Source organism: Sinohyriopsis cumingii, unplaced genomic scaffold, assembly GCF_028554795.1.
Source record: "Sinohyriopsis cumingii isolate HCF-2022 unplaced genomic scaffold, ASM2855479v2 utg002868l, whole genome shotgun sequence".
NCBI classification, from domain to species: Eukaryota; Metazoa; Mollusca; class Bivalvia; order Unionida; family Unionidae; genus Sinohyriopsis; species Sinohyriopsis cumingii.
In genome coordinates, this window is record NW_028316326.1 from 24,527 (window position 1) to 96,615 (window position 72,089).

General features: G+C 36.4%; 1 protein-coding gene across 1 annotated transcript; it reads left to right on the plus strand.

Annotated features, from left to right (window-relative positions):
* The first annotated feature begins 17,734 nt into the window (after nt 1–17,734).
* On the plus strand, nt 17,735–42,232 carry LOC149770016 (uncharacterized). The gene is made up of 3 exons (XM_089949528.1): nt 17,735–17,904; nt 27,633–30,069; nt 31,622–42,232. The coding sequence occupies exons 2-3, from the start codon at nt 27,726–27,728 to the stop codon at nt 32,980–32,982; spliced, it is 3,705 nt and encodes a 1,234-aa protein (XP_089805654.1). The 5' UTR covers nt 17,735–17,904; nt 27,633–27,725; the 3' UTR covers nt 32,983–42,232.
* The last annotated feature ends 29,857 nt before the right edge of the window (nt 42,233–72,089 follow it).

Consider the following 72,089-nt stretch of genomic DNA (forward strand, 5'->3'; position numbering starts at 1 on the left):
GAGGATTTATTTATTTAAATTTTTCACTGGAATTACAAGTTGCTCATTAATAATTTTGGACTAAATTAGTATTTTGGGATTATTTTGAATTCATTCAAGAACATTTTTTTATTATATCAGTGTGATACATAAAGACTGTTCGCACACGTCACATTCCTGGTCATTGGTAAATCAGTATATTCAAGATGGGATTAAGTCAGAACACCACATGAATTTATTCAGAATACTCTACTCTTTGGACTTGTGATAGAACTTTCAGACTATTTAGGGTTTAATTCACTATACTGTAAGTTCTTTCTAAATTTTGACTTTGTATTCTAAGAAAATAAATTATTTCTTGAATTTTACAAAACTTTTTGACTTTCCCTCTTTTATTTTATTTTTTAAGACCATAAAAAGTCATAGCAAGTTGGTTTGTTAGATTGTTTTAAGTAAGAAATTACACCTCAGACATTAGCAGCTACTTATAGACTTAACTGTACTCCATTAGAGTTTGCTAAATACATGTTCAACTTGATATACAATATGTCCTTCAAGTCATACAATCAGTCTTATACATAATTTTGTATCAAATTGTATATCTAATATTTACTTTTACATTTAATTAAGATTTAGTAATGAACTTTAAATAGGACATAAAGCTAAACTTTACAGTTTAATTCAATCTAATTCAAGCAACAGAAGTCAAAAGTATTTCTTTGATGAGCAAGAAAAGAACAAAGAAATGAGTAGTACAGGTGTTGAACATTTTACACTGATATGGCATCTGAAATTTAAAAAGTGTGCGTGTTAACAAATTGTTTGGTAGTGGTCTCAAGATACCTAACCTTCATCAAAGTATTTACCTGCAAATAAACAGAAAAGAAAATGTAGATGCTCTTGGAATGTACAATTGTTTATTCAAGAAATACAAGTAAACATTCAAGACAACAATCGTGAGCAATTATGTTTTTAAGACCTGTATAAATGTATTTGAAAAAACTTCATAGCATAATCTGTGGAGTCACTAGCTGTGGAAAGATTCTGCACTGGATCCGATAGAGACTGAATTGTGTTTGACAACATCGTTATCATGTCAAGATTTTCTGTTCAACAAGACTTGTAATAGAATGTGGTTAGTCAGAGATGAAAAGGTAATCACTACAGACCCTGGTGATAAATTTGATAAGTGGTTGAAGCTAATAGGTCGGTGGTTATTTCCGGGGTTTTCCCAGGTTCTAAGTGTAACAAGGAAACAATACTTTATGACTGACTGGCAATCTTGGAGACCTAAAAAAGAAGAGAAGCAGCAAACCTATCCAAAGTACCTTTTAGTGGTAGACATTTTGAAATGTCAGTATAGATAATTGTACATTTTTGGATTGTTCTACAGAAAGGACAAAAAGCAATATAAACTTTCTTTGCTGAATATAATATCATCACAAGTGATTTGTAAAGAGAGATTGTAGCTATTTTGAAATGGGACAACATAAACAACAACTTTCAATGAGACTTGATTTTCTTTTTCAATACAGTGTGCTTGTCCATAAGGTCATGTGTTTATGTTTTCAAGGAAAAGAAAAAATGCATGTCTTACGCAGACTATAATCACGATTGTATGAATGTAGCAAATTCATTTTCCTTGTGATTATATAAGCATTTGATATTTCTTTTCTATCACTTGTTTTTATTCTCTACAAACTTCTTTTGAACTTTGTCCATCGTCATTAAATGAAGTTATTACCTGTACCCACAGAATTCTCTAATTAGAACATCCATTGGAACACTATTGGACTCGTCTTGGAAAAGTCCAGACTTATATCTATAAGTGATAATTAAGATCTGCTTTCCTTGGAATATTCACTGATGTCATGGAACTTGATATTATCTATTATGTCATTGTAGACTTTATCAACATGAATGCATTTTAAAAAGGTATCTGGGACTGACAGTTTTATTTTATCACCATGCTTGTTTTCTAGCTTGTAGTATAGTTCATAGATAAGCCATTTGATAACTTAAGACTATAAATCCACCAGTTTTCTTCACTTGATTTTCTTGTTTTTCATACGGGCTATCACTTATCACTAATTACTGTTTTCCAGGCAAATTATGCATTTTTTGCACATTTGAAATATAAATTTTCCTTTCAACAGTACACATTATCTTCCGAGATTTTTCAGCAGTTTGCCAAATATACTGTAATTTATCAATTTGAAGAGAACATTTTTCAAATCATCTAGGTTATTTTTGTCTCAAACTTATCTTCAGTTAATTATAAGATTTAAGCCATGGTTATTATTCAAACAAGAAAACTCTAGGTCTTTCTCAGTTTAAAACTCATGTATATAAAACTTTCAGCATCTGCATTGAAAAACATATTTCTCTTTGTTTTCAGTATAGTTGGGATGGATTGGGGGAGGGGGTAAATAGAGCTAGCATGCACCTTTCCAAAGATGAGTGTGAGATAACCGAACTCTTCCTAACTTTTCTTTACGTTTAGATTGTTCAAATTATGCCCAGGAAGCATTTAAAATGTGGGAGTTTCCAGGTACTTCACTTCCTGGACCTATACCTAAGGTTCTATCCCACAGAATCATCTTCTACTTGCTTATGCCCCCTCCCCTCCTCTGCATTAGTAATATTTCTGGATCTGATACTGGCAATTCTGGTACTGTTTGCTTTGTAACCTTGTAATCAGCTTCTTTAGTAAAGGACATATTAGCTTAAAATGCAATTTATTTCTCTGGAGCTAAAGGATTGTTTTTGAAATATTCTTTGCAAGTGTAACGGAATCTAAAAATCCACTTCTAAAGTGAAATTGATATCATGCATTGCATATCCTGATCATCTGGTATCTCATCTGATGTTTAACATAATTTTTTCTATCCATCAATTTGGTTATTAATTGTCCGTCTAAAGAGGTGTGTGACCCACAGAATAGTTGTTGTTGTTGTAGGGTTTAACGCCATTTTTCAGCACACGATAGGCTATGTATGGCGGCCAGTATTAATGGTGGAGGAAGAACCCGGGAAACCCCCGGGAAGAACCACCGACCCACGAAAAGCTACTGGCAAGCTTTCTCACATACCCACATTGGCTGAATCCTGGACTCGAACCCACGCAGACAGAGGTGAGATGACAGTGATCCGTAACGGAGAGCGCTTTAGACCACTCGGCCACTCGGGGCCCCCCCTATAGAATAGAAGCTGCATCATCTAGGTAAATAATGAATAACCTTGACCTTTCTTACTGAGCATCAGTTTTTATCTGCTCATTTTGTCCAATAATTTCTGATGTCAGTGATTTGATCTAATAAATTTTTACAGCTTAGCACTGTACTATTTGCAATTTACTTCATTCTATGGTATCATGCTAATGCCACCTCTTACTCCACTCTCAATCGTCAAGAATATGTTATAATTTGTTCAAAGTTCTAATTCAATGCCTGATTCCTTGAACAAGGAATCATAATAATCCTAGAGCACTATGGATGTGAGCAGGGTGTAGTTTAGATTTTTAATACAGACATTCCTAAATTCCTTTAAAAAAAAAACATTCACATGGCATCAATGTATCTTTCTTTACATAATCATGTAAATTGCCTATTATATGTTTCATGGCATCTTTGTCATGTTTTCGTCAACAAGAGATGAGTCAGACTGGTCTTTAAATCTTCTAAAACTGCATGTATCTATGTGGATAATTTTTGGGGCAAATAGTTAAACTTTATGTTTATAAAATGTTTCAATATTTTTATGACATTTTCATTGTTGATGTTATTTATAGTTTTATAGAGTTTCCATTGAATTTAATGCTATCTACAAACTTGATTGTCCTTTTAAGTGTTAGTTCTTTTCATTCTTTCATGATACCTACCCTTTATGAAATGCTTGATAAAGGATATGTGTTTGTCACATATCATTTTTGCTTCAGCATCTTGATTATTTTTAGCCTGTGCATGATAAGAAGTGACTGTAATAATGGGACAAGAAACGAACGAAGAATTGTATTTTTATATATATTTAAAATTCAAATTACTTTCATTATGTGCTGGAATGATGTCCTCCTCGCCTGTTAAATGATTGTGATCACATACCTGTACCTTTATATGCATTCTTTACTTTTTTTGAACTTTTTCTTTAAATATTCATTTCTAACAATTGTGGCATATATTTTTGGAATTAAAATGTCTTCCATCATCCTGTGTGAACATCATAGATTTTGCATTGGCGTTTGTGTCTTAATTCTGTGTACACTAAATGTGTAATTTCGCTAAAAGCATCGTAAAACACCTCAGTACAATCGAGTCCTCTGTAAACTATTGATTTCTCATACGGATTGATTGAGCAGGAAAAAAATTGGTGTGTATCCGTCTTGATTGCTCGGGATATTCAGATTGTGCCTTTGGCATATATTCCATATGATGGCAGCTCAGGCCCCAGTTTAACTAAATTTTTCCAACTGTGTCCTAAAACTGAGATTAGACATTTTCATACTCACGAAACTCTTTACATTTTAAAGTTAAATTTAAAAGATAATAGCTATTTTTAAATTCAAACACACAGGGGTCGTTTTATTGTTAAAAAATCTAGTTGAATTCCTCTGAATTTAAGAAATCCTCATATTTTCCTCACATATAAAAGAAGACTCCTTAACACATTAACCCCTGGTGACGAGTTTAAGTGGCAGGAGGTAGTAGACTACTGCCGAGCTCTGTAGCGTCAAGGGCATATATGATACACTAAAGTGGGTGGTATTATAGAAAGGTAGACAGATGTAGCTCTACAATGATACCAAAAGATCTGGAATTTCTAGTTGCACTACAAAATACAGATGGAAAAACCTCATGTTTTGGACCCGATTTTTTTGGACCCAAAATTCACCCGTGGTCGGAGTCCGATTATGTGTACGGATTTTAGACTTTTTGGTCACAGATCTAAGGCAGACCGGCATGAACTGCAAACAGACAGATGAACCTTTGCTAAAAGTAGGATAATATGGGGATTTGGAATAAAGAGTCGTCTCGATACTAAAATAATGGGTTTGTTAAGGAAAAAACAAAACAAAAAAAGAACTCCAACTTTTACCCTTCTGCTCATGCGCGAGCCAAATAGCCAATGAAAAACGATGTTTCTAACACAAATAGGCAGTATGTTATTGGAAGATCACCTGGAAGTTGGTGTTTTAGGATGTATTTAGAAATAGCTTTCAAAATATGTTTCCTACTCGAATTTCAGACGAAAACGACAAAAACCTTCAGAGGTTAATGTGTTTCGGTTAATTTATAATATTGGACTGGTTTTTACTCTTTGTTGAGGGGGGCCGAGTGGTCTAAAGTGCTCACCGTTACGGATCACTGCCATCTCACCTCTGCGGGTTCGAGTCTCGGGTTCGGCCTATGTGAATATGTGAGAAAGCTTGCCAGTAGCTTTTCGTAGGTCGGTGGTACTTTCCGGGGTTTTCCCAGGTTCTTCCTCCACCATTAGTACTGGCCGCCATGTGTAGCCTATCCTGTGCTGAAAATGGCGTTAAACCCTACAACAACAACTTTTTGGTGCCTCCTTTCAGTAAAAGCAACAAGTAAACAGAAAGATATTCAAACATCACAGCTAGAAGGAGAACATTTATAAAGAGATTTGTGAAAATGGGTGGTATTGCACACCGTCTCTGCTTGTCAATCAACGACAAAGGCATTTAAATATTACAAGCTCTCTTAAATAAAAATAAATAATAGCGATCATTTTAAAAAAACTGGATTGAAGGATATGCACGATTTTTTTAATAGAAAAAGTTAAAATAAGTCATGAAAAGTAGGTCACCACAACCCGATTTTCTTATGCAACACACGTTCATCTTAAGATGCATATTTTTTGCAAGTTTGATGTCAGTTGATGAAAAGGTATTGTAGTGTGATCAAGGACATGATTGATAACCAAGTTTTAATATATCCGTACACCTCAACCCAGATTGGCAAGTGACACGCGCTCATTCAAAGATGCCCTTACTAGTGAAAAACTGATGACAGCTGGAGTAGCATAGTATTTGCTGCCCCAGCACGGAGAACACTCGGATGGACGGGCAGACGGACGGAGAGACAGTCAATCAGCCCGCGTCTATCAAAATTTCGATGCATTTTAAAATGTATCATTGCATTTTTAATACTATACGGTCACTCTCCTTCTATGTGTAGAAGGGTGTATGAAATATTACCCACGCAATTATCGGCAGATGAACTTGTTTAGTTTCGAATAAACTTGCGATATAGAGGTAAGCATCTATTCTAACATAGGCGCCCGCACATAGGGAATGGGGGCAGTGCCCCCCCCCCCATTTCACCTTTAAACATGTTTTGGCCTACATCCATATATCCCAAAAGCTGACTATTACATGTTAGTAGTAAATGGGGCCACATTAGGGACAATGGGACTTAGCATTAAAAACACCCCTGGGCCACTTTAGGGACAATGGAAATTTAACATGGAGAAAAACGCTGGGCCACTTTAGGGACAATGGGAATTTAACATAGAGTTTGGGTCTGTCTAGGGACAAGGGAAATTAACATGGGAATAGAGTTTGGGTTTGTCTAGGGACAAGGGGAATTGAATATGGGATTTTTTTTTTTTAAAAAAAAGTTTTTTTAAATTTAAATTTAAATTTAAATTTAAAAAAGGGTAGGCAATGTGAAGGCTATCTCTTTTCGAGAAATATGGCTGGCCCTGAAAAGGGCCTTTGGGTTTTCTTCTTCTTCTGCTTCTAATTTCTTCTTTTTCTCCACCAAGTTCTTATTTTATCTCCTACACTCTTTCTCTTCTTCTCTTTCTTTTTTTTCTCCTGCTCTTCTTTCTTCTTCTCTTCCTCCTCTTCTTTCTTCCTCTTCTCATTTTTTCTTCTTTTTCAATTTTTTCGTTCCATTTGCTTATTCTTATTCTTTCCTCTTCATCCTCCTTCTCCTCCTTTATCTCTTTCATGACACCACTAATCTTGTCCTTTACCTTTTATAAGTTATTAATTTCCATCTTTACACGATGGGGACTATAGGAATAATGGTCTTCAACGAGTCTTATTAACATCTGTTCCATCATTCCTAAGTTGTCTAAAACGTCTTGCAATGTTTGTATTTTGTCCATTTGGTTAGAAGCCATCTTCTTTGTAGAATGGTTTGAACGACGAATACTGTGGGTTCTTATAGTGAAAGCACGGACGTGAAGGAAAACATCCCCCTAAAACATAAAATTGATCTTACCACTGGTACTGGTGGTACTGGTACTGGTACTGGTACTGGTGATGGTGCTGGACTTTTCATTAAGGTCTTAAAATCTTTCAGAGTGGGTAGAGCTGTTTCGTCTAAAGCTTTCTGGTGAAAGAGTTGCAGTCGTTGCAAGAGTTGACCGTACTTTTGCGATTTTTCTGTTTCGGACAAATCTTGGCGATCCATCAAGGACTGCAATTCGTGTTGTAACTGGGACATCTCGCTCAAATTGGGATTGGGAGGTAAATGCGGGGTGCGTTGTTCTTGCCACCGATGGTATTCCATCCATCGTTTGTAAGGCACTAAAGCTAGTTTTCGTCCTTCCATGGGGTTGTCAGGGGTCGATTCTGAGATCTTGGGACTTCCGAGGGCCTTTTTATCTTGCTCCCACCAGTCCTCCCAACATGGTTCCCAAGACTCCTTTCAGTATGGGACCTAACAAGAGAGGCAAAATGCCTCCACGTTGGACCAACATCTTCTTTTTTTGACGAATGGGAATTTTCTTTCGAACCATTTGGCGAAGAACGTGACGATGCTTGCTTAAGCATTGTTTCTGGTGTTTGGACAAAGGGATCGTGCCTTTCAAAACGTTCAAACAACATTCGCACACGGTATCGATGACCTCTTTGGAGGCTGTTTGAATGAGTTTTTTTCGTAGGGGTGGAGAAGCTTTGGACAGGACAGATAACATGTCCCCATGTTTGGCTAAACGTGGTGGCAGTCCTTTCCTTTTCTTTCCTTGGGGTTTTCTGGAGGGTGACATCTTTGAGTCTTCAGGAGCACCAAAAAAAACTGATACCCCAACTTGGTCACAGGCCTTTTTTATACTGGAACGCGTCGCCACTGATTGTCTTGACGTCGTATTAGTTTGAGGACAGGCATGACACGTCGTGCAGGGGTACGTAACGGACTAAATCGAGCCAGTTCTTGCTTGGACAAATCCAGTAAACTTTGTAACATGCCCGATCTTTCTTGAACTTTGATTTTGGGAGAAGGTACTTTGTGAGCAGCAGCCACTGCCACTAAATTGGAAGGTCCTGCCACTGGGGAAGTTCTTTTGGGGGTCATCAACGGAGAAGTTCTTGGTGTGATTAACGTCTCCAAGTACTCTTCAGTTCTGGGTGTCATTAACGGAGAAGTGGACAAACGTGAGGCTGCCGGAGACGCAGTCACCGCCGTGGCAGGTCGTGGTTTGCGAGTGTAAGGTTGCGTCCTGGCCGAAGTGCCTCTCTTGCGACTAGTTTTCTGTGGACGTTTCTTTTTCTGGGGACTTTTTCTCTGTTTCTTTTTCTGGGGAATTCTTTTCTTTTTCCGGGGTGGTGGTGTCTGGTCAGAGGAGGGTCCTGCCACTGGAGAAGTTCTCCTTGGGGACCTGGTCTTTTTCTTCTTGGGGCTTCGTTGGACTTTTGTCTTGGGTATAACTTTGGGGGCATTAGGATCCCATCTTAAGAGTGAGCGAATGATGACCCCTCCTAGAGTACCGCTCCCTCCAGGTTTCAAAATGATTTGTTTTTTGGTTTGAGTGTCGATGCGGGGATCGGCCAGTTGGACCAAAGCGACTTTGTTTCGATCAAAAAAGCGTTTGGTTTGATGAGGAATCTGAATGATTCCTTGGAGTAATTGACGTGCCGTCACCGTGAACCATCGTAAGACTTCTCTGAGACTAGCTTCTAAGACACGAGCTCGTGTTTGTGGAGTTTTTTCTCGACTGATGCCATACAAGGCACGAATCAATTTGACGGGAAGATGCGACTGAAGGGACGTCATGTTCGCACTGAGAGTGAGACAGACGAAAAAGGGTCTGAGGTTTTTATAGATTTTTTTATGGGGAGTGAAATGAAGTCGAGGACGGAGACGTGTACAGGACAGGCCCTCCGTCTTGGCACCAGTGGTGAAACAAGTGGGTACGAAATCGCAAATCCTCGGGAGTCGTAGGTTTCAAATCGACGAGCAAAATAGGCGTGTGGAGTTTGAGTGGCATCGTCGTACGCCTGAGTCAGCCAAGGCGTTCCTAACTGTTTGGCTAAGACTTGCACTTGCGATTTATCTCGAGGGCTTTTAAACAAGACCACGTAATGCGCATTGAGACTGATGGTGCGATGGGCTTTACTTTGTTGAAACAAATTTTGGGTGATGTAAACGACACTGGCATTACGGTGATGCCCTTTGCGCGTAAACCACAGTTTAATTTCTTCTTCGTCTTTTCCTAACATGTCGTCAAAAATGACCAAATGGGTTTGACGGGAGTCAGAGACGATGCCGTAGTCTTTTTTAGGAATGCCTTCCACAAACACGATGGAATCGCCTTGACTTTCTCGCAAGAGGCTGTACGCCGATTGCCACTCTTTGTAACACCACACGATTCGTTGAGGGGGTCGATCGATCAAATGATGTTTATGTTCGATCAAACGTTTGACGAATTCGGTTTTGCCTGAACCGCTAGGTCCAGCAATGAGCATGTTAAAGGGATGGCGAAGATACAAAGCCTCCCAACTGGCACGATCTAAGTGTTCGTCGATGACTTTGACAGTAGAGGAAGAGGGAGCAGAGACAGCAGAGGTAGCCATAGTGTGAGAAATGTCACTTGTGACACGAAAACAAACAAGACAAGAGTTTATATACTTTTTTTCAGAACACGTTTATTGAATGTTTTTTTTCAAACATGAATACGAAAGACAAAAATACATAAAAGCCAAAGGCTTAAGTACAAGAATAAAAGGCACATGATAACCATGAACGTGGAATAAACACAAGTGTCTGTACAACATGTTTTGGGTAAAGTTCTAACCAGTTCTATAGTAGGGGGTAAGGTCACACAAGTGTCCTCCCGAAAGGGTCTTTCAGGCCTGTCCACGACAGTCCCGTCCTGGGTGACGGGTTCTTCTGGCACCGTCACTAACACGGGTTGAAAAGTAACTTTTTTCCTTGAATAACTCTCGTGCATACTGGGCCACCTCTTGGGTCCAAGCCAAACCAATCTGGTTTCTTCTTCGTCAACGACATGGTAAGTTACTTCAATGAACAATGAACTATCGATCTTGCCTAGGGTTCCTTTTTATATACAGACCAATACCGACGTGACCGTACGGCAACGTAAAGTGATTGGGAAGTCGCACTCGCTTCTGGTATACAATTTGATAGACTTTTTCCAAGGGTCGACTGACGATGTGGTGAGTGGGTAAACGTACAATCTTGTTCGGTTGATAGGTGGTCACTTTAAAGTTTCCATCCTCTCCCGATTGCAAGGCTTCTTTCAATACCCCAAAGTTGACCACTCGACTGGTACGATGATTCAGAGTCAGTCCTTTCACTTTGCACGTCGTGTGCACTTCTCCTTGTTTGTCCCGGTATTCGTAGCCGTAATTTTTGGGGCCGCCACTGACGAAACTTAGAATTTTGTCGTCGGGATGCTCGTCTGTCCAGGCTCCTAAACGGTCTCCTTCGATGTCAGGGTGATGTTGAATCGGGTGATGGATGTAAATGCAACTGTCCGTGTCAAAGTACAGGACGCGTTCTTCTAACAGTTCTAAAGCTTCGTACAATTTTAAGCGAGCATGAGCTGTCACGTAAGCCGCAATGATGACATTTCCAAAAGGGTCGTCTTGTACAAAGTCCAGATCTTCTTCGTAATTGACCAAGATCAAATCCTCTCGAACGACGTCCACGTGTTTCATGTATTTGGTTTTGTCGTGAATCATCTGGAAGTAGCGGGAAGGTTCTGTCAAATATTCCGTCTTGGGTAAACACGGTCGTTGTGCCATTTTACCCCACAAGCAATTTAACATCACTTTGGCAAACGATCGCCTGCCTTCGTTTTTTTCGATGTGGTCTAAAGAGATGCCTTCTTGTTCGTAGTATTTCTCTTTGAGTTGTATTTGGTCTTCGTGAGTGTGACACCAGGAAGGATAGCCGCTGGCTTCTTGTTTCAGTTTCAAAAAGGCATCCACGTAGTCGGCGAAAATGCCTTTCTGAGTAGGGTCACCCTTGTGGTACTGTTGTGTCTTGGGAAAGTGGCAAATTTCGTACACTTCTAACAGTTGGTATCCCATGTCCAGAGCTTTGAACAATTCTACGCTGACCCAGGTTCCCGTCAAGGCACGTTCTTCCTGGCTGTGATGGCAAGGTTGGTCCTGGTTGCACGTTTCGGCACAAGTACGGCACAAGGGAAACATCAGTTTGCCTTGACAATGGTGAGGTAAGACGGGATGGTATAGGTTCGTGGGAGGCAAAACTTTGCACTTGATCAAGCCTTCGTATTGTCGAATGTTTTTCAGGTCGATGTGTTCCGTCAGCAATTGCGGGTGCCCTACAGGAAAGCGACAATATTTGCACACGTAGGGATACAACGAACACACGTCCAAGTATTTGATTTCTTCTCCTTTCTCTTCGTCGGCTTGGTACAGCAAACAGGTGGCATTGGTCCTTCCTCCGTACAAACTATCCCTCGGGTTCAACGGGTCCATGAACTGGTAACTTTCCACGAGGCGTTTAAAGTCGGGATCGGTTTTGAAACGGTGATCGTACTCGTGTTCCCACATTTCCACCACTTGGTATCCTTGCTGTTCTAACTTTAGGCGTCGCTGACAAGTGTCCTGGTACAAGTCTTCCATGGTTCGTTGCAAAAACTGATTTTTAGTGTCACGGTCAGGGTAACAGACGGGACATCCGTGAAATAAGCAACCGTTAAACTCGTACACGATCTTGGGGTTTTCTAAGTCCCAGCCATCGACCGAATACGTTCCGATGGTCTTTTCGCCTCCTCCGTTGCGGGCATGCTGAATCCATTTGTCTTCCTTGTCGCACAAGTAATGTAACCAGCGTAGGGCTTTGACCGAGTATTGACGTTTGACAAAGTGGGTCGTTTGAGGACTGATGACAGCCACGGTGTTTTCAGGCATGAATCGTTGGCGGTACACTAAGGAACACGCTTTGGCAATGGTGCAAGCTTCTTTCAAAGGATCGACCCCTCCGTGTTCCATGAACAGTTCTCGAAATTTTCCACAGCAACGTCGTAAAATGTCCACGTCGGAACGACAATACTTTAGCATTTCTTCGTGAAAGTCGAAGGGGTCAGAGGCATGAGCCTGGTACCAAGCGTAGAAAGCTTCTCGTTGTTCGGTACGCATGTTGTCGGGGTCGTAATAGTGAGCCTCAGGCAAATGGGGTAGAACGGCATGTTGATTGGCTTCCGTATTGAAAAAGTGTGGAAAGTACCCTTTAGCCATTTCTGTCATTCCAAACGTTTTAGGCATTCGGCTCAAAGGCATGGCCAAGTAACTCATCGAATCTTTAAACTGCACTTGTCCCACTTGCATGAAAATGATTTTGGCTCCGTTCAAAGTGACTTTAGGACGTTCGGTGCCTTGTTCCGTATAGTATCTGAGAAGAAACTGTCCATCGTATCCGGAGAAATTGTGAGCCATCACCGTGGCATGACGATGACAATCTCCGTAACGTTCGATGTCCTCTTGGCTCCACGTCTTGTCGATGGGGTCTAAGACCCATCGATCGAAATCGGCTAACGTGTTCGGTCCCCGAAAGATTTTTTCACGTCCTCCAGGAATCTTGCTGCATTGAGGGCAATGACTGAAGATAGGTTCTTGAATGCACTTCTCGCACGCTCGATGAGCCACGCAGAAATTAGGAATGTGAATGCCGGTCTCTTGCATGCATTCGAAATCGAAAAAGATGAAATTGCTTTTCTTCTTGTGACCGTCCTCTTTCTCTGGTGGGGGTTGGTATTTTTGCACGTAGCATTGGTGTTCCAAGTCCACGATGTGGTGACAAATGTGACATTTTTTCTTTCCTCGACATACGTGTGCCTTGGTACTGTCGGTACGTATGCCTTGTCTACACGTAGGGCACAATCTCAGGAGTTGACAAGCACATTTCTTCTGTGAACCTTGTGTTTTCAAATGTTGTTGGTAACAGGTAGGGCTGACAAACGTGCGCAGACAAGTCGAACAAGGCACTGGTTCTTCGCTCAGACAGGGTGGAGAGGCCAAACATCCTGGGCATTTCCATCCACAATGCTTGTGTTGCTCTCGATTGTTATAACCATAATCACATTTCTCACAGTAATATCTGTATCCCAGGAATCCGGTGATAGTGGTAATGGTATCGAAATGGTCATCGTGATAATAAACATGAATGTATTTTCCGTCCTTAAAGTCTTGGCCTCGAAACAACAGAGGTCCGCGCATTTCTTGAGGGTGCACTTTCAAGGTGTAGCGTGGAGCTAGGGCATCTTGCAATTTTTGCATCTCAGGAATGCCACAGGGTGTGTCTTTGGACAGGCCAGCTTGTTGCAACAGGAGTTCTGCTTCGTTTCGTTGTTTGGTTCGGTTCGATTTTCGAATGTTCTCCCAGGTTCTTTTCCATTCTACCGTGTCGTTCTTGTTGGCATAGGTTCGTCCCACCACGATGGCACGGGCTAAGCACATCTGGTCTTGAGGGTTGTTAATTCGGACGAGACTCTTTTTGGTGTTGCGAAGGTCGTCCACCAATAACATCTTTTTGCGTCCTGTCCCTTGAGGAAGAGAGACGTGAGCCATTTTCAGTGTGGCTTTACCATCGGTGATGTCAAACTGGTCATTAGATTGTTGTACGTGTTGAATCTTGTCCATGACTTTGGAAGGGGTTAGTTCTGCGGGTCTGCTAAACTCGATCCAAACAGGGGATTTCAAACCGTCGTGATCTATGGATAGTGTCAAGCGATCGTCTTCTTTGGGTTGACATTGTCGCTTGAGTGAGGTGAGCAAAGAATCCCACATCTCGGTGATAAACCCTTCTGCTTTCTCCAAGGGTACGTCGGCCTTGAAATCTTTAAACTTCACCGTGTAGGTGTAAGCCGTGGTTCTAAATTTTCTAGAGGAGCGCTTTTGGATCTCTCGAATGGAATAGTACTTTTCAGGGTTGACTAAGGGTGGTGAACTTGGTTTAGAGGGTTCGGATTCTGGTTCACTCATGTCCTCTTCAAAATCACTGGCATGAATTTGTGCCAAGATTTCAGCCCTGGTACGAGGCGATAGCTCACGTTTCTGCCTCTTACTTTCTTCTTCTTCTTCTTTCTTCTCGAATGAATAGGATCGTTTCATCTTGAGTGCAAAACGTCAAATGACTCAAGTTTAAACACCATAGACTAATTTATAGTCATGACAAACCAGCGTATATAAAAGGGTGTGTGTCTTGTCCTTTCACTATTCATTTCACTCTCAAGCCGAGCACAACGATGGAAGAGACTAACCAGATGGAACGTTTCGTCAGAGCTTTGCGAGGGGTCATTAGAAAATTCTCTTCAGACCAGCCGACGGACTACTCTCCTTCCTTTCGAGATAAAAGTCAAGATACTTGCTATATCTGTAAGAAGAAAGGGCATTGGTCTTCAGAGTGTCCAGACCGTCAAAAAAGAAAAAAAACAGGGGCTAAAAAAGACAAAAGTCAAGATACCTGTTATTATTGTCAAGAAAAAGGACATTGGTCTCCAGATTGCCCAAAAAAGAAACAAGAGGAGTCAGAAGAAAAGAAGGATTCTTCAGAAGAAGAGAGGGAGTCTTCGAAAGAAGAGAGGGATTCTTCAGAGGAAGAAAGAAGACAATTCTATTTAAAAGAAGCAAAGAAACAGGAGAAGAAAAGAAGAAGGGAAGAAAATGAGGTAAAAACGGTGAAGAAATTCAAAAAACAGAGAGACTAAACAAGGAGAAAGAAGAAGTCAATGAACTTTTAATTAAAGTGTTCTGTGGTGAATTGTGAATTGGATTGTAAAAAATGGAGAAAAGAATACATGAATGATATAAGGTAAGTGTCTTTGAGTTTTGATTTTAAAATAAGAAGCTACACTCACGCACTCATACACAGACACGTACTATAAGGGTAAAAATGGGTTGTTGATTTGTTTTTTTTTTTGAGTTATTGGCAATCGAAATTGTATTTCTTTTCGAGAAATGTGGGTGGCCCTGAAAAGGGCCTTTTTATTTTGGTGTAGGGGTGAGTTTAACCAATCAACTTTAACTGCCTTAAGCCTTTGCCACGGCCGAGGCCTACTTCTGATGATTGGGTTGAAATCACTAAGGGTGGTACGATAGGCTTAGTCACAGGGTTGGCGTGTTTAGCTCGGGAAGGTCGTATTCTCTTCGGTCGTGATAAAGAAGTCTGATACATTTGTTTCAGACTTCTTAACTCCGCTAAAATGTCCAACAGTACCGTAGCCGTTTGATTTTCACCCTCTTGTTTCTTTGCTGCTACTTCTTCTTGCTGTTGTTGCTGTTGTTTTTTTCTTACCTCTTCTTGTTGCTGTTGCTGTTGCTGTAGGAGAAAAGCTTGTTCCGCTTCCTTTTGTCGTTGCATAAATTTCTCCAATTCTTCTTTCTGTCTCTGTCTAAAATTCTCCACTTGCGGTAATGAAGAAGGTAACGAAGGTTCCGGAACAAATTCTTGCGAGGTAAGAAAATCCACAAAATCCCAATGTACCTCTTCTGAAAGTAAGTCCGGGTTCCCTTGGGCAGTCTCCCCTGCTGGTGCACCCCAATGGATCGTTTTCTGAGTTTTCGTCATGTTGAATCACTGTCGCATAGATTGACTGCACACAAGCGCTAACTAATCTATATAGACCACGTGACGTCACAGACTGCTCTCTTCGGATTGGATGCGAGCTGACTGAATTTTGTAACGCGTGTTCGCATTGGTGAATGAATTCAATCCGTTTCAATCCTTCCTGTACCTATAAATAAGCGCAGTTCACTGCATTGATTCACCTATTCTCGTCGCTTCAAGATGTGGACCACAGTTGAGTCATCCACCCTTGTGTCTTCCATGATGTTTAGGACGGACATGCTCATGTATGTCAGGTCCAAGTGGACTGTTGTTGATAGGACAGATACTAGTCAATGGATGAGGAGAGTTTACATAGAAAGACAAGGATGTCTCAAGAGGGTACTTGTGTATGGACCGGCAGTTAGAAGGAGTTTAAGAAGAAGAAGAAGAAGATGTGACAGATGCCATCTATGTTAATATTAATATTAACATAAACCCAAAGACCCTTTTCAGGGCCAGCCATATTTCTCGAAAAGAGATAGCCTTTCCATTGCCTACCCTTTTTTAAATTTAAATTTAAATTTAAATTAAAAAAAACTTTTTTTAAAAAAAAAAAATCCCATATTCAATTCCCCTTGTCCCTAGACAAACCCAAACTCTATTCCCATGTTAATTTCCCTTGTCCCTAGACAGACCCAAACTCTATGTTAAATTCTCATTGTCCCTAAAGTGGCCCAGCGTTTTTCTCCATGTTAAATTTCCATTGTCCCTAAAGTGGCCCAGGGGTGTTTTTAATGCTAAGTCCCATTGTCCCTAATGTGGCCCCATTTACTACTCATGTTTGCCCCACCAACACCCCAACCTCCTAAAAATAATTCTGTTTCCCGTATTCTAGGAAAATAAGGTGTCATCTCAAATGTTCCCAGACTTTATGACCTTGAAGGGAGGCAATATATCCTTCCCCTGAAGATTGCACGAGATTCAGTGCTGCCATCCCCATCCCCCACCCTCAGTCATCCCATCTAGTTATATCATGTGAAAAATCTCATACACGTCTTTAATAGTAACATTGTTACATATGCTAAAAGATAGCTTGCTCAACCCGAGCTATCTTCATGCTGTTGTTCGTGATTGTTTTCTACCACATTTTTCTCCATTAGAAACGTTAAATGTCGAAATTTTAACACAAAGTACGTTTATTTTTAACGACGGAATGCAATACAACAATGAATTTAATTACAAGAGATGGCAAATCAGATTTTGCTCAAGCTTGCCTCAGTTTTCGACGGGGTACGGTGATGAGGTACAACATATTCCAGCTGCAAATCTACAAAAACAAAATCATTTTTTTCCCCTGCAATTTGTGGCAGAGTAAACAAATGCAAATATCAAAACAAACTTGTCGATCAAATTCGATTATTTTAGCTTTAGTGCAAAAGTAAGACTTATTCGAGGTTATAATAATAATAATAATAATAATGATAATAATAATAATAATAATAATAATAAAAATAATATAAATAATAATAATAACAATAATAATAATAATAATAATAATAATAATAATAATAACAGTAACAATAATAATACTAATAAATAATAATAATAATACTAGTACAAATTAATGACACGGATCTCCCCTCATATGGTTGTGTCGTATGGTATTTTAGTGGATGGCAGCTTTAAACCCAGAGAAAATGGTCGTCCATGATTGCCGCTATTTCTTGCGCATGCCAGCTCCGGGGATTGAACATGGGATCGCAGGGGCGCAAAGCGAGTGTATTCTCGCTATGCTGTTAGGCCCGCAATGAGTGGAGTGGCACGGTGAATGGGTTTTCTTTAGTCTTAATTATTTTGCAAATATATATGTCTATTTGTCTGTTCGTCTGTCTGTCGCACCCGCTGAAAGAAAACAAGGGAGGTAATCTAATTTTAAACTTTTCAACTCTTTACAGAAAAGGTAGAGCTGCAGGAACAAAGCTGGAATGTCGAAGAGTGCTATATGCATCGACAAAACACAGATAAATTGCATATTTACAAGCACAGAGCCAATTTGCATTTTTCGTTATACTTGTGACTGATATTATTGATGTCGGAAGTCATCTGGATATCACTGAATTTGCATTCATCAAATGAATCAGGTTCATGTATTTCATTGTATTTGACCCAGTTAGCACACCCTTAAGTTTCATTCAGTCATTGTGTATGATGCTTGATGTGTTGTGATATGGTGATCGTAGACATACAATGCATTACTGACAAAAGATAATTGAAAATATATTGACAATTATGTTGCCGTGTTTGAGAGCTTTTGTACAAAATCAAAACGGTAAACCTCCAAACCATTAGCATTATTTCTGAATTCACATTGACAGTTGGGGAAACAACTTTAATGACTTTGAAATTCTGATGTGCAGAAATATAGCGATGTAAATTAAAACAACAGCTGCACAGTTTGACTGTTAAACTTCACTTTTTAATAAGGAAGCTAGATATATTCTATCAAAGGTTCAGATGTTGGTCTTTTAAGAAGAAATTGAAGCAGACCGTGATAGACTGATCACTCACCTGGCCAAAACGGGTGATGACACCAGTCTGTGATGTAGTGCTGTTATAAAGTACTTCCTCACTCAATGGTGCTACATTATAAGACTGTCCCCTTTGTAAGGCAGATATAGTCATGGATCCCATTACACAGTTTAATACTGTGTGTTTTTTACCTCATTTGTGGTATTCTTGTATGTATTACATGCATCCTAGTTCTACAGTGTGAGACCTCTACCCTCATATTTGGTTTGGATACCAAGGTCTTGCTGCATAAATAGGAGCATTGTGTAGCATGTTTAATATCGACTAATATCATAATGAAATTCAGATTTTCACTAATATCTCACATACTTGACAGCCCATAACAAAGCTTTTCTACAAATTAAAGTCATAATGTTTTCAAGTTTCGTTGGCCTACATTGCATTTGGCTGGAAAACGATTGAATCCAGGAATGCTAAAATAGGTTTAAGTTGAATTATACTTCTTTAATGAAATAAATAAAAATATATATTAATATTGAAGAAGATGTTTAGATAGCTTAGTTTTGTTCAAGATTCTCTTCATCCTTTTAATCGATTTTGGTATTCCACACTTCCAACGCATTCCAACCATCTGAAATGTAGGCCAGTGGAACTTGAAAACATGTCCATTTGCTTGTGTGTGAATTTTAATTTATTAGGAAAAATACGTAAGAGTAAGTAAAGTCTGAATAAAATATAATAACTTTAATTTGTAGAAAAGCACAAAAAAATTTGACTTTCCATTCCAATGTTAATTGACCTTGGAACACATACACAGCGCCATTATTTGGGCAGTAAGACATCGATGCCCAAAACATAAATATTAGGATCAAGGTCTTACACTGTAGGACTAAATGCATCCTAGATTTAGGATTGTCCACTTTATACCATGGTCATGGATACAGGTGTTCAGAGATAACATTGATCTGAATGTCCACCACATCTGATGATTGCCTGTTCTGTATTATAATTGATTCTAATGTAGCCATAGTTGTATTTATGACTCTCATTGCTTATTTTATTGCACATAGTGCAAACAGGTATGAGACATGCAACACTGTTAACATTTCCAAAATCTGTGTCAATTTCATATCTGTACAAACAATCGTTGAATTGTTTGTGGTATGCATCAATAACCTGGCTAGACACAGACACACATAACATGAAAACCAAAAATACCATTTTTTTTATAGTTCTTGTATGGCTTCCACACCCTGCCACACGAAAGTGCACATTGATTTAGACTATACAAACAATGAAAAATGCATGTTTTATGCTTGTATGAATAATTTATTCCAATTTTAAAATAAAATGTCTTGTAATATACTGTAAGTGATTTATTTTATCTAGGGATTGAACTGAATTTATGTGCATAAAACAGAAATGATTAAAAGATGTACCCATTTGAAATACAGTTCAAACTCAGGACCTTTGTTGCTTGCCTGCAAATGCTTAAAACTCTTTGATATCCATGCATCGTTGGTTTCTTAGAATTGGGAGAAAGCACATGTTTTGGCATTTTGCCTTTAACTCAACAAAAATACAAGAGGTGCCCTTAAATACTCTTCTTAAAACATCTTGATTAAACATTATCAAAACAATCAAAATGTTTACTCTGTCTGGCAAAATAATTTATTATGTTTGGTCTCCATCTTCTGGCAGTGGTAGGCCGCTTTGTATCAAAAGGCTCAGAAAACATCATGACCATCTTTTATTCATTTACTGCTTGTAACAGCTCAAAATAGCCTTCAACTCCTCATATTCCAGCAATAAGGACATCAGTTAACAGTTTTTGGTGTACATGTGTCAATTATTTTTGAACAATAGATCTGAGATGATGCATCATCACACTGGTCATTGAACTGGTGGAACATTTGCGGTCCACAGTAGACTGGTTTCTCTAATATGTTGATAGAGCATGTAAAAATACTGTGTTTGAGTTTTTTAAAAATAGTTTTGTTTAAAAAGTTATTGTAAATTTTCAAAGTGGTTGATTTCAGTTATAAAATGGTATTTTTGTTCTACTGTTGGTAGAATCACATGTATGTCTTAAATGAACATGGTACTGGCATGACATCCAATATGGCCACAACACATTGCCACTTCTGAACGGATGATTATATCAACATGAAGTTTTCACTAAAAGACTTCTTATGATGTCTACATGGTGCTAAATAAAATGGTGCCAATCAGATGTCCAATATGTCCACCACAGAACCCATCTAGAATATCTTTTTCCTCTAATTCTTCAGAACTGAAAGTCATATTGACATGGAGGATTCACCAAAAGACTTCTTGTGATGTCTGCTTGGTCCTAAATGAAAATAGTACTGTTCTGGGGCCATATGTAGCTAGTAGGCAGCTTGAAAATCTTGTTATCACGAATCCTGATTGAATGGTCAAATCATCATGGGGTTTTCACTAAAAGACTTGTATTGCTGATGTTTTGTTCATATTGAATTAAAATGGTACTGATCTGAGGTCCACTATGTAGCCATCTTGAAAATCTTGTTTTAGCTACTCAGCTTAAAGCAAAAGTCATTATGGCATGGGGATTTCATTAGAGGATTTCTTATGGTGTCTGCTTGGTTCTAAATGAAAATGACTAACACTCAATATGGCCGTGATGCCGGTTATTGTGAAAATAGTCCTTTCAAAGGATGGCTATATCAACATCAGGTTTTTCACCAGTATACATCTATGATGCCTAGCTGGTCCTGGATGACAGTGGTACCAGTCACACACCAATATGACTGTCTTGATGGCCATGATGAAAATTTTGTTGTCACCACTTGGGATGATGAGTAAAACATGGTGTTTCACAATAAAAATCTTCTTATAATGTCTACTTTAGCCTAAAATGGTGCCAATCAGATGTCCAATATGTCCACCACAGAAGCTAATTAGAAAAGAATATCAGATATCAATGCTCAGCAGTTAAATGGTCTTATATTGAATTCCTTGAAATTCATTTTGCCCAGTAGAACACCAGTCCTATCAAGGGATTCTTGTTCTGGTGTCTATTCTTTTTTTCAGTAACACATGCAACAATAATAATTTTTCAAAATAAAGATAAACATTCAAGCTGATAATTATGACTAATAGAGATTTTAACAAATTTCCAATTATTTATTATTTAAAATTATTTATAGTAATAGTATACAGGGATGATCAAGTATGTGGAATATAAAGACATCTGGACATGTACGTCATGTTGTTATTATGGGTTTAACACCATTCTTTTCAGCCTGTGATAGGCTCTGCATGACAGCCATGTGACTGGTGGAAGTAGAACCTGCAAAAGCCCCAGTACGAACCACCAATCCATGGGAAGCTACTGGCAAGCTTTCTCACATACCCATATTGGACAAGCTCAAGATGCAAACCCACACAGAGGTGAGATGGCAGTGATCGGTAAAGGCAAACGCCTTAGACCACTCGGCCACCTGGAGATCCACATGTACATCATAATTATTTCCAAAGCTTATTGAATAAGAATAGCATGGCATCATTTATTTATTTGATTTAAACAGTTTTTATTTGCTGAAGTCATCATGGAAAGTTCATAAACTCGAAGAAGAGCTATAAAGGACTGAGCAACAAGCATACGCTTATTTCGAGCTCTCTTCTAATTAACAATGAGATTTTCTTTTCTGACATTGCTGATGTGAGTTATGACTGCATAGATTGCATTCCTTGAATTATGTTAATTTGATATTCAAAGAAAATTGTACATTCATTATTATGATAATGTCTTGTAGTAACTTATACAGAATTACCAAAATAAAATGTTTACAAATCTTGTCTAATTTTCACTGATCCTTCTAAAATTAAATAGAAGCCACTCCAGTTTCTAATTCTGTAAGTAATTTTTACTCATTAACATCAGCTCAAAAACAATAAAAAAATTTCATTGACAAGGCTCACGAAAAGTTGAAAGTTCATGTTCCTTTGCTTATTACTAGCCTGAGACCCTATGCCTTTTTGTTATCTTTAATAATGAAATCGATGTTTGTGGGCATTACACCAGTCTAGTTCAACATGCACAAAGATTGTTTTTATAATAATCACACTATTCTACTTGATGAATGGTTTAAAACCTGTCCATATGCACTGCAAGCATTTATTGTACCCCATCAATTGCAGTGTGTTGGTTAGTACTCTTTGACGAACATAATAAACAGATAAATTAACCATTAAAGAGAATGCTAACTTACAACCACATCTTATCTGTCGTAATATAGATAGAGAGATATAGATAGATATATATAATACTGTAGTATCATTTTTTAAAATAGTTTTGTATATATAGAAAACCATTTTCGTGGGTATTTAAATTCGTGGTTTTGCACAGCATCAGTAAACCTTGCAACCTCATTAATTGAGCCACTTCATGCCAAATGGATAATTGCAGCTCACATGACAATGAATGTAAGATTGGACCTAATTATCAGTGGTTTTGAGAAAGCTGGACTTGTTTAATTCAGCAATTTGGGGATTATTTACCTAAGAAGCATTTGTGAGTACCATGAGACTTGATTGACACAATGTTGATACACTGGCTTTGTTCAAAAATCTGTGATGTGTGAGCTCTAATACTCTGCCTTAATTAGTGTATATACATAGTGTTTCATTAATAATAGTGTTTCAAGAAATAGTTATATTATTTTCCAGGATTGTTGTACTTTTGGATTAAAAATGCATGGATAAAATGAATGAAATGTACTTTCAGAAGGATTTAAATGTTTCATCAACAGTTGTAGTCTAATGAAAAATTGATTTGAATAAGAATCAAATTTAATTTTCATATACTGTTATTTTTTTTTTGTTATTTTTTTCATTTTCAGTTTTGCTGTTGTTTGAATACTCATGTTTTTTCTCTATTTTCTCTCTGTTCTTACCTCACTTATTGGTTTAAGGCCGTGAGTGTAAAATTACAGCTATCAGATACCTTATTGAACATGTGCATTTAAACAATATAAAATCATTTATATTCTTGTTTCAAAAGATTACAATAAAAAAGGAAACAAGCACATGTAAAAGCTAATATTTAATTTCCAGATTACAGTATTGACCTTGATTTATCAAATACTAGTATAGTTGTCTTATCTCTAGGAATGAAACACTGAAAGAAAACGTGGTGGGGGAGATCATAATCCTATGTGGCTCATTTTTCATTGGGGATTTAGATTCGTGGTTAAAGGCAACAATGAAAACCACAAAAATTGGTCCCCCACAAATTTATATATATATATATATATAGAGAGAGAGAGAGAGAGAGAGAGAGAGGTGAGATATGATCAGTGATTGCTGGGTTTTGTTGATCTTTTGGCAAAGTCACTAACTGATTTTTAGTTGATTATTGTTAATATTGAGCTGTGCATTGCATAGATAATTGGATAAAAGAATTTAGTAAATCTTTTTGGTGTAAAACTTACATGACGACAATAGCGTTTTTTCAAACATACAGAAGAAAATTTGTTATTTAGGGAAGTACATGTTGATAGTAAAAGTCAGCAAGGCTTTAAAATTAGGAATCATTTCTATAGGAAATATTTGTGTGTACAAGGGGGGTGGGGTGAGGGGTGTACTTTCATACACATGCAAATACATGTATAGTAGAAAGCAACTGCACACAGATTAGTGGGCTTTTTTGTTCTTATCTAGCAGTTGCAATAAAAGAACCATTTTTTTTTTTCATCAGCACTTAGAACGTGTGGTAATAAGTTCTGTCAATCAAAATGAATGAGTTTTTAAATATTCGCTAACACATCCAATGTTATCATCTTTAGAGATTTTGCTTTAGATATTAAATTATTATTGACAAGTCACGCTGCAAGATTATTGTGGAGATAGCATGCCTGATGAATTATTATTGAATGATGGGAAGACCAATAGGTTGATTTGTTTACATATGAACTACATTTATTCCTAACACTTTTGCTTACATGTTGTAACTTTACACTTCAGATGATAGTTGAGTTAGTTGACAGCATGCATTATATATATATATAGAGAGAGAGAGACAGACAGACAGACAGACAGACATAGACAGACAGACAGACATACAGAAAAAGACAGATAGAGACAGCAGACTTAACAAAAACAAATTCAAAAACTTGTCCATGGCCATTTTTTAAAACTCAAGTACCACAGTACTGTATCTTGCATCATCAATAGTAATTGTGTCATGTAAGGCCCTTGAAATTTATCTTTTAAACTCTACAACTTTTCCTGGATTCCAGGACCTGCAGAAAACCTCTGTGTGTGTGTGTGTGTGTGTGTGTATATATATATATATATATATATATATATATATATATATATATATATATATATATATATTTATTTATGTATGTATTTATTTATTTATATACACACACCAATTGGACCAAGTAAAAGTATTGGTTTTGAGGTGTTTTTAGTTTACCAAGAGTCTCAGATTTCACCTAAAATGAGATGCAGTCAGTTATTCTCCCTGAGCTATAATATAATGTTATGTTGATTAGTGTCTACATAATGTTTTAATAATGTTAGTCTTGTTTCTGGTGACAACTTTGTGCAAGTGTGTACAATAATTTTGTTTCCATGGGTGCATTTGTATTTTTATGTAAATCTCCATGATTTTATAAAGTGTTACCAGTTGGTAAATATGACAGAACATTGTTACACAATTTTTCTTTTGCTGTATTAATGTCAAAGGTGAGGACAAGAACCTTGTTTTAAAATCAGAGTTATTTGACAGGTGTTGTTTTTGTGGGTTAGTGCTGTTTTGCAGCATAAAATAGGCTTTACGTGGCAGCCGTTATAACTGGTGGAGGAAGAAAAGGGCAAAACTCATGCAAGAACCACTGACACACAGGAAGCTACTGGAGATGGAGGTGAGATGGCTGTGGTCAGTAAAAGTGAGCACTTTAGATCACCTGACCACACTGGTCGCCCATTTAGGTATAGATTATTTGATATGGACAATGTGCAGACATAATCTTCTTTGATTTGCACAACAGCCAGCACTGTATTAACAACAATTGACTTTGAAAACTATCATTTCAGCTGGTTGTACAATACCACTGATGAGCCTAATGGAGGGCAATAAAACCGAATCCATCCACTATATACCCAAATATGGACATTCAAGACAACTCCTAACTATGGATTAAATGTCCACAGTGCATGCACTTAATAAGATGATGGTCCACCTTTTTGGTCCCTGTCAACAGCATTATAGTGAAAGGTCACTGTTTTGCCCTTGTTATGTATCATCATCAGAATTTGGTGTGAAATAGTAAATAGGCAGTGGAAAATACAACTAATTCTTCTTGGAGCTGTAATTTTGTCCTTGGTACTTGGCCAGGCAGTATCTTCAATGCGCTTTGCAGAGAAATAGATTCTGATATCAAACTGATGATATCAATACAAAGTGTCAATATCATTATGATGATGTCAATAAAAAAAGTGATGATATCCTTATGGTGTTGTAAAAAAATGTGATGTTATGATGATATCATTAAAAAAGATGTGATATCATTTTATTTTTAAAAATGGTAGTATGATATTGCCAAAAAAATGATGATATCATAAAAGTAGTGATATCCTTTAAATGTGGTGATAGCATTATGATGATATAATATAAAGAAGTAGTGATATTGTTATACAACTTGTGGCTTACAATAATGTCATTACTCTGGTGATATCACCTGTAGGCAGCCAGCTTGTAGGAACTGGGCCATTGTAAAAGCAATTAGCCTTGATTTAAAGATAAATGGTGCAGCCAAGTTTATAATTCATTCTTTGCCTCATTTGTAGTACTTTTATTGATTAAAAAATGTATTGATTTTATGGATTAAAATGTTATTATTATTATTAGGCCAAACAGAAAGAATATGTGTTTCTGGTCAGCCATCTGTCACTGTTTCTCATTGCTAACTCTAGCTATTTTTTCCCCATGGTAAAAAAAAAATCACAAACAATGACGTGTGTGTGTATTTATATATATATATCTATATATAAAGTTTGATTAATTTGTTATTTTTACAAAATTGACCTGCCTATTCTAATATTAAAACCTGTGCAATAGGAAACACATACTTTTTTCTTGGCTTTATATGACCATATGAAACTATTTAAAAATTATGTTAAAAAAATAAGATAGAGAAATAAAAATAAACTATTATAAATTCTTTTAATAATAGTTTTTTTGAAAAGAAATGTTGCAATGGGTATTTCACAAACCCTGCTACATTAGTACAAAATATGTAAGACATTTTATATGACATCTATACTACATGTGCACAACTGGTAAATGTTGTATCAACTTTACCTTTTCAACTATTTTTGTTACATTTTATTCGCTTCATTTCAAATGCAATTTAAAGTTAAGTCCTTTATGACATCTCCTTGTAAGTCCAGTGCATGGAAATTCATGAAAGTTTATTGTTATATTCTCCTTGTGGTAACGTCTGATTACATCTGATCAAACAAAGATTTTGTATACATTATGACAGTATGTCTTAAAAATGTAACTGCAAGAAAGTTAAACAACAATTTAGTGAAATGAACAATACAAAATAAAAATTCAAAAGACAGTTACATTATTGTGAATTAAATTGCAAATAATCCTCAATATCATATCACAAGTCCAAAAATATAGAAAGTTCCAAATTAATTCCAGTAGTCTTGAATGTCCTGATATATCGCAGTGGTGCAGTCCAGAATATCTTTGAATGAGTCCACAAAATCCTAAGTAATCAAAAGTCCACAAACATATGAATACTTCCAATTAATATTTTAAATAATTTCTTTTGAAGCCTAATTTCAACAACACAAGTGTAAACTCATGTCAAAGTGGATTCCGACAGACAGACCTAAAACAGAAATGAATTATTTATCAAATCTTTATTTATACACATTTTCACAAGACTTGTGTCATAGAAGAAATTGAAGAAATCCATTGGAAAAACTTAGTCTAATTGAAAACAAGACTAGCCTTGAACTCAAATGCTATGTAATCTTTCTGTGTACAACTTACAATCATGGACAAATGTTAAGCACACAATATAAATCAGATGTGCATAACGTACATGTACATCTTACCTCTCACTCCCTTCCAGGGACTCAGGGGGCCTGCCTCTGTGTCCCTGGGATGGGGTGTGAGGTTGGATGTGCAAACATATCAGATTGATCTCTCTCACTCTCTCTCTCTTAATGGTTAGGGAGGGTTGTGGAATATTCAATAAAAAGTGGGGGGATTTCATTGTCAGAGTATTGCAGTAGGTGAAGTTAATTTTACATCTCTTTTCAGGATAAGGATTTCCAAGATCAGTCTGACTGATAATTGTTGTTCTGAATGAATGTGGTATCATTTTGACTTTTGGACAAGAATCTTAGAGGCATTATGGAAGGAGTTGGCTGGACCACAAGGCTTTCTTTGGAAGATGGCCTGCCAAGAATGTACTTGCAAAGAGTGCCACAGGACCTGCATGTGCCAGATACTTTGAACAAATATAACACTGACAATGACTCAGAGGAGGTCAGAGGTCAAAACAGTGACTCCAAAAAGGTCAAAGGACACCATACAGTTAACTTTGCAGATAATGCAAAGTGTATTCAAGATGAAAGTCTGGATTCATTCCCAAGTGATGAAGATGATGATAATGATGATGCTGAGGAAGATGTACCGATGCAAATTAAAGAAGAACCAAATAGTTCCGGCACAGATGAGTATGAATTTCAAAACAAAATTACCTCAGAAGGTCATAATAAAGATTCTGATAAAAATTTGGATCTGATGAAAGATAATAGGAATAAAACAGTATTGTCTGGCAGTTTAGGTTCTGATTCTGGTTCAGCATTTGTTATGACAAAAAAGAACAAAAATGAGAAACATAGTGAGTGTGAAGAAGATGATCGGAAGGAAATATCATCAGATGACGGCGAGGAACAGGAAGAAAGCCAGGATGCCTCAGAACTGCAAACAAATATTGCCCAAATTGATGAGGAAATAAAACAGGCATTGTTACAAAGGTGTATTGATAATAACTCTGAGTTACAGTCACTTAATAATAAAAATGAAAATTTCCCAATTCGTAGTTCTGCAGTCAGTCTTGTTTACAAGTTTATTTGCAAACAGTGTGACAAAAATTATGCATCTTGGAGGTCATACAAAGAGCATAGACGTCAGAAACATCCATTTCAGTGTGATCAGTGTAGTAAGAAATTTGCGGAGGAAAAAACTTTTGATGCCCATATGAGGGCTCATTATGGACTGGGCACTGGGAAGATATATGATTGCCCTGTATGTGGAAAGATATCGCCAGATTCCAGTTCAAGAGTGAAGCATATGCGATTGCACACTGGTGAAAAACCATACAAATGTGAAATCTGTGGCAAACGGTTCACACAGACTGGACATTTACACAGCCATATGCGAATTCACAATGGAGAGAAACCCTATAGTTGCCCGATATGCAATAAATTTTTCTCTGAAAGATCCAGCGTAAAGCGTCATTTGCGCAAGGTTCATTACAAGGAACATAGCAAAAAATGTGAAGTATGCAACGTAGTATGCAATACTTTGGCTGAATACAGAGACCACTTAAAACAGTTCCATAAGCAATTTTTTACCTGTGAAATTTGTCAGAAAGATTTTCCAGATTCACGTCGTTTGAAGCTGCATCAGTTTACGGCCCATGAGAAACTTGGAGAAAATGCTGTGAAATTAACCTGTGAAGAATGTGGCAAGAAACTTTATTCAAAGCAAGGTTTGAAGCGACACATGAGAAGACATCATGCAGGTGGTGGTGGTGAAAAAATCAGCTTCAATTGTGGAATGTGTGACAAAAGTTTTAGATCAGCTGCTATCTTGGAGCGTCACATGCTAAAACATGTACAAAAACAGTATATTTGTGTGACATGTAATAAAGTTTTCAACAGTAGCAGTGCCTTGTCTCAACACCGCAAGGCACATGCTATTGAAGAGCTGAAAAAGTCAGACCGTAATCTTGAACAAGCAATTGTTGAAGCCTCATTGAGGACCTTGGAGGTTGCCAAAAGCACAAATGGTCAGGATTCAAGAGATAATACAAATTCCGATTCCACTACAAACGTAAATACAGAAAATCTGAGACAAGTTATGAATTCTGGGTCTCAAGCACAAAGTTCAAATTTGAATGAAAATGAAGCTGTGTTTGTGGAGTCATTTCCTGATATTGACATACAGAAATATTCCCACGCAAGATCTTTAAGCATTGAGAACGAGAAGAATTCTGTTTCAAATTTAAATCAAGGATCAAGTCAGTCCATGTCAAAGGTCAGGTCAACTGTTATAAATCCTGACTCGCTGTTCAAAACAGTAATTAAAACAACCTTCTCGGCCAAATCAGATGCAGTAGATGAGGGCAATGGTGAGAGTGAGCAGGCACATGAACAAAGTGAGGGAACGTCTCCATGTGGTCCATTACAGAGTGTGAAAAAGTCCAATGTGAAGAAATTGACTATCCAAACCTGTCATTTATGTGGAACGTACTATGCAAGCCGTACAAAGTTGATCCAGCACATGCAGAACAGTCATGCGCCCAAGAGTTTCAAGTGCAGCCAGTGTAATAAAGCATATGGGTCAGCAGCCATGTTGAAGTTACATCAACGGAAACATGATGTCAGCCTCAGGTGCAAGTGTTCAGTGTGTGATCGAGTCTGCATTGATAAATTTGCCCTGAGAAAGCATATGAAGATTCACACAGGTAATATCTCGAACAAGTTGTTTTACGATTTTCATGTAATGGTTTTATAACTGGCTAGTACACTGATAAATTTAAGCCGAATTTTTTTGGTTACACAATAAATCTCCTATCTGAATCCTTGTGCTGGGGAAGGTGGGAGGGATTATCTGATAAGTTAAATGAAAAGTGGGATAAGGTCGATCAATAGATCGTGTTTCCAAAAATCAAACTTTTGGTTAAATTGAAAAATCAAAAAATTCTGAGATTATCTTTTATTTATTTTATGGAATGTTTATGGTATATTTAGGACTACTATTTGAAACATTTTTTCAAACGTCTTTGAAGAATGAAAGAATGTAAAAATACATAGTACCAGTAGGCTGTTTAACTTTGTCATAGGTGGAAGGGATTATGCATACATTTATTAAGCCATTAAAATGTGAGTATTTATCATTTATGGTGGGTTGTGACTCAAAATAGAAATTCTGTTACACCTATCTATTGAACATTTACAAATTATTCAAGTTACCCATACAAAAAAAAGAAAACAAGAAAAAGAAATTAAATGATACATGTAGCTGTCAGGAGGGTGGGTGCATACTATATGCATTTGAAACTACCTGACACAGCATCAGACAGATGAAGCTTAACACCCTGATTGGCCACCTGCAGTGTTAGCAGGCTATTGGTGGATGCTAATTTGCCATTTATTCATTGCACCACAAGATTGACCAGTATGTACTGTTACTATTCACAACTTGTTTGAAATGTTTATATAACTTATTGGTAGAGTGTCCGCCTTGGATGTGGGAGGTCATGGGTTCAGACCCTAGTCAAGTTATACCTAAGTCTTACAAAAATGGTGCTCAGCATTAAGAGGTTAATGTTAGGTTCTGGATCGGCCTGGTGTCAGGATAATGTGGCTGGGTCAGACATGATGCCACATGTCTGTGTTATGATGCCTCAGTGCTAGACCACTATAAACTGTCACACTGCAAACATTTTAGCGATATGACTGAAAAATTGTTTAAGCAACATTCAAAATCCAAATCACACACACACATACACATATATATAACTTTCTTACACCTGCTTGACCAATCCATAAATAACATATGCTGTCACTTTCTAGTGACTGACCTATTTTTAACCATGGCCTTAGTAGATAACAATGACTTTTCTAAAGCGGTCAGACAATTCTTTGAATTTGATTAGACCTAGTGCTTTTGTATGAAGCTACAGGTTTGCAAAAAGTCAGAAAAAGAATTCCTTTTTAGCAGAAAAAGCAAACCTATTTTTAAATTGCTAAAATACCATATATACTCACTTATAAGTTGGATCTAGCTGCAAACTGCATGGACCTAGATCTGCCATTCATAATGCACTGGCAGACATGGGGCCATGCAGTATGTTTGGAGTTATCTATAGAATAAACCCTGATCTGCGGGTGCATTATGCAGTGGTAGATCATGGTCTATGTTATTTGCAATTGGACACGACTTATAAACGAGTATATGCTGATTATTCAGTGATGAAGATCCTTGATGTCCTTTTTTGTTTCATCATTTTTAAGGTGAGAAACCACACGAATGCCATGTTTGTGGCAAGTCCTACTTAGCTCGCTATGCTCTGAAGCGCCACCAGGATACACACAAGGGAGAACCTCTGAAGTGCCCTAAATGCAATGCCAAGTTTATACACCAAAAGTCCTATGACGATCACGTGAATGCAGACTGTTTAGGTCGGCGAAAACGAGCCAAAATGTCCAGCTTGAATCGCATTCAGGCCAGTGTAAATGCTCACCATGCATTTCCAATGGTAAGAGATCGGGGTAATGGAACAGAGACGGGGAAGAACAAAGCCTCAAAAAGAAAGAAAACTGAATTAAATGATGGTGCTTGTTCTAGTCAAGACAGTTGCCTTAATTCTTCCACAACAGCAGACATGGAAACTAGTAACTTGGATGATGCTGATAGTAATAACTCATCGATTTTGGGTCATGCTAGAACAGATTCAAGTTTTTCAAATGTATCTGAGAGTTCAAAATCAAGACCTACACAAAGAAAAGCACAAAGAAGGGAGCTAGGGAAGTACAGTATAGCAAAAAAATCGGTAGATAAATTGGGCAGAAGTATAGTTCGAAGAGCAGATGATCAAAATTCTAGTCCGGAAGGATCTGATGAACATGAGGAAGCATCTTTGACAGGAATGAATCCTTACGATTCAATTAGTGAATTTTTATCTAGCTGTGAACCAAATCAAAACATGACTGCCAAAAAATCATTTGAAAAAGGACTTTTATGGGGCTCTAGAGTACATATTCCAATCTCATCTGTTAGTTCGGTCAAGAATTCTGATTATTTTATGCAAAATGTACGGAGGTCACAGAGCGGAGCGAAGGTTACAGATCAAAATTCTGACTCAGAGTTGGTTCAAGATTTATATCGTGGCATAGAAAACGACCCAAAGGACATATTTGACTGGAGAGAATTTGGTTTTGGTAACACAAATGCAGCAAAAGGAAACAGAGATGGAGGGAAGAAGGAGCAAGGAAGGCAGATGGCTGAGTCTGGATTGAATCCAAGGCAAACAGAAGAAGTATCAGATGATTTTGAAGAGAGGGAAGAAGACTTTTTTAGGAATTACATGAATCCAGTATCATCTGGTTTAGAGCTGTCACCTACAGAGCCAGATGTTAATACATTTACATGTATCAAATGTGGGGAAGAGTTCAGAAATGTGGCTGAATTTGAGAATCACAGAAAAGTAGAATGCACTGTTGCTACTAGTTCAAGCAGACGAAAAAGTCGACCTCAGAAGAGATTTTTACATGTTCAGAATTCAGCCAACTTCATGGAACATCTAAATTCATCATCTGATGAACAGGCAGATGAGGAGGAAGAGGAGGAGGATAACATTGATGATAATTACTAGTACTAAAGAATATCACACAGACAGCAACTTAATTGAACAGCCCTCACTTTGATTTTTTGTATATGTTAGTGCTATAGACTCTTCATTTATCTTATAGAAGAAAAACCCATCATGATGTATAACCATGGATATGTTTCACCAGTTTTTTAACCAGATCTGTGGACAGCTATATGGCAGAAATGGAATTTTTAATAGGAATACCTCCTTTAATCCCAACAATAATTGCAATCTACAGTTTATATTAATTCTTACTAATACTTTAAATCAGTATATTTTAGGATCGTTAAATATTGTTACTCTCAAATTTTAGCCTATTGGCAACTTACAAGTTTAGTGAATTACGAGTGTGCAGACAGATACATCTTCGGTGGTAGTTTTACCATATGAAAAGGCATTATTTAATTACATGCTGTCTCAACACTAATGAAAGTAAGTATAAACCTTTTATTCCAACACAGTGTATTATAAAACCACACTGATGATAAATAGCTGCTGATAATAAGGAAGTGTTAAAAATAAATTTATGCAAAATAAATATAAAGAATTATTCTTTAATGTAATATCTATTACATCCACAGTATAAGAGGAAATATACCTACTACATATAATATACGTAGCTGTAACAAACTTTGACACTTGTCTGTCAGGATAGATGATGTGGTTTCTATCATGTTTTCATCATACATGTATATTTTTTGCGAACATATTTTCTCTAAGATTAGTTTGGTCTTCAAATTCACCAAAATCTTAGGCAAAAAAATGTAGCAGTTTACATTATGTAAATATTTTTTTTATTTTTTATTTTTTGTAGAATTTTACAGTTAAAAAATGTGCTGTTGGTCAGAAACTTGGGTTTCCTTTTTGCAGAAAATTAGTATATGATTTTTGAAAGAATATTAAATATTTACACTACATGCAAGATTATCTGGCCCCACTTTTATATAACTTCTGTACATATGCACAGTCCACATGAAAATGAATTTCTTGAAAAATAGTTTAACTTTCTTTTTCAGAGTTACTGGATTAGCCCTGTAATACTCTCTTAAGAGATACACCTCAAAAAATCAAAACTGTATTGTGAGAAAAGATTAATTTATGATAATTTGAACAAAATGATACATTTCATTTTTATTTTTACGATAAAATCTAGGAAAATAATATATTTATTTTGTTAGATTTTATGTTGAAACTGAAATATTCTTGTCGTATTTTAATTTGAAATGGCATATTTTTGCTATTCTCTCACAATGTAGTATTGTTTGTTAATTTTATTTTAGTGTAATTATTGAGGTTGTCACAAAACTCTGAATGAAGAAACTGGGGTGGGTGGGATGTTTTTTTCTGTATTTATCTGTTTACAGTAGAATAATTATTGAACTGTTTGGTGTTTATGTGTAAGTAAGAACTTTTCCTCACCATGATTATTTCTCAGTGCAAGCATATTTTTTTTTATACATTCAGAATAGTATTTGTATATGTTTGTATACTTTTACTTTTAAGTGCTGTGCCTGTGAATGGTGAAACATAGGTATATCACAACTGCCATGATTGCTGAACTGTCAACTTTGATTTTAGTATAGTACCCTGAAAATCATTTATCTTCTAAGGACTGTTGCAGTAAAACATACTTGGGACCCAGGGAAGGCACTTAATGTGGGGTACTCACCCATAGATGCAGTTCAGAATTTGCTTATCATTTTAATATGAACTCAGTGCATTCAAAGTATCCTGACATTTATTTTTAAAAAGCATGTCCCTGGAATACCATGAATGTTTAAATGGAACAGCCCTAAATAATTTGCTATATTCAACTGAAATTTTGAAAAAGGTTTACCTCAAAAAAAAGTCTGGTTGCCCTGCAAGAATGTCAGTTTGTCCAACTAAAAGTTTATAAGGTAATCCCAAATAATTTTTTTTTCTCAGTTATTCAGAATTTATAATTTAAGTAAATTGATGAAAATGGGTATCAAAATACATTTTTCATGTCATTTCATTTAGACATCTTTTTATTGATTTTGCATCATGGTAAATGAAAAGCCATTGCCATCATAGGCTGGTTGTCAAGCTGGACTTTGAATTTGAGTCATATGGTTGCCCAACTGGCTTTGAACCTGAATCTTTGGTTGCCGAGCTGGGCTTTGAGCTTGAGTCATTGGTTGCCTAGCTGGGATTTGAATTTGAGTCATTTGGTTGCCCAGCTGGGATTTGAATTTGAGTCATTTGGTTGCCCAGAAGGGCTTTGAATTTGAGTCATTTGGTTGCTCAGCTGGGCTTTGAATTTGAGTCATTTTGTTGCCAAGCAATGCTTTGAATTTGAGTCATTTGATTGCCAAGCTATGCTTTGAATTAGAGTCATTTGGTTGCTGAGCTGGGCTTTGAATTTGAGTCATTTGATTGTCCAACTAGGCTTTGAACTTGAGTCATTTTTGGTTGCCCAGCTAGGCTTTGAATTTGAGTCATTTGGTTGCCCAGGTTTAAAATGTTTTGGCCTATCAGGAAATGGATTTTTCTTATACCATATTATTATATGCTTTACTTTTTTGTACCCAGGTATGCTAGGGTTTATTGTATTGATGGTATTGTTTGTGCCATCAATATTAAGATTTTGTGACAGATTCTTTGAAAGTCATGTATCTTCTACATCATTTGCTGTATGCAGCTGTAACTTTGGCATAACATTATTGTATGCCTTAATTTTGTACCATGGTATGTTAGATTTTCCTGTCTCACCTGCTGAAGTACAACACCATATGCAGGTGTAACTTTTGCATAATATTGCTATATGCCTCAATCCATTTTGTACCCTGGTATGGTAGAGTTTCCATGTCTCACCAGCTGAAGCAGAAAACTGTATGTCTAATCTTCGTACCCAAATATATTAGCATTTACTGTCTTACCAGCTCACCAGTTGATGCAGAAAGCTATATGCCTAAAGGATGTCCTTTGGTATGCTAACATTTCATGTGACACCTAGCAAAGCAGAAATCTATATGCCTAAGGATTGTACCCTGGTAGATTAGCATATCCTGTGTCATCTGTTTAAACAGAAAGATATGTTTCTAAGGGCTATACCGTGGTAGGTTAGCATATCCTGTGTCATATTTTTAAGCAGAAAGCTGTGTGCCCAGGGGTTGTACCCTAGTAGGTTAGCATATCCTGTGTCATATTTTTAAGCAGAAAGCTTTGTGCCCAGGGGTTGTACCCTAGTAGGTTAGCATATCCTGTGTCATATTTTTAAGCAGAAAGCTGTGTGCCCAGGGGTTGTACCCTAGTAGGTTAGCATATCCAGTGTCATCTGTTTAAGCAGAAATCTATATGCCTAAAGCATGTACTGTGGTATGCTAACTATTCCTGTCACACCTATCGAAGCAGAAAGCTATATACCAAAAGGTTGTACCCTGGTAGGTTAGCAATTCCTGTATAATCTGTTTAAGCAGAAAGCTATGTGCCTGAAGGATGTACTGTGATATGCTAATGTTTCCTGTCACACCTATCGAAGCAGAAAGCTTTATGCCTAAAGGATGTACCCTGATATGTAATCATTTCCAGTCTGTTCAAGCAGAAAGCTGTGACCACTCCGGTGGCCTAGTGGTTAGAGCATCTGCCTTGGATGTGGGACGTTGTAGGTTCAATACCCGGCTGATTCATACCAAAGACTTATAAAAATGGTACTAACAGCTGCCTCGCTTGGCGCTCAGCATTAAGAGGTTAGTATTAGACTGGTTGGCCTGGTGTCAGGATAATGTGACTGGGTGGGTCATCATGTTACATGTCTGCAGCATGATGTCCCAGTGCTAATTTCTGTATTTCTGTCAGTTTTCAATGCACTTTGGCTTGCATGGTCATGAAAATTTCTTTGTGGATGCCTGTTGGTGTGTTTAATACTCCTCTGTCAGACGTAGCTTGTTGTGACTTACATAATAATGTGTTTAGTGACGTTGGTTTTGTTTTGTGTTTAGGTTGGTTTCTCATGCACTTTTTATTCTTGCAAGGCCATACAACTTTGTGGAAACCCATTTGGTGAGTTTAATACACTTCCACTAAACTGGGCAAATGTGACCAATATCTCAGGCTTATCTGACTTGGATTTTGCAAAAGAGGGGATTGAAGAGTATTCATGTTCTTTTGAATAGACCAGAATAACTTATGGGATGGTCAGCTGTCTGTCGTACGATGTGATGTCCATCTGTCCATTAGCATAGGATTGTTATCTCTACTCCTCCCAAGCTACATGTAGGATTGCCTTGAATCTTTGTATACACATTCATCACATTTTCTGGTTGTTCCCAAATGAAAATGATGCTGCTTGTACATCCAGCATGGCTGCCACAGTGACCATCATGACAATCTTGTTATGGCTACTCTGGAGTGGATGGTTATATCAACTATCGGTTATCACCAAAAGATTACTTATGATGTCTATTTGGTCCTAGATGAAAAAAATGCCAATCGACTGTCCTATATGGCTGTTACAGCAGCCATCTTGAAAATCTTGATATCGCTACTCCTCCTGAGTGGATGGTCATATCAACATTGGGATTTTCACTCTTGGACTTTGTATGATGTCTTGTTGGTCCTAAATGAAAATGATGCTAACCTGATGTCCAATATAGCCAACACAGCAGCCACCTTGAAAATCTTGTAATTCTTACTACTTCTGAACTGATTGTCATGTCAACATTGGGATTTTTGCTGAAAGACTTCTCATATTGTCTGCTTTGTCCTAAATGAAAATGATACCAATCTATGTCCAATATGGCTACAAGTGCAGCCATCCTGAAAATCTTATCGCTATTACTCCTGAATGGAGTCATATCAACATGGAGTTTAAACTGAAAGGCTTCTCATGATGTCTAATTGGTCCTTAATGAAAGTGGAGCCAATCTGATGTCCAATGTGGCCACCACAGCAGCCATCTTATCAATTTGTCATCCCTTATCTGAATGGTTGGTCATATCAATATGGGTTTTTCACTAAAAAGACATGATGTCCAGTTGCTGCTAAATAAAAACGGTGTCAATCTGACATCCACTATGGCCACCATGGCAACCATCTTAAATATCTTATCACAATTCTACTTGAACAGAAAGTCATATTGATGTGGGTTTTCACCAGAAGACTTATTTTGATGTCCAGTTGCTCTTAAATGAAATGGTGCTGATCTGACTTCCAGAATGGCCACCATAACAATCCTCCTGAAAATCTTCTTGCTACTCCAGCTTGGAAAGTCTTGTCTTGAAAATATTTATATCTCTACTTCCTTCTAAATGGATGGTATATTAACATGGGGTTTTCACCAATACACTTCTTATGATACTTAGTTGGTTCTAAATGAAATGGTGCCAATTGTATATCCAATGAGGCTGCCATGACAACCATTTTAAAATTCTTGTTGTCACTAATCCCCCTGGATGGATGATAATTATGACAAGGGATTTTCATGAAAAGACCTCAGATGATGTCCACATTGTCATTTATGAAAATGGTACCAAACTGACATCCAGTATGTCTATGACAAACTAATCTGAAATCACTGTTATTGCTGAAGAATATCCAAAACATCTTCAACACTCTACAGTTAAAAGGTAGACATGGCTTTGTCTTGAATTCCTAAAAAATATTTTTGACCAGTAGAGCATCAGTCTCACTGAGGAGCTCTTGTTAACAACAGTCAGTCTCGCTGAGGAGCTCTTGGAAACAAGTCAGTCTCACTGAGGAGCTCTTGATAACAACAGTTTCGCTGAGGAGCTCTTGATAACAACAGTCAGTCTCACTCAGGAACTCTTGATAACAGCAATAGGTTTTTGACTTTTGTACAAAAAGACAAGTTTGGAATATATTCTTCATGGTTCTGCAGTCTGCATATAGTTGCTCAAGACCTCTGGACTTGTGAATTTTTTATATGCCTGCCATAAAGCACAGCATGTTATGTTATGATGCAAGCCCTTTCCTCCATCAGCTACCAGTTTTATCTGCACTGAAGACTATCAAACATGCCAGGCATATAATGCGCATTCACTGTACTCCTGTTCTGACATTGTTTTCTGCTGTGATGTCATGCAGTATACAAATGTTTTTTATACAGGCTTTGCAAGCAGACTGCTTAATTGCAATGTTTTGGTTTGGATCTTGCTTGTTAAAAAAATGAAAAGTGTAGTTGACTTTTTCACTCCTTCTCGAATGATGTTCCCTAAGAACTCATGCTTACAATGTTGAATTTAGTGAAAATAGGACCTACCATTGTCCAGTCAGTACAGAGGAATCAGAATATTTTTTAAATTCTGGTCTTTTTGGAACCTTTCATATTTTTGAATTATTTAAAAAATTATTTCTACAAACTGTCTTCGTTATAAGCACAACTGATTGTGGGTTGTTGTTGTGTTTTTTTACAGTATTTTAAGAGTGTAGTGCTATAGGAGTATAGTGATTGTCAACCAATCCTCCACTCTTAATATTTTATTTCCCTTGGAAACCATGGTACAGTGTTTGGTCAATCTGATTCGAATCAGATCTCTACTATCCTACCTGAAGATCTGACAATGATCATATAGGGGTCATGTTCTGGAAACCCATGTGATTACCATAATCACTAATTTTATCAGCCAGTCAGATGAAGTCTTTATACCTTTGTGTTTGTGTGACTATGCAATATGGCTGAAGAGCATCAATGTGTGCTGAACAATTTGATTTACTTTCAGATTTCTGAAAGCTGCATTTCCATTTTTGGGGCTAATTCAAAGGTCATCAGAGCATGACACCTGAGTTGTCTCTGTCAGATCTTCATGTCAGACAGTAGAGATCTGATTATAATCAGACTGAGCCTTTGGTAGACCAAGGTACCTATGGATAGTCACAGTTTATAAACTTCAAACATGTAGAAGTGATTTGTCCTTGTTAGGTACCTGTACTGAAATTATGCAGTTCTGTGGTAATGTTCACTTTTTCTGTAAATCGTTAAGATCATGTAACCGGGGTGCCATTTTTTTGTTGTCATGTTGTGCTCAAACTAGTGGGTGTATGATATGTGTCAACTACAAAACAGAATAGACCCAGATTTGCCATTCCATAATGAATCTTCTGTTTTCAGGCAGATAGCTTAGACATGATTTGCCATTTCATGATCATTCACCTGTTTTCAGGCAGATAGCCTAGACTCCGATGTGCCATTCCATAATGAACCAGATAATGTAATATCAACAGTCTTGATTCAGATCTATCATTACATAATGAATCAGATAATGTAATATCAATAGTCTTGATTCAGATCTGTCATTACATAATGAATCATATAATGTAGTAGCAATAGTCTTGATTCAGATGTCATTACATAATGTACCAGATAATGTAATATCAATAGTCTTGATTCAGATCTCTCATTACATAATGCACCAGATAATGTAATATCAATAGTCTTGATTCAGATCTCTCATTACATAATGCACCAGATAATGTAATATCAGTAGTCTTGATTCAGATCTCTTATTACATAATGAGCCAGATAATTTCATGCAAACAGCACAGGCCTTGCTCAGGTGTGGCTTTATACAGTTGATGCAATTTAAAGTTCACCAAAATACAGGGAGCTGCAGTGTCTTACTGGTTAGCACGATGGACTCATGATCAAAATGGTGTAGGTTCTGATCCTACCATTGAACCAGCCTGGGTCAGCTACTGTGGAGTATCCTTGGGCAAATCACTAAATAACCTACCTGTGTTGCTGTGCCATAAGACACCAAAGCAAACCAAAATGCAGTTTACATTATCATGCTCACCAGTACTGTTTGTGGTAGTTCTACAGTTGAACATCAAAACCAGAAATTATATTATTAATCATTGGGATCATTCATTTGTCATGGTTCTTATTCCATTTTTAACAGCTTTAAAAAATTCACGTATTTTCTGTATATTACTGTTGATAGGATGTACATGTTACAATTGTACAAATAATGTGAACAAAGTACCAGTATGGTAGTTTTTCTTCTCAGAAATCAAATTGTTTATCCAATCAAAAAACAGTATACATTGTTCCTTTATTGTATCATTTTGAATTTCTAATATGACTGTTGCAGGTTTTGCAGTTATCTTTTACAGTAGTTTTAGAAAGTCATTTAATGTTTCAGGTTCATACTTCCATTAGTTTTAAGTTCAGTAAAAACACAATACTTTAATGTCTTTAATTTTTCTTACACTCTTTATTACATTGCTCCCTCACTATAAGGACCATCATTATAACACCATTCTTATTATAAGATGATTATGGTCATGGATTCCATTTCACTAAGTGTTAGTTAAATTACATGTATTACATACCTCATTATAAGTCAGTCCCACTGCAACACAGTGTACTTTATGATTCCCATGGGCATGGTTCTAATTAGGAAATGTAGTATTTAATTTTTTTTCAAGTTTACAAATAATTAAATTTAAAAATTCTGTGTACAAAAAAATTAGAGGACACAAAAATAATCATGCTTAGATTCATTTTTTTGAAGAGTTGCAGGGTATGAACAGTTGTAGACAAAGCAGTATATATATATCTATAATAATTATTGTTTTGTGTGCAACACAGTAATGTGCATATATGTTTTTTTACTAGTTATAAAATGCAGAATTTTACATTATAACAGAAATAAAAATTGATCCAGAATTTAGCCTGAAAGCTTTATAAATGCAGTATGTTGTAAGTATACGGGTGAGAGGACATGCTACTCGTTGCTTCTAGTTTGCTTATTGCACAATCATTTTTCACCTATACTGGCTGATCATTTTTCTGGATCATTTACAGAACTTAATTTTGTCGGCATGATTATCTGAAGCTTGCATTAAAATGTAAATTACCATTTACAGTTTATCTCCTTTGATAAACCCATGAGAATGCCATGTACTTGATTTTTTGTTTGTGTTGGGCCAGGTTTGGTTTTCAGTGAAAGCTTTCCTGTGCTGATCTTTTTTTTTAAAGTAAGGCGGTGTGCTTATTGTGAGTAAATTATGGGTAATCAGCACTTGTTCAAACGGGAGGAGTCATATTTTTTCTTAACTTTTCTTGTATGAAAATAGCTATGTAAGTTCTTGCATGTAAAGTTAGCAAGATATTTTAAGAACTTATACATGTATCTTTGCATATATATAGTCATATACAGTATATACTTGATAGAAGTAGATTTGATTCTTTTTAGATCATACTTATTATAAAACAATTGTGTTGGCCCCTGTAATAAGTTATGACATTAACATAAACACTGTATTTGTATTTATATTGGTTTGAGTTTAATTTCTTCCATTAGGTCTTCATACAACTCATGCAAGTCCACATAAACTTGCATGTTACATCTACCATTATATTTCTAGCTATTCTAAAGGAAACATGGGTGACTAGGATTTAGAGTGCAGGATTGGAGTCAAACTCCGTGCTGTCTTGAACATAATTTCCATGTCAAGTCGATATTGTAGGATCTTAAATAGTTCGATTTAACAGCTTTTCAGTTTAAAAACGTGTTTTAAAGGAAGTTTTTAGTGTCCCGGCATGAATGAATTGTAAGACATTCTCAGTTCCGATTTAGTCCAAAAGAATTTTTTGCAGTGCCTATGTATGAAGGGGAATTAAAGGCCCTTGTTAATCTTGATTTGATTTGAAAGGAGTCTTTTAGCCTCAAAACATGAACAAAGTCTTGAAATTTATAAATTTCCATGTACATGTAGTCGTAAAGAACTGTTCAGTATCTTGGCATAGATTACAAAAATGGTCCGCTTTGGCTTCTGTTTGGCTGAAAAAGAAATTTTGTTGCAACAATATTTTTAAGACCTTAACACAGTATTTATTCAAAAATAAACTTCTGAGTGATAGATCACGCATGAGAAATATTTATGGCAATGGGATGGAATTTTGTTGAGTTGCAAATCTTTAGGAAGTTAGGGAAATCAACTAAAATTCGGCATTTCCGAAACAGCCACCAGTTGTGGTCGGGTTTCTTAAATATGGTATACTTGACTAGTTTGTGATTTGCACCTCTTAGAGGGACCCCGAGTGGTCTAAAGCGCTCTCCGTTACGGATCACTGCCATCTCACCTATGTCTGCGTGGGTTCGAGTCTCGGATTAGGCTAGTGTGGGTATGTGAGAAATCTTGCCAGTAGCTTCTCGTGGGTCTGTGGTTCTTTCCGGCGTTAAACCCTACAACAATATCATAGCCTTCAAAATTATTACCGGTAATTGTAATTTGATGAACAATGGTGTTGATAAAATCAAATTGAAATGTTTAAGTCTCATTTTGAAACAATGTCGAAAAGTGAATGAATGTGTTCTTGTTTTATTTTAGGCGAAATAGCACAATAATTATGATAAAATTAGTAGTTATAACTTCATTACTCTGGTTTCATTGTGCAACACATTCTTAAAATGTGTATCGCGGATTCTCTGTTCAAATGTTGTTTTGAGATGGTCTTTCGGAAATGGAAAGGCATAAAATCAGCCCATGATTTCACTAAAAGAAATTTTAAAAGTTCTCAAATTTATATTTTATATACTACTGCTTCAACTGAACTTTAATGGGATCTTTATCACAGGTTAGGGCAGCAGAACCGATGAGAAATATCCTGATATTTTCAACATGGTAATCAAGGAAATCTTTATATTCCTGAAAAAGAGAGTAGAGGTACATCTTATATTTGAGAAATAATACTAATTTTCTCAGAGATACAAGCTCCGTTTCTTCCGGAACCGTTCCGGTGGCTTAGTGGTTAGAGCGTCCGCCTCGGATGCGGGATGTCGTGGGTTCGATCCCCGGCCGAGTCATACCAAAGACTTACAAAAATGGTACTAACAGCTGCCTCGCTTGGCGCTCAGCATTAAGAGGTTAGTGTTAAGACTGGTCGGCCCGGTGTCAGGATAATGTGACTGGGAGGTACATCATGCCACATGTCTGCGGCATGATGCCCCAGTGCTAGACATCACTATAAACTGCCACACTGCAGACATCGTAGCGATATGACTGAAAAATTGTTAAAAGCTACGTTAAAAATCCAAATCACACATCACACACAGCTCCTTTTCTCAGCAATTCATGATTGCATGGCTTTATTTTTATTCTTGATGTTATATGAATATTAAATTAAAACTTGATTGTCACCAAACAAGCGGAGAAAGGCATATCTGAGAAATTTGGTGAAGGTGTTGTCAGGATGAAATCAGCAACCTTTGAAAGATAAGTACTTACCCGTACACCTACAGGAACCTGAGATAGTGCCCGCGATCCTGCAAACTCAGAAGTGCAAACTTACTGTACAGCTTCTGTTTTCCAGGTGCTGAGAACAATGTGCATATTTTCCTTAGTTATATTCGTTGTTGTTTTGGGGTTTAACACCGTTTTAAGGGCAAGATAGAATATACATCGCGGCCAGTATATCTGATGGATAAGATAATATTATGGATCATTACTCTTTGTTTCTTTGTTTCGTGAATAGAGAAAACTAGTGCATCGGAACAAGTTGCTAATAAAAAATGATTTCATATTGTAATTATTAGGGCTGGGTACAAACTATTTACACGAACATAGATTGGTTTAAGATTTCTTTAAGATTTCCGCAGTATTGGCTACACGGATTACAGTGAAAAAAATTAGTTTCTTTTTTTAAAAAAAAAGAAGACAATTTGTCCCCCCCCCCCCCCAAATCGCTGTTGTTGCGAAAACATTTCTTTATGGACGATCACCACGTTAATGACATGAACGGTATATGCATCCAACTCTGTACGTAATTAAGAACAAGAAAATGATTGCGTTGTATCAATTATATATCATTCAGACAACCCTCGCGTTTAATCTAATAAATTTCGTGACGTTATTCAGGACGGCTGCCATAAATCCCATTAAGCAAATTCTAATTCACATAAACCATACTCAAGAGCAGCAAACAAACGACTTTTGGCCAATGTTGATAAAGTTGATAAAGTTAATATTATGCATTATTTAATCTGTTAAAACGCAGACCGATTGTATAACTAAGCTAACAGCAAAATAATATTTAGCTTCGTCCATTCAGCGCTGTGTAGATTTGTTGATTCAGCTCGATTGACGGCATTGGGTCGTTAATCCAGCTATTCACCAGCCAAGGAACAATTGGGTTACCCACCTTTGTAAATTGTTTTCCCATTTATTTATAACGAATCACTGTGCAACAAAAAGCAACCCAACGAATAGGTAAGAAACTTGTGCGTCAGATATATATAAAAAATAAACTGTCAGTCTGCCGTAGCTACAACGTGCGCAGGTAGGCTCAATTAATGTGGTTCTCTGTTTAGAGATAGACTAGACCAACGACTCCAAAGCACTCCTAGTGCTAATGCTACGTGTTAATTACGCTCAGTCTGATTAAGTTTAGATCTTCACAATCCTACGTGGAGATCTGAGAGACATCTACAAAAGTTTGTGCTTTATGATCTTTGGAATTCCCAGTCCACTTTGTTTTAGCTACCTATTGGATAAAGCGTAGAAAATTCGGTTAGAAAGAGTTATCGTTAGCAACGGGGAGTGACTAATCACCCCCAAGACACACCCATGTTCGCTAGCAAATGTTCCGACAGCTTAACTCTATATACACCTAGGCGAATCAATCACATATTTCAGTGCTTTGTCCTTGCGTCATCTATTGGACTTCATGGTTGCATCCCTTACTATTTAATGCCAACTAACCAACAGCGTGTATCAGCGGATCTTTGTACATCAGCCGAAAATGGTAGAGGCAGTTGATTTAGATACTTTGTTAATTTAATATCGAAAGTATGACTACGTACCAGTGAGAAGCCATTACAGTTGTATTTGAGGGAAAGGATGTGTTTGTACAGACACAGACAGGCAGTGGAAAATTGCTTATTTATGAGTCCATTCCAGCTCCTCTTCTCCAATGAAATTAACAGACACGAAGCAATGAAAAAATTGATCAATCCGCCAAGATGTAGATTGGGCTAACATAACGGAACCATCACTAGCGAAGATGAGACACATCAAGATACTTGAAAACATCCCAAGACACCCCAAATTATGTTTTACAATTCAAATTCTTTTCTCAATTGAACAGAAATCGTTTACTTTAATCTTAAATAGCCAAAAATTTAAAAGTAAAAAGCCAACGAAGAAAGAGTTATCGTTCGTGCATCTAATTCTAAGTACTGATTAAGACCATTCTGTATCATATAGATAAGCGAATACAAAATGCACTGCAGTTTAATTGATTGCTCACATTTTTCCTTGATCCATATTTATTCGGGCCACACAGCGAGGAGGCGCATTTTCCATGACCTTTTTTAATTATGTTCTTTGTTGTGTTGCTTTTTCTTTTCTTTATTTTTCTTCCTTTTTATTATTACTACCACGCGCGCGCGCGCACACACACACACACACACACACACACACACACACACATATATATATATATATATATATATATATATATATATATATATATATATATATATATATATATATATATATATATATATGTCTGCCTCAGTCCACTAGGCGAAATTAACAAGAGCACAGTGCAAGAATGTGCGCATTGTCGGTCTCAGGTTCCAAATTATCGACGACTACGAGCATGATGCCTACTAGTAGTTGGGAAACCGCATGATGCCTTCTTGTAGTTGGAAAACCGCATGATGCCGTCTATTTGGAAAACCACATAATGCCTACTATTAGTTGGAAAACCGCATGATGCCTACTAGCAGTTAGAAAACCGCATGATGCCAACTAGTAGTAGGAAAATCAAATGATGCCTTCTATTAGTACAGAAACCGCATCATGCCTAAATAGTAGTTAGAAAACCGCAGGATCCCCTACACACGTTGTTCGAGGTGAGTTGTCTGTGATCTGTAATGGCGAGCGCCTTAGACCTCTTGCCCCACCTCACCCCACTTCGGGGTTCCAGTAGGAAAAATAAAAGGGTTTCCGCTTGTATATCACGTTATGAGTTGTCTGCGTACGGAGGTATTATGATCCAAAGATTAATTGGAATACGTCAGACGATGTACTAGATATGTAAAACGTTCAAACAACACCTGAATATGTTTAACAATGGTGTCACTGTTTGCGTATGCAGGCAGAGCAGGAACTCCAGGAAATATCAGGGTACAAACGTTAGAGTCATAGTGTCCCAAAATTGCAGCTGAATAACTGACGCAGAAGGTATGTGACTACCAAATGTGTTAGCGTACAACCTTAAAATTGTGAACAATGATGTCAGCTCTCACAGGCGAGATATGCAGTCCTAGCATTAACAAACCTAAGATATATAATAATACTGTCCCGAATTTTAGTTGAAGACAGCCACTCTTGTGAAAGATGTGTGACCTGCCTGAAAGAGATATGATTGTCTTGTCATTAAAAGGTTGGACAAAAACTATTTAAATGCGTAAAGCACGATTGCAATTATATCTTGATTTAATGTGACCAATAACATTACTATGCGTCTGTTAGCAACATCACATTGGTTTTGCAATTTTGCTTACTTTACTGTTGCCCAGTCTGGGAAGAGCAGTCCCAGCATCAGTGTAAGCACACACTCTGTCATAACACCATACTGTATTCAATTTGTTATACCAAAGCTCCGGGTTTCTCAGATTCTAGAACCTCGTTGTCACGTTGACTGGTGCTCTAAAACTTCAGTCCTTCTATTAGTGTTCATGTCATCCAGAAAGCTGAGACATATCAATCCTCATGTAATATTAATTCCTTTGGATCAGCAATTTGATATATGTCAAATGCAAACGAAGAAAAGCTATTTTTGTCGCCATATTTGCACGAATAAGGCTAACATTCACGTTCTCCTTCACAGGATATGATCGATAATTTAGTAAATTCCAAATTAGATAGTTATATCAATGTCACTCAATGCAAATTCTGAAAAGTAGAGACCTCTACTAGAGACCCGGCATGATACATTGTTGCTGTTCATTGTAAAGTTTTAAAGTCAATTTTGAAGAAACACACCACGCGAAGTGATTTCGGAGGGAGCTGAGAGGTTTGTATACACCAGGGCAGTTTTGCTTAATGTATAATATTGATTTATAAATTAAGAGGCGTTGATTTCATTGTCTTGTTCATGAACTTGTGAAAGTTTATAGTCACCACAAAATGTTGAAAGTTTATAGAAATATCAAAACAAAAATCACTTCTAACTGACATTTGTTGTGAACCTTAAATAATTTACAACTTCAAAATAGAATCAGTTTTTAACATATATTTACCATAAGAGTTTTATAGTTTTGTACACAATCAAACCAGATAAATTTTATTTTCCAATATTGAGAGACTTGGGGATGTTAGCAGTGTAAAAATGTAAATTTTAGAACAGGCGGGGATAAACGTTTATTTTTTGAGTCGCTGTAAAAGCTAAATTCACAAGTAATATGTGTTTTCACTAATTCCTGTTAGAAAAGAGCGAAAACATTAGCAAGCTGTTAGAAGTATAATGACAATCTTTCCTTGCTGGAGAAAAGAGCAAAACTCGTTTTTCTCGTTGCTGTAAATCTCTGTAATATCTCGTGTATTTACCTGTTTGTGTGTATAATTTGTTATCAGTAGATTCTAAGTAATGATTTTCATTTTTATATACTTTATAGACAGGGACTGCTGAATATGGCACAATTAACAGCTAGCCTTTGTGTTCTGGTGTGTGTCGTTTGTGTTAGTGAATGCCTGCCTTGGTTCCATCGTGGATTTGCAATACCTGCCTCAGGACCATATATGCAGCCTCCTTTTCAATCGAATTTCTTGTTTCCACCACAATCACGTTCTTCTTTTGAGCCGATTGGTTCCACTGGCCACATGCCATTGTTAGAACCAGGAACAATTATGCATTCATCAAGGCCAACAACACTAATCAGGACCCAGGGTATACACAATTTGTCACTTACGCTTATTAGGCTCCCAAACAACGTCGCTCCTGCTAAACCAGCTGCATCAGAACATAGCACCGGTTCATCTACTACGATTTCTCCCGCTCAACAATCTATTTCTCCATTCGACGGTCAATCGTTTAACACGGAAAATGCAATGCAGCATTCACCACAGAGAAACATAAACATCAGAATTCCACCTGCACACCAACAACCGATGGTTCCTACTTCTATATTTATTCAGTCACATAGATCGCATCCAGTAGCAAGTCAGGTACCGCAAAGAACAGTAGTTTCTCTTTCTGTTTTACCTTCTGCCCAAAGCACGTCTGCAAAACAAACCGGCAGTGCATCATTTCCTCAAGAGACAGTTAGAGGTCACGACATCGAAAAACAAACTCGATCACTGGGTCATCAAGCAGAGATGCCGATGCAACAAATCAAAAACCAAAGATCACTTCCTGCGCAACCAGGTCGAATGCATGTACAGCAAACACCAGTGCTTACACTAAATATTTCACTGCAAGATCTACTGCGCATACGGGAGGCACTGGAGGTAGAGCGGCAAAACAACGAACTGACTGTGTCAGTACCCAGACGACAAGTTCTATCAAACTTGCAAGAAGCGCCAGTGCCCTTCGTATCTCAGATGTCATCTGGTACAAATATAGGTAGCTTAAACGACGCTTTCGTACAACCTTTACCAACTTCACCACCTCTGCATGAAACCCCAGTTCTATCTTCTAGATCAAAAAATAAAATAAATGGTCAGTCCGGGTCAGCGAATGCTGTCGAACAGTTCTTTTCAGCAACTTCGGCCCCTCTGCAGGACGTACCGGGTCCCATTAAATCCAGAAAGCCAAGTACTAAAAGAAGCGGTCAGTCCGGTTCTACAAACATTACCGTACAGTTCCTTTCACCAACATCAGCGACCCTACAAGAAGTCCAGGGACCCGTCTCATCCCCTTGGTCCAGTACTAGAGAAAGAAGTCAATCTGGAGCAGCGGACACTTCCATACATATCCTTTCGCCAACAACAGAGCATCTGCAAGATGCCAACATACCCGTTATATCTCCTAGGTCCAATACTAGAAACAGAAGTCAACCCGTCTCAGCGGGGGCTGCTACACAGTTCGTTTCACCAACTTTAGCGCCTCTGCAAGAAGTCCAGGAACACGTTACATTTCCTTGGTCCAGTACTAGAGAAAGAGGTCAGTCGAGCTCAGCGAATACTGGCTCAAACTTCATGCAAGATGCTCAGGAACCTGCTCTATCACACTGGTCCGATAATAGAATGCTCCCGTCACTCAGTTCATCGCTCCGACAAGAAGTTCCTGAACCTATGATATCTTCTGGACCCAATATTAGAGAAACGGGTCAATCCGATTCAAGAGACACTGCAGTAACGTTCCTATTACCAAAGTCAGCGTCCCGGCAAGACTTCCAGGGGCCCGTTGCTAGAGATATAAGCCATTCAGGCTCACCTGACATTAATGTAGGGTCATTTTCGCCAAATGATAGACCAACCGGAGGTGGAGCAGAAATGGAGCAAGAGGAACCAATCGGCGGAGAAGAACCACCCTTCAGTAGCCCACACTCTTCAAATATAAATGCAGGGCAACGTAAGTTATATTTAATTTTTAATTATATTTACATTTTCACCAGAAAGCATCAATTACAATTACTTTTTTCTCTGCATTGTTGAAATATTTCTACATTATTCGGTTCTGATAAGTAGATACATCCATATCTACATAGGTACATATTTATAAAACCCGGTCCCAATAGTACTATATATAGTAGATTCCATATACAGATATAGGGTATTAATTTTTCCAACGGTTGTTGCTGACCATTCTAATTACTTGAACCTTTGGTTCAGCAAATTATGCATTTCAAAAAGATGATCTTAAATAATGCCGCTTGGTAACTTTGAATCCCTTTTCATATTCCTACTTTAGTTGCTGTCTTCTGTTTTGAAAATATGTATCATTTACTGTCTGTATTCGCTCATAAGTCGAGTCGAACCACAAGCATCATAGGCTCTGATCTGCCATCGCATACTGTGCCGGAAGATCTGAATAGATGTTGATTGTTTTACTGAATACTAATTACAAACTGTATGGACCCAAATCTAGCATATTATACGACGGCAGATCTTGGTCTGTGCATTTAACAGCTGGAATCTTCTTATAAGCGAGTACATAACGATAAATTGACGAGTCAAGTATCTATTTAGAAGCGAGTATATAACGATAAATTAACAAAGTCAGGTACTGGAGTTTATTAAACAAAATATCAAGCAGTTTGGTTTAAAACTCTGATCAATAAAGGTGTTACTCAAAACATTCTAGTAGACAGAAGACACTTGTTTTATATGCAACACACTTAGCATCTTGATAATTACACTTCAGTATTTTAAAACGATGATTCTGTGTTACTGTAAATGACATCGTGTGTGTGTGTGTGTGTGTGTGTGTGTGTGTGTGTGTGTGTGTGTGTGTGTGAGTGTGATTTGGATTTTTAACGTAGCTTTAACAATTTTTCAGTCATATCGCTACGATGTCTGCAGTGTGACAGTTTATAGCGATGTCTAGCACTGGGGCATCATGCCGCAGACATGTGGCATGATGTCCCACCCAGTCACATTATCCTGACACCAGACCGACCAGTCCTAACACTAACCTCTTAATGCTGAGCGCTAAGCGAGGCAGCTGTTAGTACCATTTTTGTAAGTCTTTGGTATGACTCGGCTGGGGATCGAACCCACGACCTCCCGCATCCGAGGAGGACGCTCTAACCACTAGACCACCGGAAATGACGTCGTAGTTCGAGAAAAGAATTCCAGTATATAATAATCGGTCTATGATAACTCATCAAAAGTTAGCAAAATGAAAGAAGAATATTCTGGTACAAACTATGTATGCTATTTTAACACCGATTAAAATATCATTCAAAATCTAACCAATGATAAAGTATGCAGTTTTAAACTTTTCTACCTTTTGTTTTAATCTTTTGCATCTTCTTCAAGGGGCAGTGTATCATTTTTAGACCTGATTTGTTTAATTTTTTATGCCTTGCATTTGGTTAATGAAAACCTTTCCTCAGTTGATCAAGATCAGATAAGTCAAAAGATGCACATATGTGAAATGTTATGTATTTAGCTCATCTTCGCTAATCTCTTCGGGCTTCGTAATGTTTAGTCATCTCTAATAAAAGTCCATAGATTGCACATCGAGTATTTTCAGAGTTGTATCAGACTTGACGTTTTGATTGTAAAAGTCTAACTTTGTAAAAGTCGGTTAGTCTGGGGTTTTCGTCATTGTGGATTTGTAAATTTGTATTTCTGCGCTCTCAATTTGTTCTCTCTATTTTCTTAAACAAATTCCCATGTTATTTTAATTTTTCCTCACTTTTTTATAAAAAAAATCACCGTCAAGGTTGATAAGAACGATTAAATTTTTTTTAAAACTAGTATGTCTTGCAGTTTGGACACTTCTTTGCTTGAATTATTAATTTTTAATTTGAATGAAACATGTAATACTAATTATAGTGCTGTAGTCTTGTAACATAATTTTCAAGATTAGGTTTAAACAAGTGATGTTGAAAAAGAAACTTAGTTAAAATGTTGTGTTAAATAATTGTTACTAACTTGAAAATTATGTTTATCTTAAATGTTAATTTTGTTGCAAAATAAATCGAAAGTGATGAGAGCAATATATATAGAGAATGTATCTTCGCAAAAGGGGAAGATCAGTGTAGAGTTCAATTTTGCAAACAAGTTAGGAAACGTTTACAAGAATTTCAAAAAGCCAAAGGTGAAAGTCAAAGACAGAAACATGCAAAATTAAAGTCTTTTAATCAAGAGACTCACACTCAAATAAGTCCAAATTAAACTTTGACTGTAAGGAAGAGAAATAAACTGGTCATTAATTGTAGGTGTCGTATTAATGAAATTTATGCTCTGTTATAAAAAAAAAAACTCTTGATCTATAACAACAAAGCCATCTAAAGAACCAATGCTCAAAGAACCAGCATATCGTCAGCTAAATCGTATTCCATGAATGCTCTGAAACCTCGCAGAATAGTCCACAATAATACATGACCAAGACCAAACGGTCAAACTAAGAGTATTAACGTGCATCTCTTATAGTCGGTTACAACATCATTCTGAAAAAAGATGACACGTTAAGTAGTTCAAGGTGAATACGTCAATGAAAATAAATGTGTACTAGTATAACATAAGATAATCACCTTTCAATGTAAAAAGCAAAATCCAACAACGTTTAGATTTAAAGATCCACATAACCGACAACCAAAGAGACCCAGTCTATCTATTTCATAGATATGAATGGGACAGAATATATCAATGTTTCTGTCTACAACACCGTTATTTCCACAAAAAAGTAACTCAATTAAAGATGATCTCATTAAAAAGATAGATCATTACAAAAGTATTAGATAGAAATATAAAGGAATATGTTCTTTTTTGGTTTATTAAATTGGACAGAGATTAGTACGGCGAATGTGTCAGGTGAAATGGGTACATCTCTTGCTAGTTCAGGAGTTGCAGGAATAGCTATAAAATTTATCATTTCTTTAGCGTTAAGCAATTGTTACTTTTTAGTATTATGATTTATAACTAAAGCTTTATGAACAAAATTTATTTACCATAAGGTATTAAAATATGTTGAGATGTCTATTGTTGTGATTAATAAATTTAATCGCATTGACAGTTTGATATGCGAAGCCATAACAGTGATATTCAGTTTAATAATTAACAAGTATAACAGATACCATGCAATTAATAATTAAATAAGAAATTAAGTAACAACAACAGAATACAAATATAAAGGAATTATAAAAGTACTGTTTTAAAGAAGGAAACAAGTTTAGAGAAAATAAGATTTGACAACTCATGAGAGAAATTCAAGTGTTACAAAGAAAAATGCTAAATATTTGTATAGAATGTAAGATTCTTTTCATGCTTAACATAAATGACAACATGTTTTGAAGTAGAGGAACAACATTTATTTTATCAGTTTAACCGATAATTGAAACGGTTGTATATTTCACTTCTGAGAATATTTTATAATTATCGGTTATTAGAATATTTCAAACAACCAGCAGTATATTCTGATACATTAACGTTAAAAATAAAATCAAACACTATTAATACGTGAAGGTTTCCATACAGAAATGAACGTAAAAAAGAACTAAAGAAGGAATGACAGCAAATATCAATAATGAAGAATGTAGTGACATTGAGTGGCGAAAACATAACTTTAAAGCAGTAGCGTAACAAGATATTCACCCACTCCTACCAAACGTAACTATGGGCCCCTTTTACATCTTCAAAAAGTTGTCTGATGGGAATTTGGGGTCCTGGGCTCTCCCACCCACCCTCTTGGACGGTTGCCAATTCGCTGCTCTAAAGCAAAGGGTATTCTACCAACAATAACATGGTTTACCTAATCGATTGCAACAATACATTTGTAGGCCTCAACACACATATCGACGACTATTAAATCGGATACAGTCTGGGAATTCTTGATAAATTAAGTTTATTTCTTGACCACACCAACAATTATTCTAATGGGTTCTTTTAAAGTGTACTTGGTTTTCTACCTGCCAAGAATGGTTGCCATTAAAATTCAAAAACAAAAATGCTGATCGAGAGCTCGTTAAAATTAGCAATGAGGCACAAGGAAGTAGAGACAACATAGACAACAAAGATGAAAAGATGAAGAAAATATTGTAATGATGCATGTAAAACTGAATTCTTTGAAGACTTTATCTGGAAGTGGAAGAATCAATACATATAAATCAGAAATACAAGAAAACATAAAGGAATTCAAACTCTTTTGAACACAGGAATGTGTATAAGGAGTCTTGCATCTATTGCTAAAATTATTGATATTAAAAACGTTTTGATAAAGTCAGAAACTAGCTTGATGACAAGACGAAAATAATACCTAGATATATGATGACAAGACGAAAATAATACCTAGATATATGATGACAAGACGAAAATAATACCTAGATATATGATGACAAGACGAAAATAATACCTAGATATATGATGACAAGACGAAAATAATACCTAGGTATATGATGTGTTATGGTGTAGGTATTATTCCAGGATCGTTACATTATACCAAATTACATTTTAATATTTGTTAAAGAGGACTCATTTTTCATTGAACTAGTTCGTAATAAGCTTGCAAAACCCACTTACGGGTTGTTAAAAATTTGAATGATTCACTTCGATCTCATATATCAAGTATCATTTATGAATTCAACTATACTCTATCGCTTTATATTGGCTAAAATTACACACAATAGAAACCTTGAAACTTTACATAAAATTAACTTTTTTTATTGGATTAGAGAATGCCAGCAAATGTTATGCTTGCTCATTACAGCTGGGGAAAAATATGTAAATAATCATTACAAATATTACGGAATAATATACATATTATCCGGACGAGAACACTATTTTATTATTTTCGATTTATCAAGATGCTGAAGAAGATCAGTATTTATTACGAAAATCCGCAGCATTGGCAACATTTGCTACAGGTAAAAAGATTGTACCAGAACTACATGTAAGCAATAGCAAATGGTCAGAGAGCTGGAGAAGCTAACGCCTAGTTTCAATTCTTTAACCCTGCAGGTGCAAACGACGAGCAAATGAGACATGACAAGCAATTGAAAACGAGTAGCAATTGAAAACGAGTAGCAAATACTATAATACTTAACGAAAACAGACCGAAGGCACTTGACTATCTGAATCGATGCAACAAGATTTCGTTACTGAGTTAATGAAAAGCTTTGATGATAGTATTGTGCTCTATTCTTCCACACATCTGGATGCTACTTTACGAAACACCTGGACAACCTAAAGTTGGCAATTTCTAGCAACTTTCTAATGAGCAAGTGAAGTACGACTGCATATGTATTACCCTTATAATCAACGCTACTGTTTCGTCAGCTGCGAATTTCTTTAAACAATTTTTTTTTTATCTATCAAGTTGCAACCTACGGAAAATATATAGTCCCACACAGGCAAGCAAAAATAGCTCAAGGCGTTAAAGATCTAAATTATACAGAGCACTGTGTCACCAATTTTCTAATTAATTTTAAACCTTAACAAGAGTTGAAACGTGTGATACAAAACTTGGAACATAATATTTTCATTTTACTGTGTAGCATTTTCTATATGAAAGTGAAATGCAATTAATTTAGTGGCAAATAATCTGGGTATAATACCAATTAGGGTCTTAACCATTTCTATTATCAGTGATATTTTCAAGTTAACTGATTATAGCATTTACATGAACTACAAAAAATTATGGTTACAAACTACTGTGAAAAGAAGCAAACTAGAACAAATATTCACGAATGGGTAAGTAAGAAATTTTCTGTCCGCCGCAGTTAAAGCCTGAACACTAGCACAGAGGTTGTTCACTCTATTGTATAGGGAAGATTACTTTAAACATCAAAATCTTCACTGATCACTGTCCTCCTCCATAGATTATTATTCAAAATGACACTACATAATGCCGCAGAGGGAATAAAAAGTGCTAACCAGTATCCGAATGTAAAAATATTTTCCTAGAGTACGATACTATTATTTCTGAATTATTGGGTCATTCAGTTATAAACATAGAAACGGAACTCCTTTCTTTTATGATTATATATATATATATATATATATATATATATATATATATATATATATATATATATATATATATATATATATATATATATATATATATATATATATATATATATATATATATATATGAAACTATTAGCGCAAACTTTAATGCAACTCTAACGTTATATTATACTCACATATAATACATATTAAGTGTGAGTTACTAAAGACACAGAAACCGACCAGAGAACTATCTTTATCATGGAAGATAAAATATCATGGTGACTATTGATGGCTTATCTAGTAAAATATATTCTTGGGTGATAGTTTTGTTTATCATATAGTCGATAACCTGAAATATAGTGTGCGCAATTTAATATATATATATATATATATATATATATATATATATATATATATATATATATATATATATATATATATATATATATATATATATATATATATATATATATATATATATATAACTAAACGTTAACATATCACTTTATATGATTCTGATTGGTCCCCACCGCTCATGAAATTCTAGTCCGGTATTCTCATTACTGATTGGCTGCGCGCCTTCTGGAACTTTTTTTGTTTTTTTTTTTGCTTATTACTATCAACATTTTGGCAGATATTTTTCGACTCGACTGCCCAAAGAGACTTAGAAAAAAGGTCATGTCTGTCTGAATATTGCCAATTTACCCCACAGGGACATGTTACATTGTTACTGCATGGATAGCATTTAGTGCGCATAAAAATGGCGTCACATCCAAGCAAGAAGAACAACAATAAATAAAATTATGGGTATTTGTCTATTGATAGTGTGCGTGGAGGAGGGGTTGGCGGCATGCCTGTAACATGGAATCTGTCCTATACACAAAAAAGGTTTAAATGTTAGCTAGTAAAAGTAAATTCACCTCTGTTTACAGAAGAATATTGACATAAACCATTCTACCAACTGACAGAACTTTATTCAACCACATGATCTTTACGCGAAAAAATAGCTCAAACGATTTATACTGTCATGTAATTTATACTGTTATGTTTCTTCTTCTGTGACGCAATTCCGATTCTAAATCAAATTTGTCTGTGTCTACTGTTCCAAATAAAATAATGCTAATATCCGGCCTTCAGTAAATCTGGCATTCTGCATCCAGTAATCTTCACTTCACATGAATATCCAACAACACTTGAGTGCGGGACAGGCGTAAGACAGTCAAAGTATGTAACAAACTGACATCAAACAGAACTTCTATTGGACATTCTGTGTTGAAAAATTATATTGTCTGAGTCCAATATTCTATTTATTCGGAAGGACACCTGCTCTTTTGAATTATAATTTGTACAGAAAATCTACTTTTAAATCTTTCTGGTTATAGAACTGCGCATAAATTTCGACTACAAGACGAGACTTTATTTTATAGCGCAACAAATGAAAAGTGCAAAGTCTGAGTCAGAATGAATGAAATTCTTTCTGTCTAAAATTTTTCCATTAAAATAAAAACTATGTGATAAACAGAATCTCAAATAGATAACGATTTTATATTGAATTGATGAAACTCGTTGAATAATGCCACTCTCGTATAAAAAATTCCATATTAAATCATTACCCAATTGAGATCCTGTATCTATCATATGCCAGTATACTGCAAACATACGTTGACATCCATTCTGCCCATTCAGATGGCTTATTCTGCCAAAGTGTCATGTCACACTGCGACCTGTATAGTTTCACTGAATCAACACGCTGTCAAATTAAAGTTGTTCAAGTTGTTAAGTCGATCGTAGAAGAAAAAATAGACACTAGTTCTTAGGAGTCAAACAGTAGGTAACGTTACGTTAAGTGACTTTAGTAATTTAAAAATGAATAAATATAGAAACAGTTACCAGTGTCTTTATCTTTTTCATGAAGGTCACATGGATACATATTACACGGTACAGGGAATAAACTTGATAATGCCCAACATGAAATTTAGTTACGGATAAACAGAGAGAATACATTAGATCCTTGTAAAACGTATATTTCTTCAAAATGTTTAATGTTTTCATTCTACCTCCTCCCCCCACCTCTTTCTCTCTCTCTCTCTTTCTCTCTCTCTCTCTCTCTCTCTCTCTCTCTCTCTCTCTCTCTCTCTCTCTCTCTCTCTCTCCACTGAACCAACGTTGGCGTTTCTTTAAATTGTATTTGGATGGTGCAAAAGGAGAATCAGATAGAGACGTACTAATTGATTCCACAACATAATTTGTATCTGTATTTTTAGACATTATATACGGTTTTGTTTTTATACTCAGTCATGTACTTTTATGCCTGACCTTTCACTCACTCTTTGAAACCTATCTAGATCACAGGTTAAACAATTTATCTTGACAAATTGCTTTTTGCTATCTAATTATTCATCTGACTCAATTTATCATAAAGAACATCAAATAAAATCTATGGTAATTTTATGCATGACCTTCCACTCACTTGTTGAAACCTATCTAAATCTAAGGTTAAACAATTTATGTTGATAAAATGCCATTTGGCATCTATTTATACATTTTGATCCAATTTAATGTGAAGTACATTAAATAAAATCTTTTTGCTATCCCCAATTTCATTCCATTTGTGTAAGATCTTTTTTTTAAATTCACTCGTACCAAATTCCGAAATTCAGTATCAGCATCTGTTGTGTGGTTGATAATCCAGGCTGGACTTTACACAAGAAAATATATATGCTTTCTACATATCATTTTGTTTAAGTACTGTTGTACATTTTCAAGCATCGGAAAATTAAACTAGTCTTTCACACCATGAATTTTATACTCTTTTTATGTATTGCACAATATTTTATAATAGTTATTGAAAAGAATAATAATAATAATAATAATAATAATAATAATAATAATAATAATAATAATAATAATGATAATAATAATAATACTTTATCGTGATAATATGTATTAATCTTGAACCAAAAATGTATAAATTTTTTTACATGGTTCATAAAAACCGATTTGAACTTTGGCAACACTTTTCTTGCGCAGGCAAATGGACAGATCAGTTGATTCAATAGAGCAAGTACTTACTTTAAATAAACAGACTTTTGGATTTAATTATTCCCCGATTTGTATTGTTGCCTTGGCATTAGTAAACAATTATTATTCAAAAGTGTATTATAAACCAACCTGCATATGACACGAAAAATAGCATGGTATTAAACAAGATCAAACATTAAATAAACATTTCACAACATACAGTAAGTTAGATGCCGTATATAAATAACAAGAAACATCTCAACAGAACTGAAGTAAAATGGACACATAACATAAACATGAGCAAAATGTTTCAACTAAATATCGTGTTACGATCATGTACATATATAACATCAAGCAAAGCATTTCACTTAGAATATAAAGAATATAAATAAGAACAAATTGATTGGTTTGCACATTTAAAAAAAGAAGCATGTACAAATTCACATCACGAACAAATACAATTTAGACGTGTTCCGGAAACTATATTTAAGAACTTTGATATTCCTTACGTTTTTATTTGTTTTCTTTTGGTTTTGATGTTGTTGTTTTAAAGTCGGGTATACACTGGATACCTGGAGAGTTGGGGGCGGAAGGCTGGATGGACGGAAAATCAGAGTTAACGATCTTCAAAGTAGTGATTTAATTGAAAATACCGTAATTGGGCGTGAAAAATTGTCCCCCTTAGGCTCACTGCTAGGTGTCACGCGTGTAGGTCATAACGGTAGCCATATTGGTCCTGTTGAGACGTGTGGATATTTATATTATTGATTTGTCATCATTTTTTATTTTACTATACAATTTTTTGTAGCTGTTATTTTTAAATACAAATTGCAATGCTAGTTTTATAATTTTAAACGCTTCGAATGTGTAGCATTTATCAGTTAATTAATTGTAACCATCTGCTTCAGTGGTGTATTAAGAGACAGAAAAAGTTTAACGTTTATTTTTATTTTTTAAAAGAATGGCGAATATTTATGTGGGGAAAGAGATGTCTTCCAATTTAAATATTGCACCTACATTGATCTACATTGAAATGAACTTCGAGGTCACTTCCTTCTCATTGGTGAATAACAAACTGTAAGTGAGAACCATCAGCTCGTTATATGACAGGAATTCTAAGATTCTTTATTCTGTAGCTGAACAGACAAAAGATGTTTACCAACACCAAAATGTAACTATCCGGTAAAAAAATTCATTTCATATCAGGGCGTGTGCCTTTAACGATTTGTTTTCAAGATTTCGAAATTTTGACAACTGCTTAATTATTTCCACATTGTATTTTTCAATATTGTTTACACAACAAACAGAGTCATATAAACTTTATTGTTGTCTTGTCCAGTCGGCACTCGCATTCAATTAACAATATTGATATCCATTATGTATGTATGTATGTATGTATGTATGTATGTATGTATGTATGTATGTATGTATGTATGTATGTATGTAGTGTGCATACAGGATAGATATTGATTGTTATTATTATTATTATTATTATTATTATTAAACCCAATTTGTTTTCAGGTATATGAGTCAGGAACCTTTAGTTGTTGTGTGTAAGTACGAACAATCAATACTTTGATAACGTCAATATGATAACACACACACACACACACACACAGATATATATATATATATCTGTGTGTGTGTGTGTGTGTGTGTGGTTGCTTAACTTTAGATCTAACTGTTTACATGTCATGCATCAGATTTCACCAGCCGATGCAATTTACTTCTACATCTTCAATTAATCGATTTCGTATGAATATATAAGTTACTAATAAATGTTGTAAGCTTTTATCGGCAGAGCGTTTAAGAAGTTTAATTTGTAATATATGTATAATATTTATGAAGGTAAAATATTGTACCAATTTATTTCCTCCAAATGGTAACCACGTACTAACTAGGAATCATGTATGGCGTGCGCGCGTGCGTGCGTGCGTGCGTGTGTGTGTGTGTGTGTGTGTGTGTGTGTGTGTGTGTGTGTGTGATTGTGTGTGATTGTGTGTCTGTGTGTGTGCAGGGGTTAATATTATATTAAGGCGCTCCACTACCGTGCCTAAATGACCTGAACGCAAAACAGAACCAGTGTATGACAGACGAATGTATGGGCAAGGGTAGTCCGATATATCAACCCCCAAATCTGTGTTGATACTGATGGACAATAAGTAGGTATGATATCACCTGTTCATTAAAATGTGCAATTTTGCTGCATGCAAATCTTTCCAGAACAAACCTGCGTACACTTTAGACACATACCGGTAATTATTAACAGACATACTAGCGCGAAATTCAAAGTTGCCACAGGACAGATGGTTGTACTATCATACATCGGTAAGCGTATAAAATGTACACCGATATGTAAAAGTGGCTGCAGATTTTTGCAGCTTTTAATGAATAGGTGATATATGTCCCTAAACCGAAAATCACTGTCATCACGGGTAAGGGACTGATTTGTCGGAAGAGGACAAGGGTAACATAAGCCCCTGTCACTGTCGTGATGGGTATAATACAAAATATTAACTTTAACGACCATGTAGATGTAAACATACAGCAAGATAAATGATAAACAAACAGACAGGATAGGATGTACATTATTCGAATGAATACAGATATTTATACTGTCAGAAATCACGATCATTTTAGTGTAATGATTGCGAAAACTGGTTATAATGTTCTTCTTTTTACAGTTGATGGCTTTTATAAAGGGAAAATGGAACTGCTTTTGTTTTTCAATGTTATCTACACTTCACGAACTTTCAGTCTTCAAAGCGGGCTATGAGGAAGTTCCTTATTTTCATGGCCGACTTAATGTGTTTATGTGTTTCATCTATTACAATGTATCAATAGTCACTTTTTTCTTAGTAAATGTGATGTATATTCCCATCAACTAACATTGCCTTTGTCTGTCAATGATTAACATTTTTGGGATGTGAAATAAGATTTGCAATTAGTCATGGATGTACAAACTGGAACGAGATTCAATCACCAAAGTCCCTATACAATGCAGGAAATTAGATATCCAGTAATAATTTGAGAACTCAGACGTCAAAATCTCGAATGCCAGGTATTGCTGGAATAGCTGGTACAATCCCTGTGTGACTCATTCTCTTACATGCATCCTCCGAAATATCAAAGCCAGCGAAAAGTCGAACCAAAAATATGGTCCCTCAAGGTTAATAGTTTTGGAGTTCTGCTCTATAAACAAACCAAGGATCATCTTCTAGCGAGGAATCTATATGGCATACATCACATTATCAATTATCAAGGAATCAGTATGATATATATCACACTGCCGTCTAGCAGTCATACATCACATTGCCAATTATCAAGGAATCACTATGATATATATCACACTGCCGTCTAGCAGTCATACATCACATTGCCAATTATCAAGGAATCACTATGATATATATCACACTGCCGTCTAGCAGTCATACATCACACTGACATCTACTAATTAACCAGTATGACATAAATCATATCCAGTATGACATAAATCATATCTCCTAAGGGATAAGTATGAAATAAAAAATATTGTCATCTACCAAGGAATCAGAATAACACAGAATACATTGCCATCTACTAATTAATCAGTATATCATACATTACATTGCCACCTACCAAGGAATCAGTATGTCATACATCACATTGCCACCTACCAAGGAATCAGTATATCATACATCACATTGCCATCTACCAAGGAATCAGTATATCATACATCACATTGCCATCTACCAAGGAATCAGTATATCATACATCACATTGCCATCTACCAAGGAATCAGTATATCATACATTACATTGCTACCTACCAAGGAATCAGTATGTCATACATCACATTGCCACCTACCAAGAAATCAGTATGTAATACACTATGTTGCCATTTACCAAGGAATCAGTATATCATACATTACATTGCCACCTACCAAGGAATCAGTATGTCATACATTACATTGCTACCTACCAAGGAATCAGTATGTCATACATCACATTGCCACCTACCAAGAAATCAGTATGTAATACACTATGTTGCCATTTACCAAGGAATCAGTATGTCATACATGATACATCACATTGCCATCTATCAAGGAATCAGTATATTATATGCCACATTGCCTTCGTGTGAATTTCTATGTACATTACAAACCTTCACTCAAGACTGAAAGCCATCTGGAACAAACTAAACCATTTTTGGAGGGAAGATGGAGGTTTTTGCTTTACCGCCTAAATATTATCAAAATAAATACGAAAGTTTAGGACCAGAAAAGCTTTAAGGGGATTTCGGTTTATTTAAGATTATGTCTTACCAAAGATTCACTAAAGAATATAAACAATGGCATGTTTCAATGTCTACAGTGATATATCTCTGTCCCGATTATGTTTGTGTAGCCGCGGTAACTTTGTGGTTAGCTTACCGTACTTCCAGGCGAGCGGCTGCGGGCACGATTACTACCATTATACCAGCTTGGGTAAGCTACCATAGTAAGCTACTTTACTCGTGCTGCAGTGCCGTAAAGCACCAATTCTCTCTGTTTGATTGACTATCTTTCTTCATTTTGTTTGCATATTGCTGATACGCAGTTACACAGAAGGATTCAATTCATTCATATATTTATTATTATTATGTATTTTTTGTTTTGTCTTTGGCTGTTTCATGCTGATAGACGTTTAATTAATATGGCTGCTTTTTTTTTTAACCATAGCGATCTCTGTACACAACAGCACCTGTTCCAAGTAAATTTCTCTATTTTATACATTCAAAGCATCTCGTGATGTGGAGACAAGGCCCGTGGAAATCGCCTTGTAAATGGTAATGTAAAGAGCTCTCTCGTTGGTTAATTAATTTCGTTTGCTATGCAAGGACTTTTTATCCGCAGGAGGGCACTCGTTCGAAATGCCGTTTCAGCTAGCTAGAAAGCCAAAGTTGATCGTCGAATCTTGTTTGGCAAAAAGGCTTTTTACCTACATACGTAACTTTGATAGTTGGAAAGTATAGCTGAGGGAAGGATGAAATTAGAGTAAGTTATTATGGTAACAGACACGAGCGGTGGTTAAGAGAAAGATATCAGAAGAAAAAAGAAAAGAAAAAAGGAATCGAACTAATCAGTCTTAACATTTTAAATTGAAATTAACTCATAAATATCATTGTAGCCACTCACCACTTTTCTTTAACTTAATACATTTTTAAAAATTGTATACTATCGTATATATTTTGTTAAAAGTCATGTGCCGTCGTATAAGGCACTGGCAGATCTGGATCTTTGCAGTTTCTTAGTAGTACTTATTAGAGCAAAGAACATGTACCCCGATCTGCCAGCACATTATGCGATAGCAGATCAAGGTCTATGTCATTTACAATCGTACTCCTCTTATAGGCGAGTATATACGGTAACCTCCCAGTCATTATTATGTTTGAAAGACAAAATATTAACTATCTGGCAAGCAGAAGTATGTTTTAGTTACGTTTTCATAAGTAAGTATCGTCAGTAAGGCCATGATGAACACAAATAAAAATAAAATCTTTTAAACAAATCAGACGAATGCCAAACGTCTTGATGACTGAGATTTCCAGCTTGACTGAAGCCTTTTAAGTCTAAACGAAGTAGAAAGAAGAAAGAGAAAAAAAACTATCTGAAAGCAAGTCAATATTTAAATATATCAGAGCACAATCTTATCTTGGGTGTAAGGCCTACGGAAGGACCGGAAGTCCAGAACAATGCTAGAGAATGTAATGTCCTGTAAGACCGTATACAAAAATAATGTACAAATTGCTTCGAGAACTGGCCTAAACCAACTTAATTACCTGCACATACTGCACGTATCAATTTTCGTGAATTTTTCGTTTTTATTTTTGATTTTTTTTTTAAACATCATATATATTATCATGCTTAGTAAATATAATGCTCTAAACGCTTCAACTACTGGATAAAACCGGCTCAATTAGATACACATATCAGTCATTGACTTTTTTCTTTTTACTTTTACATTGTTTTTATTTGTTATTTTTCCTTTTACCCTGGGGCAAAAAAGTGCTAGGGTTGGCACCGAAGAAAAAAAAAACCTCAGCAGGGACGGTCAGTTGACCGGAAACATTTTTTCTTCTATCTTTTTTTGTGCCTAATAATGTGCAGGATACCTCTCCATCAATACCAGAAAGGCGTTACTTCAAAGTGATAAATGAGTAGACCATGTATCCTAAACTTGTAAAGGTTTAATCCCATATATATATATATATATATATATATATATATATATATATATATATATATATATATATATATACACACGCAATGTACTTCTTTCTTTTGTATATATATATATATATATATACACACACACACATACACACCGAGAACCGCATTTAAGGTAACGCGTGCTTCCTCCGTTTTCGAAAATACTGTAATAAATTTGGAGTATACGCATTTATTTATAGCGTCCCGTTTTAAGGACTTCTTTTTGATTACATTTCTGATTAATGGAGTTCGGTGCAATGGAAATATTCCTTAGCCCGAAATAATTAGCCAGTTACTAGGAGGAAACGCCACGGAGTGAAGTGTTAGTGAGTTTCCATGATAACACGGTTTACTAGTTGTGAATTCAGGTCAAAACCGAATGAGTGTCCCTGAATAACAAAGTCCCTATTAAAATCTAGTGGTGTACATTGGTGGTGTGACTGCAGTGGCAGTATTTACGGTAGGAAACCGGTAAATTCCACAATGGAATCAATGACAAGGGACTCGGCAGATACCCTTTATGTCGCCATGGTGGCCAATGTGATGTATTTGTACTGTCGAAATGTGCCTGGAAACCCTGTATTGACTGGCATAAGGTGGCGTAGTTAAAATAGTTCCTTGTGTTAAGGGACAGTTGTATACTTTCTACGGCGTGAACTGCTGGCGGTACGGAAACCTAATGAAGAAAAACCATGCAGATGTGCGGATGATATATATTTGGAAGGTTGTGATATCTGTGGTCTTGCATTGATTAGAGTAAAATTTATGTATAGAACGGACACGTCGGGATTTCTAATTTACAAATGAAGTTGTATGGAAGTCGTTGGAAATATGGGGTAAACTTATGACTTCTAAAGGGAATCGCGCCAGGGTTTGACACCGCTCGATCAAGCAAAGACCCATGGCTTGTAACAATTCCTATTTAATCTTACTTGTTTTGTCTGGCGTTCGATGAGAATGTCCTGTCCGTCTTTTATCATCGAACACCCTTGAATGCGATGTATAGCACGTGCAGATTAAAATTATTTAAATCTTTCTCTGTCACGCCCGCTTCTTAAATTCGTCGATGCACGGAATGGAACTATATATATATATATATATATATATATATATATATATATATATATATATATATATATATATATATATATATATATATATATATATATATATATATATATAGATTTATTTCCAGTGCCATAACAAACTCGTTTATTCTGCACATCCAGAATAAAACGCAATGTACTTTTTCTTTTGTATTTGACATAAGAGCTAACGCATATCATCACCTCTTATACGTGGAAATGATGGATCGCAGTACTAGTTTATCATTGTAATGGCACTGTATAAAGTAACTGCCAGGCAAACATAATTTATGTTAATTCATAACTTTTTTGTTTCGAAGATCGTGACAGATGATGATCATTCAGTCATCTGCTTTAGCAAACTCCAAGGTAAAGTCAGTGAGATACTGCATTGCCATTCACTTGTTAAACAACACCGAAGCTTTCCTTATAAATTTTATCTCATCGGTCTTGTCTTATTTATTCCTACATATAATAATGGTTAGTGCAACAATTTACAATCCTAAAGCATGTCTTTCGCTGAGATATATCAGAATGCATTGCGCTTTACGGCTTGATAAAGATAAAGAAAAATACCCCCTCTAATATAAGCTGATGTTGATAAGGTCACCAAAATCCTATTGGAAAGATATTAAAAAAACAAAAACACTATGATTTGAATGTCAGTTCTATTTCAGTTGTTGCCAATTACTGGTTTATATCACAACTCAAAGCAAGTAAGTTAGAGATGTGAAAATTCTGTTTGCAATAAGAGGAAATTCATTTCAAATATGTTTTCATATTTTTGGAGACGACTACATACATGTGATTGAGTTTATATAATATACTGTTCCTTTCAATTTCTTGGCTTGCCTTTTTTCTAGAACTATTCTGAAAAACAACCCACCAGTGATATCAAGCAAGAGAATCTAATGAATATTTAATGCAAACACTGTGCAGCAAGTTCCTGTGGCCGCATTCTACAAACATCGGTGGCTTTGTGGCCTAGAGCGTTGGGCTTTAGCCTTTTGTTCTGTATCAGCCTATCTTGCGCATGAACCCACATTGAAAAAATGAATTTGTTTTATTCAATGTCTTGATAACTAGCTGAATTCTGAGATGAACAACGTCAATAGCGACAACAACAACAGCAACAGCAATAACAATAATACACACATACATGCATACATACAAACATACATGCATGCATGCATATATACATACATACATACATACATACATACATACATACATACATACGTAAAACAAAAACAATATTTGTAATAATACTAATAATACCCACAACAACAAAAACAATATTTGTAATAATAAAAATAATAATGACAATGATTAAAATAATGATAATAATAACAACAGCATGAACAACAATAAGAACATCGGCAATAAGAAAAACAAAAATAACACTGGTCAACAGTGAAATCATTACTGACTTGAAAAGGCCCTAATCTGTAGTATTTTGGTGTGCCGAACACGAATATAACCGTGAAAAATTTGTATTGGCTCTCGTTTTGAAGATATTCATATACCTCATTTTCTATGTTTCACTGTGTAAATTTCTCCAGTAGGACTGCAGCAACATCTGGAATAATGATGTAACATTGCATAATACCATCATGCTCACATCATCCACAGTTGATTGCATCATTTTCTGATGCAATGCAATACTAATGCCATGCGGCTGCTGAAGTAAGGTGACGTCAGCAGTGTACTATGCATGTGTAGGCCTATTATACTAATGCCAGGCGGCTGCTGAAGCTGACGTAAGCAGTGTACTATATAAAGCCCAATCAGATAGGTTCAGCATTTAAAATATTTTAGACGTTGTGCGAGACAGTTCAAGCTACTGTTACATAAAACTTATTATTTTATCCATTTACGTACAATAAAGAACAGTAATGCCTCGAAAGTGTGTTAATACCGCGGACAATTTTTGCTATATTTGTGGGGAAGTGACATTTGCCAACCAGAAGAAAAGTATCAATTCTCAAGTGAAGAAGGCATATCATCTTTACTTCGGATGCAAGGTTGGTGACCAAGACAAGCCTTGGGCTCCGCATATATGCTGTGCTACATGTACAACACAGCTTTCACAGTGGTTGAATTGCAAAAGGTCATCAATGCCGTTTGCAGTCCCAATGGTGTGGAGAGAGCCAAGCAACCACCTAAATGACTGTTACTTCTGCTTGGTTCCTCCTCTTTCCGGCGGAATAACGAAGCGAAAGAAGTCGAGAATAGTCTACCCAAACATTCCGTCTGCATTGAGACCAGTTCCACATGGTGAGGGACTTCCTATTCCAGAACCTCCAGCAGAATATTCTCTTGATTCATCTGACGAAGACAAAGGTGAGTCAACCTGTTCTTCTCCTGGTCCATCAGCATGCAGTGATCCAGATTTTCACTGTGGTGCATCATCAACCCCACACAGAATAACACAGGAAGAACTAAATGACCTGATTCGTGATTTGGACTTATCAAAGAACAAGGCAGAATTGCTAGGATCAAGACTCCAACAATGGAATCTTCTAGAAGAAGATGTCACAATTACTGCATATCGAAAGCGCCACCAGCAATTGGAGCCTTTCTTCAGAAAGGAAAGTAATCTGATATTCTGTTCCGATATTGAGGGCCTCATGAATGCTTTAAAAATCACTCATGACCCACAAGAATGGAGACTATTTGTGGACTCTTCGAAACTGAGTCTCAAGGCTGTGCTTTTGCACAATGGAAACATTCTTCCATCTATTCCAGTAGCGTATGCTGTCCACATGAAAGAGACATATGATAACTTAAGGCAGCTACTGAATTCCATTGAGTATAACAAGTACAGCTGGCACCTCTGTGGTGATTTGAAGGTAGTTGCCCTTTTAATGGGACTGCAGCAAGGATATACAAAATACATGTGTTTCTTATGCGAGTGGGATAGCCGAGCAAGGGAAATGCACTACATGAGGAAGGAATGGACTCACAGGCAGAATGTAGCCATTGGAGAGAAGAATATCCAACACCCAGCTCTGGTTGAGGCTCAGAAAATCTTGCTACCACCCCTTCACATCAAACTAGGTTTGATGAAGAACTTCGTGAAAGCCATTGACCGGACTTTGCCAGCATTCCGATACCTGCATGAAAAATTCCCTCGACTCAGCGAAGCAAAGATTAAAGAGGGAGTTTTTGTGGGTCCTCAGATTCGAGAGCTTTTCAAAGATGACCGGTTCAACAACTTGCTGGAAGGTGACGCGAAACAAGCATGGAATGCTTTTCGCCTAGTTTCTACAAACTTCCTCGGAAATGTTAGGGCAGAAAACTAAAAGGAACTAGTAGAAGACATGTTGATGAAGTATAAGAAACTTGGCTGCAATATGTCTCTAAAGATTCACTTCCTTCATTCCCATTTGGATTTCTTTCCTAGCAACTGTGGTATTGTTAGTGATGAACACGGCAAACGTTTTCATCAAGATATCGCAACAATGGAACAAAGATACCAGGGAAAATGGTCCACTACAATGCTGGCTGACTACTGCTGGACACTCCTCAGAGATGCTCCCGAACAGCTGTACAAGAGACAGGCGAAGAAATCTAAGATGTAGTCAATGACTTGATTTTTTATAGGTAGGCTATTACAGTTGACCTTTTACTATTGGAATGCATTTCGTTATGTAAACATTAATTTCTTGCAGATTACAAAAAAACTAGAGCCAATTTTGCAATTTGACTGTCATATTCGTGTTCAGCACATAAAAATTGATAAGAATTGACTAATTTTATTTCAGTAACATGACTTTTGTAAAAATTTGTTGTCCAGTGTAATGGTTGAATTTTTTTATCGATTTACATATCCGCAAGTAACAATCTGCTGTGTATTTTATATCAACCAGAAAAATGTTAATGTATTATTCATGTTAATAAATTATTCATGTTTCCTGTGATTATAAAGTGGAGTATGCATACAGACCATTGCTGCAAATAAATTTTTCTAGAATACGAGTTTATATTCAATAAAGTACAAATAAGCAGTCATGTACGATGAATATGCATTATGAATTTTATACATGATCATGCACATAACATGGAAATGTAACTTTTACGAGATACAGCGGTGATAAATCTTTATGTTTATCTTACAATCACGATAAGGAAAGAAAGGTGCTAAATATACGAAAGTGCATGCGTGCTATTCTCCGAAAGAACGATTTTGATCTGGCGTATGTGCACATCGAAGTTGCTAATAAGACGAGTTTCCACGAGCAATATTAAACAATTTCTTTCCCTCGAGTCGGGACAAAACGTGAATGTTGTTTTTATTTATTATATGTCTCCCTTTCTACACTTTCCTGATATATATATATATATATATATATATATATATATATATATATATATATATATATATATATATATATATATATATATAATTTTATACGTACGTAAAAACAGATATGTCCGATTTTCAGTGAACAGCTCAATGTTTCAGTTGTACCCGTCATTTCTCTGATATATAACCTGAGATCCAACGAATTTATCAGCATAGTCTCGCGCAATGCTCGACCGAGATTGTGACCCTGCTGATGTAAACTACGTACAGTCAAATCTCCTATAGTGACCACCTCCAAATACATATCATTCCCGAATAGCAACCACGTATGCTTAGTCCTATACACTTTGTAAAAGAGCAAACTTATCTCCAGAAATTGGACCAACTCCAATTAAAATCTCTCTATATTAGTCCAATTGGAGAATTACGACCTCTCTGCTCAGGTCGATTTGGTATATTAAGACTACTTTTATCTGATTCAATTCCCGGTCTTAACTGTGAGGTTATTCTCTACTTGGCTACGATGTCGGAGTATGAAAACGTACTTTCGGATGGACGAGAAAAGTTGTTTTTCTTTTATTTCTCGAATTTGTGAAGTCTAGGAAGTGAAATGAGCAAGCGGAGCTATGAGTCTTTTGAGGGATGCACATCTGAGTTAAGGCCAGGCTGAATAATCTATGCGGTATATTTTAAATAACTGTGATAACCAGTGAGGAAAATAAGGGAATTCTACTTTTATTTTATAAAAAAACAGCCGAAGCCAAAGGTCAAAGCCTTGTGCAAAGTACGAAACTGTACAGCGAAATCTATTAGCCTGGAGGAATATTGTAAGCGTTCGCGACTTTGAGATCCATCCTGCTATTCAGACCATCTCGGCTATTTACGAAACAAGGATGGTCCGAGTAGTTGC

What these genes read in the sequence shown, in the direction of transcription:
- LOC149770016 (XM_089949528.1), top strand. Translation starts at nt 27,726, where the DNA reads ATGGAAGGAGTTGGCTGGACCACAAGGCTTTCTTTGGAAGATGGCCTG. An exon ending in GCATATGAAGATTCACACAG is followed by an intron (nt 30,070 to 31,621) that starts GTAATATCTCGA and finishes ATCATTTTTAAG; the next exon opens with GTGAGAAACCACACGAATGC.